General features: G+C 37.7%; 3 protein-coding genes and 1 pseudogene across 3 annotated transcripts; all 4 read right to left on the bottom strand.

Moving 5' to 3' along the window:
- Positions 1-6,054: 6,054 nt before the first annotated feature.
- LOC139316762 (lebercilin-like protein) lies at positions 6,055-10,407 on the bottom strand. The gene is made up of 6 exons (XM_070943610.1): positions 9,987-10,407; positions 8,573-9,081; positions 7,514-7,651; positions 7,122-7,215; positions 6,901-6,943; positions 6,055-6,343 (listed from the first exon to the last, which is right to left on the bottom strand). The coding sequence occupies exons 1-6, from the start codon at positions 10,405-10,407 to the stop codon at positions 6,055-6,057; spliced, it is 1,494 nt and encodes a 497-aa protein (XP_070799711.1).
- Positions 10,408-21,225: 10,818 nt separating this feature from the next.
- LOC139316761 (lebercilin-like protein) lies at positions 21,226-25,556 on the bottom strand. The gene is made up of 5 exons (XM_070943609.1): positions 25,136-25,556; positions 23,722-24,230; positions 22,663-22,800; positions 22,271-22,364; positions 21,226-21,473 (listed from the first exon to the last, which is right to left on the bottom strand). Exons 1-5 carry the CDS (start codon positions 25,554-25,556, stop codon positions 21,226-21,228), a joined length of 1,410 nt encoding a protein of 469 aa, XP_070799710.1.
- A 222-nt stretch (positions 25,557-25,778) lies between these two features.
- On the bottom strand, positions 25,779-46,404 carry LOC139316760 (lebercilin-like protein). The gene is made up of 10 exons (XM_070943608.1): positions 45,984-46,404; positions 44,700-44,738; positions 44,143-44,624; positions 43,315-43,338; positions 40,289-40,402; positions 39,684-39,777; positions 38,651-38,864; positions 28,390-28,557; positions 27,218-27,358; positions 25,779-25,833 (listed from the first exon to the last, which is right to left on the bottom strand). The coding sequence occupies exons 1-10, from the start codon at positions 46,402-46,404 to the stop codon at positions 25,779-25,781; spliced, it is 1,752 nt and encodes a 583-aa protein (XP_070799709.1).
- An 8,646-nt stretch (positions 46,405-55,050) lies between these two features.
- Positions 55,051-66,619, bottom strand: part of LOC139316758 (lebercilin-like protein) — an 18,504-nt pseudogene continuing 6,935 nt past the window's right edge.

Here is a 66,619-nt window from a genome sequence, read left to right as displayed (position 1 = left end):
CAGAGCCCTGGAGAAAAGGGAAGAAAACTAATTGAGGCAGAGATTGTGCAGTTAGGGCTCAGTTACCATTGATGAGAAATGAACTATAAAAACAGTACATAACGGAAGTTGGCAACACAATTCAACTTGGAAGGGAAAAGGAGCTGCTTCATTTTCCGGGTCCCTTAGAGGAGCTCTTCCACCAGGCCTTTATCTTCCACCTGTTTTTGCTTCCCCTTAATTGTTGCTATCTTTGCTTACCCACAACCCGAACCAAGCACTCCTCGACTGCCCAGAGAACAGAAGTCGAAGCTCCCGCCAAGCGCCCAGGGTTTAAACTTCCTCCCCACGATGCCCAGACAGAGGCTTCTAGCCGAGGTCCGTTTATTCACGTTACCGGTTCTTGGGCTTCGTTGGCAAAGAAGTGGCTGTTTAGATCTTTGCTACTATGGCAACTAGAGAACTTCGTCTCTGATCATCATGGGACTTGTAGGGCAAAGTTGAATGGAAGGAAAAGGTAAAATGGCAGATGTTAGGGAGGTGTTTTCATCATTCCATCATCTCCAGTTTCCTTCACACTCCTCATTCCATAAATTATGTTTTTCTACTGAGCAAAACACTCCTCAATCTGGGGCTATGAAAGAGGACGAGCTCCTTTTCCCTGATTTAATAAAAAAACAAACAGAAGTAAACCCACAATTTTTAAAGGATTTTAGAAATATTATATTTTGCGCTGGGAAATATCTGTCCTATCAGGCAAGCCAAAGCAAAGTATGTAAAGATATGCATGCTTATGTTAGTGTAGGTTCCACCCAATACAATGAAATTTGTTCTGGGATAAATTTATGAAAGGTATAAATTTATACAGGATAGAAAGAATAGTAAAATATATGTTAAAGGAACACTTAATTGGGCAATCTACGATCAAAAAATAGAGTTTTTCACGTTTTTCAGAACTTTTAATCTGGCAAGGTGACAGAGCAATAAATTCTGCCTCTGCCATAGATATGGCTACAGTTATTTGTTTTCTGGACTTCTGACCAATTAAAGTGCCTCCAAACAATAGCACAATCCCAGAATTAGATTTTCTGGTTTTTACATCATTGGCATAATCACTGTCAAATAACATTGTAATTTCAATTCTTCAGAGACCTGTATTTGAAGAGCCGAGTTCACAGTTCCCTTCAAATACCTGAGAACTCTTTTTATACCCATGCAGTGCAATTGCATTGGAGCAGCAGTAAAGTGACTGCACAAGCTATGTCGGGTCTGGACCACTGTGACAGATATAACAAGCTCCCTATTTCAGACGGAGATATCTCTTGATCACAGGCTTCACTTTTGTCCTCGCCCAAATTTCATTAGCAGAACACCTGTCAGGTGGTTCCATCACTCTGACCTGCGTGGCATTGACTGCTCTTGTGTTTCAACCCGCTCTTGCTTCATATCCGAGTCATCATCTTCTCCTGACTCCTTTTCTTGCTCTCTTTTAGTTTCTCCTCCCTGAACACTTACACTATCACTAAGTGAGTTACCGTCACTAAGTGGATCATTCCAAAAACTTGCATCAATTCTTTTCCAATTTTGCTCTGCAATGCTAGCAGACCTGGAAATGACTATTCTTTTGCTCCCATCGCTAAATCAATAGCTCTTTGAGCCAGGCTCATAGCCTGTAAACCTGAGCTTTCTAGCCTTTGGTTGACCTTTTCTCCTGATTGCTTTTGGAATATGAACCCATGCATTGCTTCCAAAAACCCTTAAGTGTGCCAGAGATGGCTTTCTCCCATATAGAACAGCATATGGAATATCATTAATTGAGGAACTCCACAGCCAATTGATTAAATAATTATCGGTCTCCGAGAACATGGCTTCTCCCCAATATGACCTCCTCAGACCATAATCCTCCAGCAGTGAGTCCTTCATTGTTTGTAACACAACGTTCTGTCTCTCAATCACACCATTCTCAGCTGCTGGGTACAGATTTCTATGACTGTGTTTTATTCCTAACTGTCCCAACCATTGTTGAAAACCTGTTGACATGCATTCTGAACCTCTTTCAGTTTGCAGCTGAAATACCTGTTATTTATACCTTCTTTCTACGAAGCTTACCCATTGCTTAAATTTCTGTAGCACCTGTATTTTACTCTTTAATAAATAGCTGAAACAAAATCTGCTGTAGTCATCTACAATGACCAGCACATACTTTGCTCCTCCCAAACTGGCTTGCATTGGCCCCACCAACTCTGCATGTACCAGCTCTAGAACTTTTGTTGTCTGCCTTGTGCTACTCTTGCTTACTGGGAATGCCTTGGACTTTGATGACTACACCCTTTTAAGTTCAACCTTTCTCCAAACTGTTGCATCTTTTGCAAAACTCTGAAGCTGGCATGACCAAGCTTTCTGTGCAAGAGATGAACACATGAATCATGTTGTGCTACATTTCCAAATGTTTGGGCGCATTGAACCTTTTCTCCCTGCAACACATAAATATTATCCTGCTTTATGCCCTGTGCACATCCATTCTCATCTCTCTTTAGGAGACACTTCCCATTTACAAATGTGGTCTCAAACCCTTTTTGGTCTAGACTAGAGACACTCAGTAAATTATGCTCCATTTCAGGCACACATAATATGTTGCTCAACTTTTCCTTCAGACATTGAATCACCACACTGCCTTTTCCAATGACTTTAGCCTTCTGGCCATTCGCCAAGGCTACTGCATCTCCTCCAGCTGGATCCCTTCTGAAAAACAATTTAGAATTATTAACAATTGTTTGACTAACCCTCTGTCTATTAACCATTTGTCTCTGCTATTACAATAGCTAACTTTTGCAACAGCAGCCTGCCCATCTGTTGTATCTTTTCTTTGTAAACAGTCTTTCTTCAAATGAGTCTTATCATCACAGATGAGACACCGCTGTACTGTTGCTTTCTTGATAGAAAATCTTTGCTGGACTGTAATCTGGTCTCATCTGTTACTCTGGTCTCTGCAGACATGTCTCTACAGACATGCTGTCTGCTGCTGCTCTCTCTCTGCTCCTTGGGCCTCCACCTCAGGAATTTCTCCTCATGGCTTTTTATAAAATGCTGTTTGTTTTCTTCTGAAATCAAACAGGCTGTAAGAGCTTCCATTCTGAAGTCCTGTTCTGCTTTGCACTCAAAAGCAGCTGAAACAAGGTCCCATGTTCCATCAAGACTATTTAACACCAACAGTACCTTCTGAGATTCAGGGATCTGCATGCCACAGTGTACCAACTCAATAAATAAAGTTTGTATATGCAGCAAATGCCTTTCCGCACTCTCTCGTGGTTGCAAATGGGTGCTGTATAATTGTCTCGATAATTGCACAATATTGCATGCTGATGCACTTACTTCTGAATTTCAGACAAACCTCCTTTGCAGTTTTTAAATTAGCTACATTCAGGAATTATTCATCTTCTAAATTTAAGATGATGGAGGCCAGTGCCTTATCGTGCTGCCTTTGATCTGCTGCTGCTAATGGCCCCTGGGGTGATTTACCAACAATATCCCAGAGCTCCTCAACCTTCAGGAAGCATTCCATTTTTGCAGCCCAAATGATATAATTCTTCTGTCCCAGTTGAGGCAGAGAGCTCTCCTTGAATTCAACAGCCATCCTGCAAGCCTTCTCTGCCTTGTTCTTTTTACTTTTTTTACCACAGGCAGTCCTTCGGCTTAATTGCAGTTCAGTCTTACTGTGTCTGGTTGCTCTGGGCCCATAACCTGTTTGAATTTGCAGCAATCCAACTAGCACACCAGTAAACAATTCAGCAGGATTCAATTATATAAGAAACTTCTTTCTATACAATACCATACAGCAGAAACCAGAACCAGAACTCAGTATGCAGAAGTACAGAATCAATAATCACAAAAGCTATATTATACAGAGGCACTCATATATATATACAGATCAGTGACCTAAGGCATGCCCAGGCTCAGAGCCGTCTGGGTCACTTAGCAGTCCCCATTGGCTGACCTGTTACCATGTCTATTCCAATTCGTGAACTCCTATATACTGACAAATATGTGGAATCGTGGCAAAAGGAAGTTGGACACTTCAGGTTCTGGTGAGCTGTGGCTTGAACTCACTGTACCTGGGACTTCTGTGGCACCTGTGGCAACAGGCTGATGACAGGTGATTTAAAAGATGAAGAGGCTGGAAATAGCCTAAGTCAGTTATGGCATTTATTATTTTTTGTAAGTTTTTTTTATCAGCTGATTTTTTGTCCTGTCCGACCACGGATCATTCCATCAAGGGAAGCTGTGTATCTCACCATAGTCTATGCAAATGAAACCCCCAGGGGAGAAGGTTTGTATATCCCATGTTTGGAAGAAAGAACCTGTTTTCCTCCTGGTGGACACAAAACTGGGAACTATAGCAACAGAACAGAAAATGCCTGATAACATCAATATGGAACCAGAGTGGAAATACCAATAGATGTGTGGTGAGTGCTAATAGAACCCTACAGCCACTAGAGCCGCTTTGGGAAGAGTTCTCCACACTACTGAAAATGATGCAACAATGGACTTGGTGACTCTTTTCCTGCTGATCACTACAGATGTTGAACAGACAGATCACAATTTCAGCTACAACAAGATTTACATCGCTGCATTGCCATATAATTGATTGACTAGGCCTAGGACTGATGCTGTATTAGCTTCATGAAACAGTGGGATGGTGGACATTTCGGTATCTGTATGTATGATTTCATTGCTTACGTGTATTTATTGTCAATGTTCCATGTATTTAAAATGGACCTATAGGTAAGCTACACCTTAGAGAAACCCCATCAAGTGAATCTCTAGGGAATACTTGCGGAAGACTGGGTGTCGCAGATTGGGAGGGTAGTAACTTATGGGATAATTGACCTTCTATTTAGTTTCTTTCTAGGAAAGGATTTCTTGATCCATGACACAGAGGAATAGCATGGAATAGGGTCAATTAGACATCCAATATTACACCAAAGTCACCTATTGACTTTGAAGGCTAATTTTTGTTTTATTCAAATGCCCTCAAACCTTGTTGTAAGTTTGGGCACATTTCTGCCTATGGAGGGCATCCTTTTTTGCTGGGAGTTTTTTTCTAGATGCATCTTATTTCTTAGTCACTAGGATGACTCAGGAAGAACTATACTTCTTGTGTATATCGCAAGTCCCCCCACATAATGATCATTTTTGTTGGACATGCATATTGACATTGGACTTTTAACATCTCTGCTGCATTAAAAAAAAACCAAACAGAACAGCTCCGAAGGATGGTTAATTTCGGACGTTTGAGCCTGCTGCTTATACAGTGCTACCTCATACATGGTACTTGCCTAGTTTGAGGTTGTTCAATTGCCATTGCCCTTCTCCTTATTTCTCCATTGCTTGCATTCTATGCCCATACTATTGTTAATGCCATTAGGATACGACCAAGTGAAGTCTCCTCTGGGTCTTTAATTGTTATTTGGAATCTCATGGCCCTAGATTTTTATGGGCACGTTTAGAAGGTGTTTCTGCACTAAATACTTCTAGTCGTTATGTCAATTACCAGAGTTCATTGTTTATAAAAATGTTCAGAAAGTTCACAAAATAGAGTTTTATGTGCTGCTTATTTCAATAGTAACGACAGAAATTACTAATATCTCCTAGTTCTCATACCATCCAAAATCTATTATCTATCCTAGCTCTAATACTAATATCTAATATCTAATATCTCCTAGTTCTCATACTATCTAAAATCTATTATCTAATATATCCTAGCTCTAATACTAATATCTATTATCTAATATATCCTAGTTCTAATATTAATATCTACTATCTAATATTGCTTAGTTCTAATACTAACTCATATCTACTTCTAATATTGCCTAATTTTAATAATAATCTAACATCATTTACTTCTAATGCTAACATTAACTATCTAACATCGCTTAGTTCTAAACGATCTAATATCTACGATCAAATATATCCTACTTCTAACGCTAATATCTACTACCTAATATGTCCTAGTCCTAATACTATCTGATATCTATTAGTTCTATGAGCTTGACTGGAATCAAATAATGCAAGCCATCATTTGGTATTTAAAATGCAGTTTGGCCCAAACAATTTTTCCAAACGAAGCCTTTTTTTCCCAGGTGGTATCTTGTGACTGTTTTCTTCACTGGGAGTTGAAGAAGTGTCTTTTTGTCTTTCCTTTGGAAATCTGGCAAATGCGGGCTCATAATTAGTGACAGAATCTTCTATAAAGTTGGTTATTTCACCCTGTTGCCTGTTCCTTGGTCTTCTGCTGCATGTTATTTTGGGGTTGATTAAGGGACCTGTTGAAGGATAAACCTGATGTAAATTTTCACACATATTCCTCACAAAACGAACAATTGCATTGCATTCAGAGTTACGATATTCGTCCCAAAATATTTATAACCCAGTTCCAGAGTTCTGATGCTGTCCCGTCCCCCCCCCCCCTGTCACATGAACCTCTTTATGGCGAATTGCTGTGTTTTGTTGCTTGTAACTAGCTTTTTAAGCCAGTTTCTGGCAAAAGTGGCCATAAAATTCATTGCCTTGCTTCACAACCACAATGTTTCCTTAAAGATCTTTTTAATCTTAATAATCATTTGCTTTACATTGAGACATTCGTTTAATAAACAGCACAAAAAAAGTTTTAAAATCAGGTTGATCATGTGGGTGCCTTGATTTACTACCATCATAACTTATGATGAAAATTCTGAGCTCCATTACAGTCATAATTTGAGGATTGTGTATATTGGATAGGAACAGCATGATAGGAAGATGTTAGATAATCCCTTCAGTGGCAAATGCAAGGGGATTATTTCATACTGCAAGGGACAAGGCAATGATAAATCACTCCTGTATTTCATTCATAAATTCAGAGTTGAAGGAAGGGGTTAGAAATACACTCTCCTCACTAATTCAACTCTTCTCCCCTTATTTCTCCCATCTAGAGAGAAGGATGAAAATGATCCTGTTTAATCAGCACTAATGACTACTAATTAAAGAGTTCACAAAATGTAGTATTGCCATTTTTAAAAGAGAAAATAGAGCAAGGATTTGAAACATTTTTTGACATCAATGAATTATATTTTTATTATTATAGTATGAAACAATCTCTGTTCTACCTTTTGGAGAAGAACGTGAATCGGCTTTCTCTGGCTGACCTTTGCGCATCCGGTGTGCATAAATATTTGTAATGCTTATTTCTCTTTCTCTTTCCTAAAGAAATGCATTATTAAATTTATGTTGATAATATAGTTTATTGTATTAATGTATGTTCTTCAGAGATCATATGTTTAGTTAGGAGACACTTTTCAAGTACTATCTGTTCCTAGAAATGTTAGTGTGCAAAAGGTCTAACATACATTAATACATTTATCCAATCTACAGTTTATATAGTTAGAGGCTGAAAGAAAAACCCAGAGAAAAAAATAGGCTTATGTCAAATCAGCATTTAGTGAATAGCATCTTGGATTCCTTCTGTGGTAAGAAAAATATGATTTAAGCATCTAAATACCTTAAGTTTGAGCTTCAGCGACTCGATTTCTACGTGCAAATTTGCTGTCATCGACTGAGCTTCAATAGTCTTCTTTTTCTCAACTGCTAACTGGTGTCTAAAAGAAGCAGTACTCAATGACAGCTGCTTTTCCAAATCCTAAACACATTAGAAATAAACCATCAATAAGATTATTCAAGATTTGCAATCATACAATATTGAATTAGAAATTAGAGGAAGGCAACTGAAATTTTATCAAATGTTTCCAGAAAGATGATGATGCTCACAATCTGTTATGCAGATTAAGGAGAAAAGAAATAGAGATCCAGTTACAATATATACTTTTAATTTCTTTTTATTGGTGGAAGAAATAGCCTTCTCCAATCCTTAAATCAAGGTCAGTATGGTCGAGAAATAGAATAAAAGAACATTAGATTTTATATATTGCAATACTTAGCAAAAGAGTATTATTTATTTAATATACCAACATTACAAGCTATACTGTAAGGGAGGGGGAGATGGTGGAGGAGGAGGAGACAAGACTAACATTTTGTTCATTTCAATTATAATAAACCATAAAATGCTTCATTTTTGCCTTGGTATGATGCCAAGTAAGGTAGGTTTAGCTAATATACAGGTTTAAATGTGCTGGCTAGGCTCATGTCATCAGAGATGGACTTTTTCATCTGATTAGTTAAAGCAAGAGTCATTCTTTCCAAAATCTCAATTTTCTATACAACTGAGCCAAATATGCAAAAATGGAAGGAAGTGTGAAGAGCAAGAAGTTTTGCACCACATCCACTCAAAACATCCAGGTAGTGTTTTGCAACATTCATCTCTGATCGTGTGGTGAAAATAAGATTCATAAGTAATTAGCTTAGCTAGCTTGCCCATACCACTTTTAATACATAATTCCACCTGTCTAACTATAATCTTCTCCTGGTTTTCCTACATTCCTCTTTTCCAATAATGTCTTTTTTATATCTAGAGATTTTAATTTCATTGATTGATTTAAAAAATATCCCATTCTGCTCACAGAGCGATGCTATGCAGTTCTAAGCAATGTATGTTGCATGTTACCTGAGTTTTCTTATCCCTAGCTTCCAATTTTTGGGTAAGTGATCTTAATTTGCGCTGAAGTTCTTCTCTCTCTTCAAGTTTTTTGTCTATGCAAAGTTTCTGTAGTGCCCGCAAGGCATCCGTGGTTTTTAAGAGTTGTGCCTCAACGTTTCTTAGCTTCTGGGAAGCCCTGCGTTCGTCTTCCTGAGATTTCCTGAGAAGTACTCTCAGAGTCTGCACTTCATTGGCCTGCGTGGCCAAAAGATCAGGCAGCTTAATTTCAGCATTTTCATATTTTGTGATTGCTTTTAACTGTTGAGACTGAAGATGCTTCAACATTTTATTTTCTGTAATAAAGGTCTCCAATCTATTCTGCAAAACAGCCATTTGGTTTTTCAGTTCTTTAATTTGATGGTCTCTTGCTGACAAGAGACGGCAAGTCATGTTATTTTTCTCCTGGGCATTGACTATATGGTCAGTAATATATGAGCTCTTTTGCTGAGGTTTCTTTTTAGGCAACATTTTACCTCCTGCATTAAAAGAAATATCAAGATGGCATATAAGATTGAGCAAAGTAAGAATCAGATCATTTTACATAAGCTTCAGAGCCAAATGCTCAAGTATGTATTCACGGCATAGATTCACTTCCTGTTATGTAATATCTTGAGTCAATCTCTGTTACAACTATTGGTTGATTGACCTATTGTGAAAAATCATACCTGAACTCTCATAATATTAGCTTCCGTAAGACATAACTGCTATACTCACATAATATGCTAAGACAGTATTTAGAGAGCTTTAAGATGCATTGACTTCAACTCCTAGAATTCCTCAGCCAAACAGGCCTAAAGCAGGATTGCTAGCCCAGCAGCCTAACTACTATACCAAACTGCCTAGACAGACAGATGGATAGATATACATATGCATGCGTACATACCATATCCAAATAATGATAAAATAATGAATGTAATAGACTGAAAAGAATGGAAGTGTGAGCATTAAAATTTGCCAACTTTTTCTTTTCTTTTCTTTTCTTTCTTTTTCTTTTTTCTTTTTTGTTAATACTGGAACCTATTCCCTGGCCCTTGGCTTATTTATTGAAACCATGTGACACCGACATCTGATGAACTGGTGAACTACATCCATCGCTACAAGCCCCATTACCTCGATAGAGGAATTACTGACAGGGTGTGGAAAGCAGTACATTAATATAATAATCAACTGCATACAATTTAAACATTTTATCAACATTCAAATGCTTTCCAAAATGATAGTATAGTCTCTACAGTATAGAAGTGTCAGGGTAGCTAAGCAAAAGTGGAGTTATTGGACAACTGCTTGGTTTTTAGGAAAGGCTTAACTGCCATTAGCTTGGCTGAAATCTGCCAACCACAGCGAATGCAGTAGTGTTCAAAGTGAGCAACTGCCTTCTTACCTTTTGTATGGACATCATTTTTCTTTTTCTTTTCTGGTAAATTCCGCTCTTTAGTTTTTGGTGTTTCGGGCAATGGGATGATGTAGCTGCCACTCTCTTCACTTATGGAGGTTTCAGAGGCATCCGAGTGAAAATCTTCATGATAGTAGTTCAGAGACGTTCCACAGATGTTCTCTTCTGAACAAATGCTGTTCTTGCTGCCATTGACAGCTGTTCTTGAAGCATTATCATGAAAGTCATTAGAGTAGGTAAACTGAGCACTTCCAGACTTGCTGGAATGTTTGCTACAGCTACTGTCTTGACTGTTGGTGCTCTTACTAAGCCTACCTGGAGAATCGTTTGAGCTTCCTCTTTTTCTGCATTGCCGAGACGTTTTATCCTCTTGGACAATATGATGAAGGGCTGTATGATCAGAAGCCATCATTCCACCAATGGCAGGGAAGTCTATCAATTATACTTTATTTCCGAAAGGAAATGGCACTCTAGTCAGAAAAAGAAACAATGTATGATGTAAACATTTACTTAAGCCTTCATCCAATACATTTAAAAGTTGTTTGCTCTGATTCTGTACCAAAAAGATCACCACAATTTTGGTTCCTAGCATTATATTATTCACTTCTTGAAGAACTGATGTGTTGATTAATTAATATGCTACTTTCTTAGCATTCTCATTCACAGACTGCAATGCCTCCAGAGCCCTGGAGAAAAGGGAAGAAAACTAATTGAGGCAGAGATTGTGCAGTTAGGGCTCAGTTACCATTGATGAGAAATGAACTATAAAAACCGTACATAACGGAAGTTGGCAACACAATTCAACTTGGAAGGGAAAAGGAGCTGCTTCATTTTCCGGGTCCCTTAGAGGAGCTCTTCCACCAGGCCTTTATCTTCCACCTGTTTTTGCTTCCCCTTAATTGTTGCTATCTTTGCTTACCCACAACCCGAACCAAGCACTCCTCGACTGCCCAGAGAACAGAAGTCGAAGCTCCCGCCAAGCGCCCAGGGTTTAAACTTCCTCCCCACGATGCCCAGACAGAGGCTTCTAGCCGAGGTCCGTTTATTCACGTTACCGGTTCTTGGGCTTCGTTGGCAAAGAAGTGGCTGTTTAGATCTTTGCTACTATGGCAACTAGAGAACTTCGTCTCTGATCATCATGGGACTTGTAGGGCAAAGTTGAATGGAAGGAAAAGGTAAAATGGCAGATGTTAGGGAGGTGTTTTCATCATTCCATCATCTCCAGTTTCCTTCACACTCCTCATTCCATAAATTATGTTTTTCTACTGAGCAAAACACTCCTCAATCTGGGGCTATGAAAGAGGACGAGCTCCTTTTCCCTGATTTAATAAAAAAACAAACAGAAGTAAACCCACAATTTTTAAAGGATTTTAGAAATATTATATTTTGCGCTGGGAAATATCTGTCCTATCAGGCAAGCCAAAACAAAGTATGTAAAGATATGCATGCTTATGTTAGTGTAGGTTCCACCCAATACAATGAAATTTGTTCTGGGGTAAATTTATGAAAGGTATAAATTTATACAGGATAGAAAGAATAGTAAAATATATGTTAAAGGAACACTTAATTGGGCAATCTACGATCAAAAAATAGAGTTTTTCACGTTTTTCAGAACTTTTAATCTGGCAAGGTGACAGAGCAATAAATTCTGCCTCTGCCATAGATATGGCTACAGTTATTTGTTTTCTGGACTTCTGACCAATTAAAGTGCCTCCAAACAATAGCACAATCCCAGAATTAGATTTTCTGGTTTTTACATCATTGGCATAATCACTGTCAAATAACATTGTAATTTCAATTCTTCAGAGACCTGTATTTGAAGAGCCGAGTTCACAGTTCCCTTCAAATACCTGAGAACTCTTTTTATACCCATGCAGTGCAATTGCATTGTAGCAGCAGTAAAGTGACTTAAGATGCTTACTGCACAAGCTATGTCGGGTCTGGACCACTGTGACAGATATAACAAGCTCCCTATTTCAGACGGAGATATCTCTTGATCACGGGCTTCACTTTTGTCCTCGCCCAAATTTCATTAGCAGAACACCTGTCAGGTGGTTCCATCACTCTGACCTGCGTGGCATTGACTGCTCTTGTGTTTCAACCCGCTCTTGCTTCATATCCGAGTCATCATCTTCTCCTGACTCCTTTTCTTGCTCTCTTTTAGTTTCTCCTCCCTGAACACTTACACTATCACTAAGTGAGTTACCGTCACTAAGTGGATCATTCCAAAAACTTGCATCAATTCTTTTCCAATTTTGCTCTGCAATGCTAGCAGACCTGGAAATGACTATTCTTTTGCTCCCATCGCTAAATCAATAGCTCTTTGAGCCAGGCTCATAGCCTGTAAACCTGAGCTTTCTAGCCTTTGGTTGACCTTTTCTCCTGATTGCTTTTGGAATATGAACCCATGCATTGCTTCCAAAAACCCTTAAGTGTGCCAGAGATGGCTTTCTCCCATATAGAACAGCATATGGAATATCATTAATTGAGGAACTCCACAGCCAATTGATTAAATAATTATCGGTCTCCGAGAACATGGCTTCTCCCCAATATGACCTCCTCAGACCATAATCCTCCAGCAGTGAGTCCTTCATTGTTTGTAACACAACGTTCTGTCTCTCAATCACACCATTCTCAGCTGCTGGGTACAGATTTCTATGACTGTGTTTTATTCCTAACTGTCCCAACCATTGTTGAAAACCTGTTGACATGCATTCTGAACCTCTTTCAGTTTGCAGCTGAAATACCTGTTATTTATACCTTCTTTCTACGAAGCTTACCCATTGCTTAAATTTCTGTAGCACCTGTATTTTACTCTTTAATAAATAGCTGAAACAAAATCTGCTGTAGTCATCTACAATGACCAGCACATACTTTGCTCCTCCCAAACTGGCTTGCATTGGCCCCACCAACTCTGCATGTACCAGCTCTAGAACTTTTGTTGTCTGCCTTGTGCTACTCTTGCTTACTGGGAATGCCTTGGACTTTGATGACTACACCCTTTTAAGTTCAACCTTTCTCCAAACTGTTGCATCTTTTGCAAAACTCTGAAGCTGGCATGACCAAGCTTTCTGTGCAAGAGATGAACACATGAATCATGTTGTGCTACATTTCCAAATGTTTGGGCGCATTGAACCTTTTCTCCCTGCAACACATAAATATTATCCTGCTTTATGCCCTGTGCACATCCATTCTCATCTCTCTTTAGGAGACACTTCCCATTTACAAATGTGGTCTCAAACCCTTTTTGGTCTAGACTAGAGACACTCAGTAAATTATGCTCCATTTCAGGCACACATAATATGTTGCTCAACTTTTCCTTCAGACATTGAATCACCACACTGCCTTTTCCAATGACTTTAGCCTTCTGGCCATTCGCCAAGGCTACTGCATCTCCTCCAGCTGGATCCCTTCTGAAAAACAATTTAGAATTATTAACAATTGTTTGACTAACCCTCTGTCTATTAACCATTTGTCTCTGCTATTACAATAGCTAACTTTTGCAACAGCAGCCTGCCCATCTGTTGTATCTTTTCTTTGTAAACAGTCTTTCTTCAAATGAGTCTTATCATCACAGATGAGACACCGCTGTACTGTTGCTTTCTTGATAGAAAATCTTTGCTGGACTGTAATCTGGTCTCATCTGTTACTCTGGTCTCTGCAGACATGTCTCTACAGACATGCTGTCTGCTGCTGCTCTCTCTCTGCTCCTTGGGCCTCCACCTCAGGAATTTCTCCTCATGGCTTTTTATAAAATGCTGTTTGTTTTCTTCTGAAATCAAACAGGCTGTAAGAGCTTCCATTCTGAAGTCCTGTTCTGCTTTGCACTCAAAAGCAGCTGAAACAAGGTCCCATGTTCCATCAAGACTATTTAACACCAACAGTACCTTCTGAGATTCAGGGATCTGCATGCCACAGTGTACCAACTCAATAAATAAAGTTTGTATATGCAGCAAATGCCTTTCCGCACTCTCTCGTGGTTGCAAATGGGTGCTGTATAATTGTCTCGATAATTGCACAATATTGCATGCTGATGCACTTACTTCTGAATTTCAGACAAACCTCCTTTGCAGTTTTTAAATTAGCTACATTCAGGAATTATTCATCTTCTAAACTTAAGATGATGGAGGCCAGTGCCTTATCGTGCTGCCTTTGATCTGCTGCTGCTAATGGCCCCTGGGGTGATTTACCAACAATATCCCAGAGCTCCTCAACCTTCAGGAAGCATTCCATTTTTGCAGCCCAAATGATATAATTCTTCTGTCCCAGTTGAGGCAGAGAGCTCTCCTTGAATTCAACAGCCATCCTGCAAGCCTTCTCTGCCTTGTTCTTTTTAATTTTTTTACCACAGGCAGTCCTTCGGCTTAATTGCAGTTCAGTCTTACTGTGTCTGGTTGCTCTGGGCCCATAACCTGTTTGAATTTGCAGCAATCCAACTAGCACACCAGTAAACAATTCAGCAGGATTCAATTATATAAGAAACTTCTTTCTATACAATACCATACAGCAGAAACCAGAACCAGAACTCAGTATGCAGAAGTACAGAATCAATAATCACAAAAGCTATATTATACAGAGGCACTCATATATATATACAGATCAGTGACCTAAGGCATGCCCAGGCTCAGAGCCGTCTGGGTCACTTAGCAGTCCCCATTGGCTGACCTGTTACCATGTCTATTCCAATTCGTGAACTCCTATATACTGACAAATATGTGGAATCGTGGCAAAAGGAAGTTGGACACTTCAGGTTCTGGTGAGCTGTGGCTTGAACTCACTGTACCTGGGACTTCTGTGGCACCTGTGGCAACAGGCTGATGACAGGTGATTTAAAAGATGAAGAGGCTGGAAATAGCCTAAGTCAGTTATGGCATTTATTATTTTTTGTAAGTTTTTTTTATCAGCTGATTTTTGTCCTCTCCGACCACGGATCATTCCATCAAGGGAAGCTGTGTATCTCACCATAGTCTATGCAAATGAAACCCCCAGGGGAGAAGGTTTGTATATCCCATGTTTGGAAGAAAGAACCTGTTTTCCTCCTGGTGGACACAAAACTGGGAACTATAGCAACAGAACAGAAAATGCCTGATAACATCAATATGGAACCAGAGTGGAAATACCAATAGATGTGTGGTGAGTGCTAATAGAACCCTACAGCCACTAGAGCCGCTTTGGGAAGAGTTCTCCACACTACTGAAAATGATGCAACAATGGACTTGGTTACTCTTTTCCTGCTGATCACTACAGATGTTGAACAGACAGATCACAATTTCAGCTACAACAAGATTTACATCGCTGCATTGCCATATAATTGATTGACTAGGCCTAGGACTGATGCTGTATTAGCTTCATGAAACAGTGGGATGGTGGACATTTCGGTATCTGTATGTATGATTTCATTGCTTACGTGTATTTATTGTCAATGTTCCATGTATTTAAAATGGACCTATAGGTAAGCTACACCTTAGAGAAACCCCATCAAGTGAATCTCTAGGGAATACTTGCGGAAGACTGGGTGTCGCAGATTGGGAGGGTAGTAACTTATGGGATAATTGACCTTCTATTTAGTTTCTTTCTAGGAAAGGATTTCTTGATCCATGGCACAGAGGAATAGCATGGAATAGGGTCAATTAGACATCCAATATTACACCAAAGTCACCTATTGACTTTGAAGGCTAATTTTTGTTTTATTCAAATGCCCTCAAACCTTGTTGTAAGTTTGGGCACATTTCTGCCTATGGAGGGCATCCTTTTTTGCTGGGAGTTTTTTTCTAGATGCATCTTATTTCTTAGTCACTAGGATGACTCAGGAAGAACTATACTTCTTGTGTATATCGCAAGTCCCCCCACATAATGATCATTTTTGTTGGACATGCATATTGACATTGGACTTTTAACATCTCTGCTGCATTAAAAAAAAACCAAACAGAACAGCTCCGAAGGATGGTTAATTTCGGACGTTTGAGTCTGCTGCTTATACAGTGCTACCTCATACATGGTACTTGCCTAGTTTGAGGTTGTTCAATTGCCATTGCCCTTCTCCTTATTTCTCCATTGCTTGCATTCTATGCCCATACTATTGTTAATGCCATTAGGATACGACCAAGTGAAGTCTCCTCTGGGTCTTTAATTGTTATTTGGAATCTCATGGCCCTAGATTTTTATGGGCACGTTTAGAAGGTGTTTCTGCACTAAATACTTCTAGTCGTTATGTCAATTACCAGAGTTCATTGTTTATAAAAATGTTCAGAAAGTTCACAAAATAGAGTTTTATGTGCTGCTTATTTCAATAGTAACGACAGAAATTACTAATATCTCCTAGTTCTCATACCATCCAAAATCTATTATCTATCCTAGCTCTAATACTAATATCTAATATCTACTATCTAATATCTCCTAGTTCGCATACTATCTAAAATCTATTATCTAATATATCCTAGCTCTAATACTAATATCTATTATCTAATATATCCTAGTTCTAATATTAATATCTACTATCTAATATTGCTTAGTTCTAATACTAACTCATATCTACTTCTAATATTGCCTAATTTTAATAATAATCTAACATCATTTACTTCTAATGCTAACATTAACTATCTAACATCGCTTAGTTCTAAATGATCTAATATCTACGATCAAATATATCCTACTTCTAACGCTAATATCTACTACCTAATATGTCCTAGTCCTAATACTATCTGATATCTATTAGTTCTATGAGCTTGACTGGAATCAAATAATGCCAGCCATCATTTGGTATTTAAAATGCAGTTTGGCCCAAACAATTTTTCCAAACGAAGCCTTTTTTTCCCAGGTGGTATCTTGTGACTGTTTTCTTCACCGGGAGTTGAAGAAGTGTCTTTTTGTCTTTCCTTTGGAAATCTGGCAAATGCGGGCTCATAATTAGTGACAGAATCTTCTATAAAGTTGGTTATTTCACCCTGTTGCCTGTTCCTTGGTCTTCTGCTGCATGTTATTTTGGGGTTGATTAAGGGACCTGTTGAAGGATAAACCTGATGTAAATTTTCACACATATTCCTCACAAAACGAACAATTGCATTGCATTCAGAGTTACGATATTCGTCCCAAAGTATTTATAACCCAGTTCCAGAGTTCTGATGCTGTCCCGTTCCCCCCCCCCCCACTGTCACATGAACCTCTTTATGGCGAATTGCTGTGTTTTGTTGCTTGTAACTAGCTTTTTAAGCCAGTTTCTGGCAAAACTGGCCATAAAATTCATTGCCTTGCTTAACAACCACAATGTTTCCTTAAAGATCTTTTTAATCTTAATAATCATTTGCTTTACAATTGAGACATTCGTTTAATAAACAGCACAAAAAAAGTTTTAAAATCAGGTTGATCATGTGGGTGCCTTGATTTACTACCATCATAACTTATGATGAAAATTCTGAGCTCCATTACAGTCATAATTTGAGGATTGTGTATATTGGATAGGAACAGCATGATAGGAAGATGTTAGGTAATCCCTTCAGTGGCAAATGCAAGGGGATTATTTCATACTGCAAGGGACAAGGCAATGATAAATCACTCCTGTATTTCATTCATAAATTCAGAGTTGAAGGAAGGGGTTAGAAATACACTCTCCTCACTAATTCAACTCTTCTCCCCTTATTTCTCCCATCTAGAGAGAAGGATGAAAATGATCTAATTAAAGAGTTCACAAAATGTAGTATTGCCATTTTTAAAAGAGAAAATAGAGCAAGGATTTGAAATATTTTTTGACATTTTATGCTCCATTTCAGGCACACATAATATGTTGCTCAACTTTTCCTTCAGACATTGAATCACCACACTGCCTTTTCCAATGACTTTAGCCTTCTGGCCATTCGCCAAGGCTACTGCATCTCCTCCAGCTGGATCCCTTCTGAAAAACAATTTAGAATTATTAACAATTGTTTGACTAACCCTCTGTCTATTAACCATTTGTCTCTGCTATTACAATAGCTAACTTTTGCAACAGCAGCCTGCCCATCTGTTGTATCTTTTCTTTGTAAACAGTCTTTCTTCAAATGAGTCTTATCATCACAGATGAGACACCGCTGTACTGTTGCTTTCTTGATAGAAAATCTTTGCTGGACTGTAATCTGGTCTCATCTGTTACTCTGGTCTCTGCAGACATGTCTCTACAGACATGCTGTCTGCTGCTGCTCTCTCTCTGCTCCTTGGGCCTCCACCTCAGGAATTTCTCCTCATGGCTTTTTATAAAATGCTGTTTGTTTTCTTCTGAAATCAAACAGGCTGTAAGAGCTTCCATTCTGAAGTCCTGTTCTGCTTTGCACTCAAAAGCAGCTGAAACAAGGTCCCATGTTCCATCAAGACTATTTAACACCAACAGTACCTTCTGAGATTCAGGGATCTGCATGCCACAGTGTACCAACTCAATAAATAAAGTTTGTATATGCAGCAAATGCCTTTCCGCACTCTCTCGTGGTTGCAAATGGGTGCTGTATAATTGTCTCGATAATTGCACAATATTGCATGCTGATGCACTTACTTCTGAATTTCAGACAAACCTCCTTTGCAGTTTTTAAATTAGCTACATTCAGGAATTATTCATCTTCTAAACTTAAGATGATGGAGGCCAGTGCCTTATCGTGCTGCCTTTGATCTGCTGCTGCTAATGGCCCCTGGGGTGATTTACCAACAATATCCCAGAGCTCCTCAACCTTCAGGAAGCATTCCATTTTTGCAGCCCAAATGATATAATTCTTCTGTCCCAGTTGAGGCAGAGAGCTCTCCTTGAATTCAACAGCCATCCTGCAAGCCTTCTCTGCCTTGTTCTTTTTAATTTTTTTACCACAGGCAGTCCTTCGGCTTAATTGCAGTTCAGTCTTACTGTGTCTGGTTGCTCTGGGCCCATAACCTGTTTGAATTTGCAGCAATCCAACTAGCACACCAGTAAACAATTCAGCAGGATTCAATTATATAAGAAACTTCTTTCTATACAATACCATACAGCAGAAACCAGAACCAGAACTCAGTATGCAGAAGTACAGAATCAATAATCACAAAAGCTATATTATACAGAGGCACTCATATATATATACAGATCAGTGACCTAAGGCATGCCCAGGCTCAGAGCCGTCTGGGTCACTTAGCAGTCCCCATTGGCTGACCTGTTACCATGTCTATTCCAATTCGTGAACTCCTATATACTGACAAATATGTGGAATCGTGGCAAAAGGAAGTTGGACACTTCAGGTTCTGGTGAGCTGTGGCTTGAACTCACTGTACCTGGGACTTCTGTGGCACCTGTGGCAACAGGCTGATGACAGGTGATTTAAAAGATGAAGAGGCTGGAAATAGCCTAAGTCAGTTATGGCATTTATTATTTTTTGTAAGTTTTTTTTATCAGCTGATTTTTGTCCTCTCCGACCACGGATCATTCCATCAAGGGAAGCTGTGTATCTCACCATAGTCTATGCAAATGAAACCCCCAGGGGAGAAGGTTTGTATATCCCATGTTTGGAAGAAAGAACCTGTTTTCCTCCTGGTGGACACAAAACTGGGAACTATAGCAACAGAACAGAAAATGCCTGATAACATCAATATGGAACCAGAGTGGAAATACCAATAGATGTGTGGTGAGTGCTAATAGAACCCTACAGCCACTAGAGCCGCTTTGGGAAGAGTTCTCCACACTACTGAAAATGATGCAACAATGGACTTGGTTACTCTTTTCCTGCTGATCACTACAGATGTTGAACAGACAGATCACAATTTCAGCTACAACAAGATTTACATCGCTGCATTGCCATATAATTGATTGACTAGGCCTAGGACTGATGCTGTATTAGCTTCATGAAACAGTGGGATGGTGGACATTTCGGTATCTGTATGTATGATTTCATTGCTTACGTGTATTTATTGTCAATGTTCCATGTATTTAAAATGGACCTATAGGTAAGCTACACCTTAGAGAAACCCCATCAAGTGAATCTCTAGGGAATACTTGCGGAAGACTGGGTGTCGCAGATTGGGAGGGTAGTAACTTATGGGATAATTGACCTTCTATTTAGTTTCTTTCTAGGAAAGGATTTCTTGATCCATGGCACAGAGGAATAGCATGGAATAGGGTCAATTAGACATCCAATATTACACCAAAGTCACCTATTGACTTTGAAGGCTAATTTTTGTTTTATTCAAATGCCCTCAAACCTTGTTGTAAGTTTGGGCACATTTCTGCCTATGGAGGGCATCCTTTTTTGCTGGGAGTTTTTTTCTAGATGCATCTTATTTCTTAGTCACTAGGATGACTCAGGAAGAACTATACTTCTTGTGTATATCGCAAGTCCCCCCACATAATGATCATTTTTGTTGGACATGCATATTGACATTGGACTTTTAACATCTCTGCTGCATTAAAAAAAAACCAAACAGAACAGCTCCGAAGGATGGTTAATTTCGGACGTTTGAGTCTGCTGCTTATACAGTGCTACCTCATACATGGTACTTGCCTAGTTTGAGGTTGTTCAATTGCCATTGCCCTTCTCCTTATTTCTCCATTGCTTGCATTCTATGCCCATACTATTGTTAATGCCATTAGGATACGACCAAGTGAAGTCTCCTCTGGGTCTTTAATTGTTATTTGGAATCTCATGGCCCTAGATTTTTATGGGCACGTTTAGAAGGTGTTTCTGCACTAAATACTTCTAGTCGTTATGTCAATTACCAGAGTTCATTGTTTATAAAAATGTTCAGAAAGTTCACAAAATAGAGTTTTATGTGCTGCTTATTTCAATAGTAACGACAGAAATTACTAATATCTCCTAGTTCTCATACCATCCAAAATCTATTATCTATCCTAGCTCTAATACTAATATCTAATATCTACTATCTAATATCTCCTAGTTCGCATACTATCTAAAATCTATTATCTAATATATCCTAGCTCTAATACTAATATCTATTATCTAATATATCCTAGTTCTAATATTAATATCTACTATCTAATATTGCTTAGTTCTAATACTAACTCATATCTACTTCTAATATTGCCTAATTTTAATAATAATCTAACATCATTTACTTCTAATGCTAACATTAACTATCTAACATCGCTTAGTTCTAAATGATCTAATATCTACGATCAAATATATCCTACTTCTAACGCTAATATCTACTACCTAATATGTCCTAGTCCTAATACTATCTGATATCTATTAGTTCTATGAGCTTGACTGGAATCAAATAATGCCAGCCATCATTTGGTATTTAAAATGCAGTTTGGCCCAAACAATTTTTCCAAACGAAGCCTTTTTTTCCCAGGTGGTATCTTGTGACTGTTTTCTTCACCGGGAGTTGAAGAAGTGTCTTTTTGTCTTTCCTTTGGAAATCTGGCAAATGCGGGCTCATAATTAGTGACAGAATCTTCTATAAAGTTGGTTATTTCACCCTGTTGCCTGTTCCTTGGTCTTCTGCTGCATGTTATTTTGGGGTTGATTAAGGGACCTGTTGAAGGATAAACCTGATGTAAATTTTCACACATATTCCTCACAAAACGAACAATTGCATTGCATTCAGAGTTACGATATTCGTCCCAAAGTATTTATAACCCAGTTCCAGAGTTCTGATGCTGTCCCGTTCCCCCCCCCCCACTGTCACATGAACCTCTTTATGGCGAATTGCTGTGTTTTGTTGCTTGTAACTAGCTTTTTAAGCCAGTTTCTGGCAAAACTGGCCATAAAATTCATTGCCTTGCTTAACAACCACAATGTTTCCTTAAAGATCTTTTTAATCTTAATAATCATTTGCTTTACAATTGAGACATTCGTTTAATAAACAGCACAAAAAAAGTTTTAAAATCAGGTTGATCATGTGGGTGCCTTGATTTACTACCATCATAACTTATGATGAAAATTCTGAGCTCCATTACAGTCATAATTTGAGGATTGTGTATATTGGATAGGAACAGCATGATAGGAAGATGTTAGGTAATCCCTTCAGTGGCAAATGCAAGGGGATTATTTCATACTGCAAGGGACAAGGCAATGATAAATCACTCCTGTATTTCATTCATAAATTCAGAGTTGAAGGAAGGGGTTAGAAATACACTCTCCTCACTAATTCAACTCTTCTCCCCTTATTTCTCCCATCTAGAGAGAAGGATGAAAATGATCTAATTAAAGAGTTCACAAAATGTAGTATTGCCATTTTTAAAAGAGAAAATAGAGCAAGGATTTGAAATATTTTTTGACATCAGTGAATTATATTTTTATTATTATAGTATGAAACAAACTCTGTTCTACCTTTTGGAGAAGAACGTGAATCGGCTTTCTCTGGCTGACCTTTGCGCATCCGGTGTGCATAAATATTTGTAATGCTTATTTCTCTTTCTCTTTCCTAAAGAAATGCATTATTAAATTTATGTTGATAATATAGTTTATTGTATTAATGTATGTTCTTCAGAGATCATATGTTTAGTTAGGAGACACTTTTCAAGTACTATCTGTTCCTAGAAATGTTAGTGTGCAAAAGGTCTAACATACATTAATACATTTATCCAATCTACAGTTTATATAGTTAGAGGCTGAAAGAAAAACCCAGAGAAAAAAATAGGCTTATGTCAAATCAGCATTTAGTGAATAGCATCTTGGATTCCTTCTGTGGTAAGAAAAATATGATTTAAGCATCTAAATACCTTAAGTTTGAGCTTCAGCGACTCGATTTCTACGTGCAAATTTGCTGTCATCGACTGAGCTTCAATAGTCTTCTTTTTCTCAACTGCTAACTGGTGTCTAAAAGAAGCAGTACTCAATGACAGCTGCTTTTCCAAATCCTAAACACATTAGAAATAAACCATCAATAAGATTATTCAAGATTTGCAATCATACAATATTGAATTATAAATTAGAGGAAGGCAACTGAAATTTTATCAAATGTTTCCAGAAAGATGATGATGCTCACAATCTGTTACGCAGATTAAGGAGAAAAGAAATAGAGATCCAGTTACAATATATACTTTTAATTTCTTTTTATTGGTGGAAGAAATAGCCTTCTCCAATCCTTAAATCAAGGTCAGTATGGTCGAGAAATAGAATAAAAGAACATTAGATTTTATATATTGCAATACTTAGCAAAAGAGTATTATTTATTTAATATACCAACATTACAAGCTATACTGTAAGGGAGGGGGAGATGGTGGAGGAGGAGGAGACAAGACTAACATTTTGTTCATTTCAATTATAATAAACCATAATATGCTTCATTTTTGCCTTGGTATGATGCCAAGTAAGGTAGGTTTAGCTAATATACAGGTTTAAATGTGCTGGCTAGGCTCATGTCATCAGAGATGGACTTTTTCATCTGATTAGTTAAAGCAAGAGTCATTCTTTCCAAAATCTCAATTTTCTATACAACTGAGCCAAATATGCAAAAATGGAAGGAAGTGTGAAGAGCAAGAAGTTTTGCACCACATCCACTCAAAACATCCAGGTAGTGTTTTGCAACATTCATCTCTGATCGTGTGGTGAAAATAAGATTCATAAGTAATTAGCTTAGCTAGCTTGCCCATACCACTTTTAATACATAATTCCACCTGTCTAACTATAATCTTCTCCTGGTTTTCCTACATTCCTCTTTTCCAATAATGTCTTTTTTATATCTAGAGATTTTAATTTCATTGATTGATTTAAACAATATCCCATTCTGCTCACAGAGCGATGCTATGCAGTTCTAAGCAATGTATGTTGCATGTTACCTGAGTTTTCTTATCCCTAGCTTCCAATTTTTGGGTAAGTGATCTTAATTTGCGCTGAAGTTCTTCTCTCTCTTCAAGTTTTTTGTCTATACAAAGTTTCTGTAGTGCCCGCAAGGCATCCGTGGTTTTTAAGAGTTGTGCCTCAACGTTTCTTAGCTTCTGGGAAGCCCTGCGTTCGTCTTCCTGAGATTTCCTGAGAAGTACTCTCAGAGTCTGCACTTCATTGGCCTGCGTGGCCAAAAGATCAGGCAGCTTAATTTCAGCATTTTCATATTTTGTGATTGCTTTTAACTGTTGAGACTGAAGATGCTTCAACATTTTATTTTCTGTAATAAAGGTCTCCAATCTATTCTGCAAAACAGCCATTTGGTTTTTCAGTTCTTTAATTTGATGGTCTCTTGCTGACAAGAGACGGCAAGTCATGTTATTTTTCTCCTGGGCATTGACTATATGGTCAGTAATATATGAGCTCTTTTGCTGAGGTTTCTTTTTAGGCAACATTTTACCTCCTGCATTAAAAGAAATATCAAGATGGCATATAAGATTGAGCAAAGTAAGAATCAGATCATTTTACATAAGCTTCAGAGCCAAATGCTCAAGTATGTATTCACGGCATAGATTCACTTCCTGTTATGTAATATCTTGAGTCAATCTCTGTTACAACTATTGGTTGATTGACCTATTGTGAAAAATCATACCTGAACTCTCATAATATTAGCTTCCGTAAGACATAACTGCTATACTCACATAATATGCTAAGACAGTATTTAGAGAGCTTTAAGATGCATTGACTTCAACTCCTAGAATTCCTCAGCCAAACAGGCCTAAAGCAGGATTGCTAGCCCAGCAGCCTAACTACTATACCAAACTGCCTAGACAGACAGATGGATAGATATACATATGCATGCGTACATACCATATCCAAATAATGATAAAATAATGAATGTAATAGACTGAAAAGAATGGAAGTGTGAGCATTAAAATTTGCCAACTTTTTCTTTTCTTTTCTTTTCTTTCTTTTTCTTTTTTCTTTTTTGTTAATACTGGAACCTATTCCCTGGCCCTTGGCTTATTTATTGAAACCATGTGACACCGACATCTGATGAACTGGTGAACTACATCCATCGCTACAAGCCCCATTACCTCGATAGAGGAATTACTGACAGGGTGTGGAAAGCAGTACATTAATATAATAATCAACTGCATACAATTTAAACATTTTATCAACATTCAAATGCTTTCCAAAATGATAGTATAGTCTCTACAGTATAGAAGTGTCAGGGTAGCTAAGCAAAAGTGGAGTTATTGGACAACTGCTTGGTTTTTAGGAAAGGCTTAACTGCCATTAGCTTGGCTGAAATCTGCCAACCACAGCGAATGCAGTAGTGTTCAAAGTGAGCAACTGCCTTCTTACCTTTTGTATGGACATCATTTTTCTTTTTCTTTTCTGGTAAATTCCGCTCTTTAGTTTTTGGTGTTTCGGGCAATGGGATGATGTAGCTGCCACTCTCTTCACTTATGGAGGTTTCAGAGGCATCCGAGTGAAAATCTTCATGATAGTAGTTCAGAGACGTTCCACAGATGTTCTCTTCTGAACAAATGCTGTTCTTGCTGCCATTGACAGCTGTTCTTGAAGCATTATCATGAAAGTCATTAGAGTAGGTAAACTGAGCACTTCCAGACTTGCTGGAATGTTTGCTACAGCTACTGTCTTGACTGTTGGTGCTCTTACTAAGCCTACCTGGAGAATCGTTTGAGCTTCCTCTTTTTCTGCATTGCCGAGACGTTTTATCCTCTTGGACAATATGATGAAGGGCTGTATGATCAGAAGCCATCATTCCACCAATGGCAGGGAAGTCTATCAATTATACTTTATTTCCGAAAGGAAATGGCACTCTAGTCAGAAAAAGAAACAATGTATGATGTAAACATTTACTTAAGCCTTCATCCAATACATTTAAAAGTTGTTTGCTCTGATTCTGTACCAAAAAGATCACCACAATTTTGGTTCCTAGCATTATATTATTCACTTCTTGAAGAACTGATGTGTTGATTAATTAATATGCTACTTTCTTAGCATTCTCATTCACAGACTGCAATGCCTCCAGAGCCCTGGAGAAAAGGGAAGAAAACTAATTGAGGCAGAGATTGTGCAGTTAGGGCTCAGTTACCATTGATGAGAAATGAACTATAAAAACCGTACATAACGGAAGTTGGCAACACAATTCAACTTGGAAGGGAAAAGGAGCTGCTTCATTTTCCGGGTCCCTTAGAGGAGCTCTTCCACCAGGCCTTTATCTTCCACCTGTTTTTGCTTCCCCTTAATTGTTGCTATCTTTGCTTACCCACAACCCGAACCAAGCACTCCTCGACTGCCCAGAGAACAGAAGTCGAAGCTCCCGCCAAGCGCCCAGGGTTTAAACTTCCTCCCCACGATGCCCAGACAGAGGCTTCTAGACGAGGTCCGTTTATTCACGTTACCGGTTCTTGGGCTTCGTTGGCAAAGAAGTGGCTGTTTAGATCTTTGCTACTATGGCAACTAGAGAACTTCGTCTCTGATCATCATGGGACTTGTAGGGCAAAGTTGAATGGAAGGAAAAGGTAAAATGGCAGATGTTAGGGAGGTGTTTTCATCATTCCATCATCTCCAGTTTCCTTCACACTCCTCATTCCATAAATTATGTTTTTCTACTGAGCAAAACACTCCTCAATCTGGGGCTATGAAAGAGGACGAGCTCCTTTTCCCTGATTTAATAAAAAAACAAACAGAAGTAAACCCACAATTTTTAAAGGATTTTAGAAATATTATATTTTGCGCTGGGAAATATCTGTCCTATCAGGCAAGCCAAAACAAAGTATGTAAAGATATGCATGCTTATGTTAGTGTAGGTTCCACCCAATACAATGAAATTTGTTCTGGGGTAAATTTATGAAAGGTATAAATTTATACAGGATAGAAAGAATAGTAAAATATATGTTAAAGGAACACTTAATTGGGCAATCTACGATCAAAAAATAGAGTTTTTCACGTTTTTCAGAACTTTTAATCTGGCAAGGTGACAGAGCAATAAATTCTGCCTCTGCCATAGATATGGCTACAGTTATTTGTTTTCTGGACTTCTGACCAATTAAAGTGCCTCCAAACAATAGCACAATCCCAGAATTAGATTTTCTGGTTTTTACATCATTGGCATAATCACTGTCAAATAACATTGTAATTTCAATTCTTCAGAGACCTGTATTTGAAGAGCCGAGTTCACAGTTCCCTTCAAATACCTGAGAACTCTTTTTATACCCATGCAGTGCAATTGCATTGTAGCAGCAGTAAAGTGACTTAAGATGCTTACTGCACAAGCTATGTCGGGTCTGGACCACTGTGACAGATATAACAAGCTCCCTATTTCAGACGGAGATATCTCTTGATCACGGGCTTCACTTTTGTCCTCGCCCAAATTTCATTAGCAGAACACCTGTCAGGTGGTTCCATCACTCTGACCTGCGTGGCATTGACTGCTCTTGTGTTTCAACCCGCTCTTGCTTCATATCCGAGTCATCATCTTCTCCTGACTCCTTTTCTTGCTCTCTTTTAGTTTCTCCTCCCTGAACACTTACACTATCACTAAGTGAGTTACTGTCACTAAGTGGATCATTCCAAAAACTTGCATCAATTCTTTTCCAATTTTGCTCTGCAATGCTAGCAGACCTGGAAATGACTATTCTTTTGCTCCCATCGCTAAATCAATAGCTCTTTGAGCCAGGCTCATAGCCTGTAAACCTGAGCTTTCTAGCCTTTGGTTGACCTTTTCTCCTGATTGCTTTTGGAATATGAACCCATGCATTGCTTCCAAAAACCCTTAAGTGTGCCAGAGATGGCTTTCTCCCATATAGAACAGCATATGGAATATCATTAATTGAGGAACTCCACAGCCAATTGATTAAATAATTATCGGTCTCCGAGAACATGGCTTCTCCCCAATATGACCTCCTCAGACCATAATCCTCCAGCAGTGAGTCCTTCATTGTTTGTAACACACCGTTCTGTCTCTCAATCACACCATTCTCAGCTGCTGGGTACAGATTTCTATGACTGTGTTTTATTCCTAACTGTCCCAACCATTGTTGAAAACCTGTTGACATGCATTCTGAACCTCTTTCAGTTTGCAGCTGAAATACCTGTTATTTATACCTTCTTTCTACGAAGCTTACCCATTGCTTAAATTTCTGTAGCACCTGTATTTTACTCTTTAATAAATAGCTGAAACAAAATCTGCTGTAGTCATCTACAATGACCAGCACATACTTTGCTCCTCCCAAACTGGCTTGCATTGGCCCCACCAACTCTGCATGTACCAGCTCTAGAACTTTTGTTGTCTGCCTTGTGCTACTCTTGCTTACTGGGAATGCCTTGGACTTTGATGACTACACCCTTTTAAGTTCAACCTTTCTCCAAACTGTTGCATCTTTTGCAAAACTCTGAAGCTGGCATGGCCAAGCTTTCTGTGCAAGAGATGAACACATGAATCATGTTGTGCTACATTTCCAAATGTTTGGGCGCATTGAACCTTTTCTCCCTGCAACACATAAATATTATCCTGCTTTATGCCCTGTGCACATCCATTCTCATCTCTCTTTAGGAGACACTTCCCATTTACAAATGTGGTCTCAAACCCTTTTTGGTCTAGACTAGAGACACTCAGTAAATTATGCTCCATTTCAGGCACACATAATATGTTGCTCAACTTTTCCTTCAGACATTGAATCACCACACTGCCTTTTCCAAAGACTTTAGCCTTCTGGCCATTCGCCAAGGCTACTGCATCTCCTCCAGCTGGATCCCTAGTGAAAAACAATTTAGAATTATTAAGAATTGTTTGACTAACCCTCTGTCTATTAACCATTTGTCTCTGCTATTACAATAGCTAACTTTTGCAACAGCAGCCTGCCCATCTGTTGTATCTTTTCTTTGTAAACAGTCTTTCTTCAAATGAGTCTTATCATCACAGATGAGACACCGCTGTACTGTTGCTTTCTTGATAGAAAATCTTTGCTGGACTGTAATCTGGTCTCATCTGTTACTCTGGTCTCTGCAGACATGTCTCTACAGACATGCTGTCTGCTGCTGCTCTCTCTCTGCTCCTTGGGCCTCCACCTCAGGAATTTCTCCTCATGGCTTTTTATAAAATGCTGTTTGTTTTCTTCTGAAATCAAACAGGCTGTAAGAGCTTCCATTCTGAAGTCCTGTTCTGCTTTGCACTCAAAAACAGCTGAAACAAGGTCCCATGTTCCATCAAGACTATTTAACACCAACAGTACCTTCTGAGATTCAGGGATCTGCATGCCACAGTGTACCAACTCAATTAATAAATTTTGTATATGCAGCAAATGCCTTTCCGCACTCTCTCGTGGTTGCAAATGGGTGCTGTATAATTGTCTCGATAATTGCACAATATTGCATGCTGATGCACTTACTTCTCAATTTCAGACAAACCTCCTTTGCAGTTTTTAAATTAGCTACATTCCGGAATTATTCATCTTCTAAACTTAAGATGATGTAGGCCAGTGCCTTATCGTGCTGCCTTTGATCTGCTGCTGCTAATGGCCCCTGGGGTGATTTACCAACAATATCCCAGAGCTCCTCAACCTTCAGGAAGCATTCCATTTTTGCAGCCCAAATGATATAATTCTTCTGTCCCAGTTGAGGCAGAGAGCTCTCCTTGAATTCAACAGCCATCCTGCAAGCCTTCTCTGCCTTGTTCTTTTTACTTTTTTTACCACAGGCAGTCCTTCGGCTTAATTGCAGTTCAGTCTTACTGTGTCTGGTTGCTCTGGGCCCATAACCTGTTTGAATTTGCAGCAATCCAACTAGCACACCAGTAATGTAAATGAAGTGGGCTCTGATAGATGACCACTGGATAACTTTCTATTCACTCTATTCTAAAAAGCAATGCATCCGGTTGGAAAAAGTACAAACTCAACCAAAATCCTTTTGGTTCCTCTAGGAGGCCTCTAAGTTGTCAGAAGAAAGGAACATTCTAATGACATACAGCTTAAAGGTTGGTTAGGTCAAGGGGATCCACATGAGTTAAAAGTTGTCTATCGTCAGAAGATGATTTGAATCTATGCTTCAGTAATCTACAGAAAGAATTATAACTGTTTTGCAAAGAAACTCTGTAATTAGGAAATGTCAATTAAGAATGACAAATGTATATGACCATATGAATTGCTGAGTTAACAGAATCCCGTGTCTAGAAGGGTATAAAACCATTGTACCTAATTTCTGTCTTTGTTCAACGCTTCATGTACAGAGCTTTGAACTTATTGCGCAATATATAATTTGTCTCTGATTAATCTAAAAGTTGTGTTTGTCTTATTAAATCCACAACATTTATGGCACCCTGCAGATGGGACTACAAGGCAGAGAACTTTTGTTCTATCAGACAGCCTGCCTCAGCGGGAATCGACGCCTCTCCAAGGAAAATCCACTGGCCGGCCATTAGGACTCCTTTGAAGTCCATGGAGATTCAGTGAGGAGGTGCCATAAACCCGCTAACGAAAACAGGCCAGTCAAGAATCCTTGAAGGTTAATCAGACACAGAGACTCAACATAAATACATAAGAAAGAAAGAAAGAAAGAAAGAAAGAAAGAAAGAAAGAGAGAGAGAGAGAGAGAGAGAGAGAGAGAGAGAGAGAGAAAGAAAGAAAGAAAGAAAGAAAGAAAGAAAGAAAGAATGAAAGAGAGAAAGAAAGAAAGAAAGAAAGAAAGAAAGAAAGAAAGAAAGAAAGAAAAAGGAAAAGAAAATAGGTAAGTATAAATCAGAGAGTTAAACTCTCTCTGTTTAGAAGTACCTACCCTTTAAAGGGGTGGAAGAGTGGGGCTTGATCACCCCCCAAGGGACCAGGTGGCATCCTGAAGTCTCTGGAATTAAGTATTTAAGTATTGGAATTAAGGAACTAAGTATTGTGTGTAATCTTATGTGTGGTAAGAGATGAACTAATTGCAGTGTTATAAAATTTCTGATAAACTGACATTCTTAAACAGCCAGAGAACTCTGAAAGAACTAAGAATACATTGTTTACTGTTCTTCCCTCCCGGGGTTTAGCAGGTAATAAAATTAGAGCCTGTCTAAATGGGAAGACTCAGATAATTTGAACTGATCAACTTGAAGTGATTTCTGTTAAAAATGTTTTGTTGATGTGCATCTATAATAATAGTATGTGGTTGAAATAATTTTAATTATGATATGCTTGGCTGGCCAGCAAATTGACTGGGCTTGAACTTGAAACTGTGGAGAGCCGGGCAATGGTTACAGGCCCAAAATATCACCATTGTGATTATGACTGCTGCCTGTATTTTCCACGGTTTTGGGGATAAGCTAGTTCATTGAAATAATTTGAATGACTGATTTGCATGGAGGACGTATTATACAAAAGGTCTGATTGCAGTACAGATGTGAATGGGTGTGTATTGGATTGCATGAAATGTAATTTTGTGTATAAGCATTTTTTTTCCTTTCTCTTCCTGCCTTCCAAGGAGGAGGGAGGCTTGTCTGTTTTAAAAAATTTTTCCTTTCCCTCACCCCCTCCTTTTTTTCCCTGGGAGATGAGAGGCACGAAGAGGGGGGGGGCTACGGTTTTTTTTTGTTCCTTTAACAATTTTTTTTTCTCTCAGAGAACCAGCCAGAGAAAGGCGGGGTAAAGGGTGATATCTGATACCTGCCTTTGCAGTTTCAGAGTATTGATTCAAAATACCTCATTTAGATTGTTTGTTTTATTTTTGAAGCTGTCTTTCTTGCTCTTTAATGTTTTTATGTCTGCGTGCATTCTGCATACTTAACAGATGGCACGTTTGTTCGTTTGTATGTTTGTTCGTTGTTTATTTGTTTGTTTGTCAGCAGCATAAGCTGCTGCCTTTTTAGGAATTGTTACAGTGATGAGTTAGAAATTACAATATGTAGTAAGAGAGATTCAGTGGCATTTTTGTCTAAAATGTTAGATTCTGCCTCGAGAGCATGCTTGTTTTTGTCCACTTCAGTTTACAAGGAGATTAGATATTGGTTTATAGAGGGATATATGGTAGTTGAAGGGTGAGAGGAAGTTTTAAGGGAAGTCAGAAAGTTGCCTTTAAGTTTGTCTACACAGACTTGTGCTGACAGCGGTAGGAGAATTGTATAAGAAGGAGTTAGAGAAAGAAGAATTGATGGAAAGGAGAAGGTATGTGATTTGTTTTTGGAAAGTTATGGAAGTTGGCAGATTGAAATGTGGAAGTGCTAAGAAGTAGAAGAGAAGTGGTGATATGAGCAGGGAAGACAGCATTAAAGATTGCCCGATCCAAAGAAGAGAAGTAGTGTTTTTCATTGACAGAGATCAGTTTAAGTGAACAAAGCATTTGAATACACTTAATCAGTGAAGGGAGTGTTGGAAGAATTGAGAAGCTCAATATTAAAAGAGCAAGAAAATTCCCCTAAAGAAAATAAGCAGAAACTCAGGCAGAGTTCAGCCCCCACCTTTACCAATGGGCCATTAAGAAACTGAGACGCCACCTTATTTCCACAACAAAGGAAGAATAAAACATGTGTTTGTTTCTTGCTTGCCTTACTAGGAACAATAAACTGATTCCAGGAGTTTTGAATTCAGGAAGGGAAAGCTCTGCCTTTCAGCAATCTTTAAAGGGAAAGACTTTTTTTCCCCCGACAGGAGTAGTCAAAAAAAATCACTCCTGATAGAAAGGAGGGGTGGCGTCTCCGCCTCCATCTATAAACAAGCAAGAATTAAGATAATTCTATGCAAAATTAATTGAATCTGGACCTTGGAGTTTGAAATGGGAGGGACATGAAAGAGGAAGCCTTGAAAATTTGAAACAGGCTTTAACCAGGGCTCCTGTATTAGATTTGCCAAATTTGGAAAAGCCATTCGGTCTCTTTGTAGGCACACACACACACACACACACACACACACACACAAATTGAATTGCACGAGGGGTGTTGGCTCAGAAAGTAGGAAATTGACCTTTGAGGGAGCCCTCATTGTAAGCACCCCACATCAAGTCAGAACTATCCTTCAGTGGTGGTTATCATACCACTATTAGTGGTGGTTATTCAAGATTCTAAACAAAAATAAAACAATTTTAATGCAGCAGACAGATTTGATTTTAACTACAGATCACAATTTGAATCAAGCACAGTTCTTAACCAACACCAGATCAATGGATCACCTTGGATGAGAACATTATGGTGTTGAAATAATTGGTCTCCATACAAAAACAAGACCTGATTTGGAGGGACACCCCCTGGAGACAAATTGCCTCGAAATTGGTCTGCTCAAACCTTTGAATTGTATTCATTAAGTTAAGCTCTATGGACAGGGAGCCTGGATAGCTCAGTGGATAAATGCATTGTAATTTAACACCAGCTGTCTGCAATTACTGTAAATTCGAATCTCACCAGGCTCAAGGTTGACTCAGCCTTCCATCCTTTCTAAGGTAGGTGAATTGAGGACCCAGTTTGTGGGGGGCAATAAGCTGACTTTATGACGGCTATTGCTTAATGCATTGTAACCCTTAGTCTCTGGACATCATTTGACAAAATATGGGTGGAGTCATTGGGGACTTCAAGCTATTGTAGATGAACTTTTAAACTAAGCTATGGTTGTATTGGGATATATCCTTTAGTAACATCAATTATAAACAAATGTTTGGTTTGTAAAAAGGTGAATGAACATGCTGTCAGAAAACAACAGATGGGTAAGAGGTACCACCAGCTTTAAGACCATTTCAATGTATTCATGTGGATTTTACAGAATTACCAAAAGTGGGGAGTGTAAAATATTTATTAGTCATAGTGAACCACCTCACAGGGTGGGTTGCAGCTTTTATCTGCAGTAATGCTACAGCAACAGTGGTGTCAAGAGTTTTACCCAACCTAGACAGATTATCATCATATGAACTGTTGTTTGGAGTAGTTTTCACTACAGGAAGCATATGCATTACTTCCTTGGAAACCAGAGACAAAGTATTGAAACAATATGTGTATAACCTGTCCAGATATTTTGAAGTTTTTAGGAAACAAGGACTATTAGCCCAAACACCACCTTTGAAGTTTCCAGTCCACAAATTCCACCACGATGATTGGATGTTAATCCAAACTGGACAGAAATTAGACCCCAAGTGAACGGGCCCAATCTCATCAAGGAAATCCATTGAAGTTGATGATCCAAAAGACCCAAGGGACTGGTAGCCAACCACCAGTGGGAATAGCATTCTTCATCATCTGGACTATTTTTGTATTTTTTCTTTCTTAGGATTCAGTGGTTGCCTATGCTGTTTCCCAACTGAAAAGGACTACAACTGCTCAGATTCCTTTGCGCACTCGCCCAGATGTATTGGTTTTGTAATTGTGTTTTTAAGATCTTAGGAGGACGATCCTGGATCCACTGGATGAAACTGATACCAGGTAACAAAAAACTGACAGGCCATTGGTGTGGAAGATTAAGAAGAATACACCCTGCTGAGTCCTACCAGCAACGGGCTCTCTACGCACGGTGGTGATCATCAGCCTTGCTGAATCACTCCGGAAGCTGATTCTCAACGCACGGCGGAAGATTTGTAAAGAGGACAACTGCCTTCACATTGTACATATACATATTATTAGCTGTAATATAATACTTTCTTACACATACTAATGTTAGAGGGAGTTTGGGTGTGGGTTCTGTGGGTAGTTGCTTTTCTAGCCTTACTAATACTCTTGTTTTACATATATAAGGAACAGTTTTGTGGTAGACCTAGGATTTTTATTGCTACTCCTGTTTCCCAAACCACATGCACCACTAACCCTCTCCCTGACGTAGTGAGCTTCACACCATAGTTGATTATGATTTGTTTATGGCTTTGGACATTATTCGTACTAGGACTCTCAGGTGAACATAAGATGAGCATTGATTCCCCAAGTAGAGACACTTTAGGTCAAGTTCGCTCCTGCCAAAAATGCATTGTCTATGCACGGGGTTCTTACTTTAGACCTAAGTCAACTCCACCACCTAAGGTTGCACTATTGACATTCCCAGTTGAGGGGGGGAATAGATAAGGAAAATGGGCCTCTACAACAATTGCATAGAGGAGACTATATATCACGGATTTTGGAATAAAGTCAAGATCTTGTTAAACAGTATGACCCTACCCTAGGTCAGAAATGCTGCTTATGTTTATCTGCTAGCCCTGCATCTTAGCAGGCTGTTCCTGTCAAACCACAACTCTGGGTTAGAAATAAACTTTAAGAAGGGAAAGTGGGGTGGATGGAATCTGTCCAAGACCATTTCAACCTCTGGTTCAACTTAAAGTCCAAATCAGGTTTGTGTATCCTTTTTCCACCTGGAAATACTACCTCTCGATATGTTTTTGAAGGACCAATTCTCAGAGATAAACAGAAGGACCCCTCACAGGAAGTCCCATTGCAACCACTGGCAGGAATGTTTGTGGCAGGGACTTAGGGGTCTGGACTAATGCAAGGAACTACTGAGTGCATGCCTTTTCCATAAATCTTCTTATGTGGAAAGGTTGCATATTTGTGTTTACCAACAAACTGGATAGGAACATGTAACAAATCAGGTGTGGTCAGAGAAATTGCCAAGGAATTGCAGGATAGGGCTTCCAAGATAGGTCAGAGGTTATAAACAACTGACATGTGGTTTTCTTGGTTGCCTGGATCCGGGTGGATTAATATGGCTGTGGCAGGCCTAGCTTTTATTCCTTGTGCAATCCCTATGCTGAAACATCTATCAATAAGAGCAGTAAAGGAGATTCAAGTTGAAAAGGAACTAGCTTTGATAGAACATTTTCTTAATCAACTTGGTCCCTATCCTGTGGAAGAACATAAAGATTCTGAGGCAGACCCATATGAGGAAATGGAACCTGTAGAAAGAGGTAGAGAATCTCCCCAAGAATCAAGAGAGTAAAAAAAAAACAATCAAAAACTACCTATCCTTTACTTTTATTAATTATATTTTGTTAGACCCTATATATGGTAGATTTGTTTATTGGAACCTTGTATACTCAGAAGTTAAACTTATATGAGAATAGTGAAAGTTTCTGCATTGAAAAACTTTCAGAGGGGGGAATAATGTAAATGAAGCGGGCTCTGATAGATGAACACTGGATAACTTTCTATTTACTCTATTCTAAAAAGCAATGCATCCGGTTGGAAAAAGTACAAACTCAGCCAAAATCCTTTTGGTTCCTCTAGGAACCAAAGTTGTCAGAAGAAAGGAACATTCTAATGACATACAGCTTAAAGGTTGGTTAGGTCAAGGGGATCCACATAAGTTAAAAGTTGTCTATCATCAGAAGATGATTTGAATCTATGCTTCAGTAATCTACAAAAAGAATTATAACTGTTTTGCAAAGAAACTCTGTAATTAGGAAATGTCAATTAAAAATGACAAATGTATATGACCATATGAATTGCTGAGTTAACAGAATCCTTTGTCTAGAAGGGTATAAAACCATTGTACCTAATTTCTGTCTTTGTTCAACGCTTCATATACAGAGCTTTGAACCTATTGCACAATATATAATTTGTCTCTGATTAATCTAAAAGTTGTGTTTGTCTTATTAAATCCACAACACCAGTAAACAATTCAGCAGGATTCAATTATATAAGAAACTTCTTTCTATACAATACCATACAGCAGAAACCAGAACCAGAACTCAGTATGCAGAAGTACAGAATCAATAATCACAAAAGCTATATTATACAGAGGCACTCATATATATATACAGATCAGTGACCTAAGGCATGCCCAGGCTCAGAGCCGTCTGGGTCACTTAGCAGTCCCCATTGGCTGACCTGTTACCATGTCTATTCCAATTCGTGAATCCCTATATACTGACAAATATGTGGAATCGTGGCAAAAGGAAGTTGGACACTTCAGGTTCTGGTGAGCTGTGGCTTGAATTCACTGTACCTGGGACTTCTGTGGCACCTGTGGCAACAGGCTGATGACAGGTGATTTAAAAGATGAAGAGGCTGGAAATAGCCTAAGTCAGTTATGGCATTTATTATTTTTTGTAAGTTTTTTTTATCAGCTGATTTTTGTCCTGTCCGACCACGGGTCATTCCATCAAGGGAAGCTGTGTATCTCACCATATTCTATGCAAATGAAACCCCCAGGGGAGAAGGTTTGTATATCCCATGTTTGGAAGAAAGAACCTGTTTTCCTCCTGGTGGACACAAAACTGGGAACTATAGCAACAGAACAGAAAATGCCTGATAACATCAATATGGAACCAGAGTGGAAATACCAATAGATGTGTGGTGAGTGCTAATAGAACCCTGCAGCCACTAGAGCCGCTTTGGGAAGAGTTCTCCACACTACTGAAAATGATGCAACAATGGACTTGGTTACTCTTTTCCTGCTGATCACTACAGATGTTGAACAGACAGATCACAATTTCAGCTACAACAAGATTTACATCGCTGCATTGCCATATAATTGATTGACTAGGCCTAGGACTGATGCTGTATTAGCTTCATGAAACAGTGGGATGGTGGACATTTCGGTATCTGTATGTATGATTTCATTGCTTACGTGTACTTATTGTCAATGTTCCATGTATTTAAAATGGACCTATAGGTAAGCTACACCTTAGAGAAACCCCATCAAGTGAATCTCTAGGGAATACTTGCGGAAGACTGGGTGTCGCAGATTGGGAGGGTAGTAATTTATGGGATAATTGACCTTCTATTTAGTTTCTTTCTAGAAAAGGATTTCTTGCTCCATAGCATAGAGGAATAGCATGGAATAGGGTCAATTAGACATCCAATATTACACCAAAGTCACCTATTGACTTTGAAGGCTAATTTTTGTTTTATTCAAATGCCCTCAAACCTTGTTGTAAGTTTGGGCACATTTCGGCCTATGGAGGGCATCCTTTTTTGCTGGGAGTTTTTTTCTAGATGCATCTTATTTGACTCAGGAAGATCTATACTTCTGTGTGTATCGCAAGTCCCCCCACATAATGATCATTTTTGTTGGACATGCATATTGACATTGGACTTTTAACATCTCTGCTGCATTAAAAAAAAACCAAACAGAACAGCTCCGAAGGATGGTTAATTTTGGACGTTTGGGCCTGCTGCTTATACAGTGCTACCTCATACATGGTACTTGCCTAGTTTGAGGTTGTTCAATTGCCATTGCCCTTCTCCTTATTTCTCCATTGCTTGCATTTTATGCCCATACTATTGTTAATGCCATTAGGATACGACCAAGTGAAGTCTCCTCTGGGTCTTTAATTGTTATTTGGAATCTCATGGCCCTAGATTTTTATGGGCACGTTTAGAAGGTGTTTCTGCACTGAATACTTCTAGTCGTTATGTCAATTACCAGAGTTCATTGTTTATAAAAATGTTCAGAAAGTTCACAAAATAGAGTTTTATGTGCTGCTTATTTCAATAGTAACGACAGAAATTACTAATATCTCCTAGTTCTCATACCATCCAAAATCTATTATCTATCCTAGCTCTAATACTAATATCTAATATCTAATATCTCCTAGTTCTCATACTATCTAAAATCTATTATCTAATATATCCTAGCTCTAATACTAATATCTATTATCTAATGTATCCTAGTTCTAATATTAATATCTACTATTTAATATTGCTTAGTTCTAATACTAACTCATATCTACTATCTAATATTGCCTAATTTTAATAGTAATCTAACAACGTTTAGTTCTAATGCTAACATTAACTATCTAACATCGCTTAGTTCTAAACGATCTAATATCTACGATCAAATATATCCTAACACTAATATCTACTACCTAATATGTCCTAGTCCTAATACTATCTGATATCTATTAGTTCTATGAGCTTGACTGGAATCAAATAATGCAAGCCATCATTTGGTATTTAAAATGCAGTTTGGCCCAAACAATTTTTCCAAACGAAGCCTTTTTTTCCCAGGTGGTATCTTGTGACTGTTTTCTTCACCGGGAGTTGAAGAAGTGTCTTTTTGTCTTTCCTTTGGAAATCTGGCAAATGCGGGCTTATAATTAGTGACAGAATCTTCTATAAAGTTGGTTATTTCACCCTGTTGCCTGTTCCTTGGTCTTCTGCTGCATGTTATTTTGGGGTTGATTAAGGGACCTGTTGAAGGGTAAACCTGATGTAAATTTTCTCACATATTCCTCACAAAACCAACAGTTGCATTGCATTCAGAGTTACGATATTCGTCCCAAAGTACTTATAACCCAGTTCCAGAGTTCTGATGCTGTCCCGTCCCCCCCCCACTGTCACATGACTCTCTTTATGGCGAATTGCTGTGTTTTGTTGCTTGTAACTAGCCTTTTAAGCCAGTTTCTGGCAAAAATGGCCATAAAATTCATTGCCTTGCTTAACAACCACAATGTTTCCTTAAAGATCTTTTTAATCTTAATAATCATTTGCTTTACAATTGAGACATTCGTTTAATAAACAGCACAAAAAAAGTTTTAAAGTCAGGTTGATCAGGTGGGTGCCTTGATTTACTACCATCATAACTTATGATGAAAATTCTGAGCTCCATTACAGTCATAATTTGAGGATTGTGTATATTGGATAGGAACAGCATGATAGGAAGATGTTAGATAATCCCTTCAGTGGCAAATGCAAGGGGATTATTTCATACTGCACGGGACAAGGCAATGATAAATCACTCCTGTATTTCATTCATAAATTCAGAGTTGAAGGAAAGGGTTAGAAATACACTCTCCTCACTAATTCAACTCTTCTCCCCTTATCTCTCCCATCTAGAGAGAAGGATGAAAATGATCCTGTTTAATCAGCACTAATGACTACTAATTAAAGAGTTCACAAAATGTAGTATTGCCATTTTTAAAAGAGAAAATAGAGCAAGGATTTGAAATATTTTTTGACATCAATGAATTATATTTTTATTATTATAGTATGAAACAAACTCTGTTCTACCTTTTGGAGAAGAACATGAATTGGCTTTCTCTGGCTGACCTTTGCGCATCCGGTGTGTATAAATATTTGTAATGCTTAGTTCTCTTTCTCTTTCCTAAAGAAATGCATTATTAAATTTATGTTGGTAATATAGTTTATTGTATTAATGTATGTTCTTCAGAGATCATATGTTTCACGGTGTAACTCTCCAGTATCTCATTTTATTTATCTGTATTTTAAATATTTGCTTAGGCATCATTTGGCCAATGCTTCCTTTTTTAAAGATTCTGAAGGATCAATATCATTTTTTTTCTGGAACTGTGAAAGTTTTGACCAGTTCCCCCCCCCCATTAATTTTCTATCAATACAGGCCTTGAGTAACATTTTTAAAATGCATGTTATTTTCATGTTAGGAGACACTTTTCAAGTACTATCTGTTCCTAGAAATGTTAGTGTGCAAAAGGCCTAACATACATTAATACATTTATCCAATCTACAGTTTATATAGTTAGAGGCTGAAAGAAAAGCCCACAGAAAAAAATAGGCTTATGTCAAATCAGCATTTAGTGAATAGCATCTTGGATTCCTTCTGTGGTAAGAAAAATATAATTTAAGCATCTAAATACCTTAAGTTTGAGCTTCAGCGACTCGATTTCTACGTGCAAATTTGCTGTCATCGACTGAGCTTCAATAGTCTTCTTTTTCTCAACTGCTAACTGGTGTCTAAAAGAAGCAGTATTGGCTTCTGGTTCCGGCCGCCGTCATCGCCAGACGGTGTTTTATGACCGCCAGCACCACCGCCCATAAAGAGCCCCCTCCACAGCTGAGAGGCGGCTCGAAATAACTCCGTTTCTGTGAAGAAGCTTGAGGAGAGCCGGCGAGAGCAGGTAGAGCCCCTACAATGTCCCCAGAGTGTTTTTTTTTTTTTTGCCTCTGGGGAGGAAGCAGGATGAGGCTCCCTATCCAGCTCACCGACTGTCCGGGCACCGGGGGAACTCTGCTTGTTGCAGAGCTAGACGACGCAACCAATGTAATTAGTGATTTATCAAAATAAACAGGGTGAAATCCGGATCTGGAATCCAAAACCGCAAGTATATATATTAGCCCTGTGATTGGATTTAAGAATGAAGAAAGAGTGAAAGTTTAAAATGGCGTCTGGCTTTAGCTGCTTGTAAAGAAAAAAAGAAAGCTGAAAGCGAAAGTGGATTTGCCTGACTGTTTCAATATGCTACAAAGTATCTAAAATAACAGCGCTGGTTACAAGAGAAGGGAAAAATTTTTTTTTCTTATGTTCTATCTCCTTAGAAACTTGATTAACTCTGAGAGGATTTTATGCTGGAAAAAAGGGAGAGAAGATTTTCTTCTTAAAAAGAAATGGTCTGCATGGCAGCATGGCTTTAAAGCTAGATAATAAAGCTGTTTGGGGCGGCTCCCCTATTTATAAGTCACAAGAGCAGTCTCCAAGCTTGCAGATTCAAAGCCAGAATTTTAAAGACTTGAAGGAATTTATTACTGCGGCTTTGATGAGACAGGAGGTGGCTATGGATCAGAAGTTTCAGAAATTTCAACAGGAAACCAAGGAGTTGGTTCAAGAAAAGTATGATAAGATGAAACGACATATTTTGACAGTCCTGACTGGCTTCTCAGAAGTAATTATCCAGATTGATAAAAAGATGGAAGAATTCAGTTTAGAAGTAGAGTCTAAAATGAAGGAAATTGATCATAAGATCTATAATGTGGACAATAAAATGCAAAGGATTGAAAATGAAGTAACAATGATGCAACTCAAATTTATGGAATCTGCTGTAAGACTGAGGGGGATAAAGGAAAACAACAGAGATTTGAGAAGGATTTGTGCTGATGCTTTGGCTGTGATGTTAAAGGTTAGCTCTGAAGAGGTTTTGTCAAAAATTGACAAGATTTATAGAGTGAATTCTTGGGTAGCAAGGCAAAGGCAATTGCCCAGAGATGTAGTGATATACTTTACAGATAAAAGAATAAGAAATGACATCTTGCAAAAATCTTTTGTTTCTACCTTACAAGTGGATGGAAGGCAGATTGGGATTTACAAAGAGTTGCCGCCTAAGATGCTAAAAGACAAAAAAGACTTTGGATTTTTGGTGACTGAACTAAAGAAACAACAGATTCCATATAGATGGGATGTCCCAGTTGGCATAAGACTGACGTATCAAGGAGAAAGATACCGATTAAATACCGTTGAAAAGCGGAAGAATTTTATCGCAATGTTTTTAAAAGTGGCTCAACATCTCCATGTATATTGTCAGCGTCAGGAATACAGGAGGGAGATAAAGAAAAGCAAATTGAACAAAAGATTGAAGCCCAGTGGAAGCAGATGGAGGTGGAGCCAATGGAAATACAAGGAATCACAGGGGGCTCTTTGGATGACCCGTGCTCGGATCATCCTCTAAAGGTTTTAGGTGGATCACTTAAAAACATAAGAGAAGTGGCTTTGGATCTTGATCTGATGTCCTGCAAAGTTAAAGATCAGCATACAACTCGAACAGCATACAAACAAATTCCAGAAAAACAACAACAGCAGAGGTTCAAGCCAGCAGAAGGCAAGAAAAAAAGCAGGTTCCACAAAACTAGAAAGTTTTAGACTAATACTTTTTTTTTAATATGGATTATAAAATTTTTGTAAAATTATTACCTAACAGACCAATGCCAGTTATCTAAGAACCAATTTATGTTTATGCAGGACTTATAGAAGGCAGATATATGAAAGATAATGTGAGGCAAATTATAGACTTATTGGACTATCTTGAGAAGAATAAACAGATCCCTGCAGTGCTGGTGTTTAAGCATGTGGAAAAGGCCTGTAAGTGAGTGAATTGGAACTTTCTATTATAGATTTTAAGAAAGATGGATTATGTGTATGTTGAAGGGAATAATCATGAGGCAAGAGGACTACGGAACAAGGGCACTTGCAGTTGATCTGGTTGTCACCCTAACATGGTCGATGGAATTAATAATCTAGATGAAAGACTTTGCGGAAGATATCATATGGAATATAAATATCAAGTCACTCGGGGGGGTACTCTTCAATGATAGGGGCAGATGGCAACTAAAGACACTAAATACACTGTTGGAAGAAGGATCTGATGTGATTGTTTAGATTTTATAAATAATTATATATGGTGGACCTGCGGGAAAGTGGGTGAAACAAAACTGATATGGTATATGGTGATAGGTTAGGTTATATTGGAAAAGGGATGTTATTGAAGAATGGACTTTGAAGGTGGCCAGTCTCGCAGAAATGGTGAAGTTATTAGCATATATAAAAGACCAGACACAAGAGATTTATGTAAGGGAGAGGAGGATATGGATAGATTATGTGTAGAATAAATACTAAACTAGGAAGTACCAGATAATTCTTAGATGACTGTTGTCTAGAAATGTATAGTTTACAGGGGATGTCAGGAAGAAATGTATAACACACAGGGGGTAGAATAGATGGGCGGTAAAGTATTATATAACATGATTTGGATTTGGATTTCATCCTGGGGAAGCCATGGGGGGTGGGCAGGGGTAAGGGAGGGCTAGGGAGGGAAAGGGGAGGGGGAAAGGGGGGAAAATTGTATTTGTAAAACTTTTTCAATAAAAAAAAATAAAAAATAAAAGAAGCAGTATTCAATGACAGCTGCTTTTCCAAATCCTAAACACATTAGAAATAAACCATCAATAAGATTATTCAAGATTTACAATCATACAATATTGAATTAGAAATTAGAGGAAGGCAACTGAAATTTTATCAAATGTTTCCAGAAAGATAATGATGCTCACAATCTGTTATGCAGATTAAGGAGAAAAGAAATAGAGATCCAGTTACAATATATACTTTTAATTTCTTTTTATTGGTGGAAGAAATACCCTTCTCCAATCCTTAAATCTAGGTCAGTATGGTCGAGAAATAGAATAAAAGAACATTAAATTTTATATATTGCAATACTTAGCAAAAGAGTATTATTTATTTAATATACCAACATTACAATCTATACTGTAAGGGAGGGGGAGATGGTGGAGGAGGAGGAGACAAGACTAACATTTTGTTCATTTCAATTATAATAAAATCACCTGAGCAACCTGCCCAGCACTACCGCAATGCTGGAATCTGTGCCTGGCCTTGTTGTCCCCCTTTCTTTTGTTGGAGCTGACTGAGTTGTGAGCCAAGCTGTCTTTGTGAAGCCCCCTTGAGGTACCCCTTGCTCCAGTCCTGGTGCCCCAAACACACTCTTGCCTGTCTGTTCCCCAGTGGCCAAGGTGCCTGCTATTCACCCTCCGGTCTTGGTGACATATCTGCAATGGCCGGGGGAGGGCCAGAGGTGGAGAAATGGCTGTAAATGGGCTGAGGCAGGTGGCTGGGAGCAAAGGAGGCGCAGCCAAGGGTTCGTACCTAAATATCCCATTCTGCTCACAGAGCGATGCTATGCAGTTCTAAGCAATGTATGTTGCATGTTACCTGAGTTTTCTTATCCCTAGCTTCCAATTTTTGGGTAAGTGATCTTAATTTGTGCTGAAGTTCTTCTCTCTCTTCAAGTTTTTTGTCTATACAAAGTTTCTGTAGTGCCCGCAAGGCATCCGTTGTTTTTAAGAGTTGCGCCTCAACGTTTCTTAGCTTCTGGGAAGCCCTGCGTTCATCTTCCTGAGATTTCCTGAGAAGTACTCTCAGAGTCTGCACTTCATTGGCCTGCGTGGCCAAAAGATCAGGCAGCTTAATTTCAGCATTTTCATATTTTGTGATTGCTTTTAACTGTTGAGACTGAAGATGCTTCAACATTTTATTTTCCGTAATAAAGGTCTCCAATCTATTCTGCAAAACAGCCACTTGGTTTTTCAGTTCTTTAATTTGATGGTCTCTTGCTGACAAGAGACGACAAGTCATGTTATTTTTCTCCTGGGCATTGATGGTATGGTCAGTAATATATGAGCTCTTTTGATGGTCTTTTGCTGACAATAGACGGCAAGCCATTTTATTTTTCTCCTGGGCATTGACTATATGGTCAGTAATATATGAGCTCTTTTGCTGAGGTTTCTTTTTAGGCAACATTTTACCTCCTGCATTAAAAGAAATATCAAGATGGCATATAAGATTGAGCAAAGTAAGAATCAGATCATTTTACATAAGCTTCAGAGCCAAATGCTCAAGTATGTATTCATGGCATAGATTCACTTCCTGTTATGTAATATCTTGAGTCAATCTCTATTGGTTGATTGACCTATTGTGAAAAATCATACCAAAACTGTCATGATATTAGCTTCCGTAAGACATAACTGCTATACTCACATACTATGTTAGGACAGTATTTAGACAGCTTTAAGATGCATTGACTTCAACTCCTAGAATTCTTCAGCCAGACATGCCTAAAGCAGGATTGCTAGCCCAGCACCCTAACTACTATACCAAACTGCCTAGACAGACAGATGGATAGATATACATACACACACCCAAACATACCCACCATATTCAAATAATGATAAAATAGTGAAAGTAATCAACTCAAAAAGAATGAAAGAATGACCACTCAAAATTGCCAAATCTTTTTTTACCTACAGGACCATACTTCCTGTCCCTTAGCTTATTTATTGAAACCATGTTACACTGACATCTGTATGACCATGATAACTGGTGAACTACATCCATCAACACAACTTCCCTTACATCGAGAGAGAAATTACTGACTGAGGGTGTTGAAAGTACATTAATATATTAATGGAGTAAGGTAAAGGTAAAGGTAAAGGTTCCCCTCGCACGTTCCCGACTCTGGGGTGCTGCTCATCTCCATTTCAAAATAGAAAAGAGCCAGCACTGTCCAAAGATATCTCCGTGGTCATGTAGTTGGCATGACTAAACGCCATAGGCGCATGGAATGTTGTTAGCTTCCCACCAAAGGTGGTCCCTATTTTTGTACTTGCATTTTTTACGTGCTTTCGAACTGCTAGGTTGGCAGAAGCTGGGACAATTAATGGGAGATCAGCCTGTTATGTGGCACTAGGGATTTGAACCACTAAACTGCCGACCTTTCGATCAACAAGCTCAGCGTCTTAGCCACTGAGCCACCGTGTCCCTAATTAATTAATCAGTGAAGTACATACAGTTAAAATGAGCTTAATAACATTCATATGACTTCTAATAATATAGTGTACTTTCTACAGTGTAGAAGTGTCAGGGTAGCTCAGCAAAAGTGGAGTTATAGGACAACTGCTTGATTTTCACCAAAGGCTTAGTTGCCATTAGTTTGGTTGAAATCTGCCAACCACAGCAAATGCAGTAGTGTTCAAGGTGACCAACTGCCTTCTTACCTTTTGTATGGACATCATTTTTCTTTTTCTTTTCTGTTAAGTTCCTCTCTTTAGTTTCTGGTTTCTGGGTCGATGGGATAATGTAGCTGCCACTCTCTTCACTTATGGAGGTTTCAAAGGAATCTGAGTGAAAATCTTTGTAATAGTTCTGAGAAATTCCACAGTCGTTCTCTTCGGAACAAATGGTGTTCTTGCTGCCATTGACAGCTGTTCTTGAAGTGTTATCAAGAAAATCATTGGAATAGTTAAACCAAGCACTTCCAGACTGGCTGGAACTTTTGCCACATCTACTGTCTTGACTGTTGTTGGTGCTCTTACTAAGCCAACCTAGAGAATCGTTTGAGCTTCCACTTTTTCTACATTGTCCACATATTTTATCCTCTTGGACAGTATGATGAAGGGCTGTATGATCAGAAGCCATCATTCCACCAATGGCAGGGAAGACGGTCAATTTTACTTTAAATTTCCGAAAGGAAAAGGTACTGTAGTCAGACAAAGAAACAATGCACAATGTAAAGATTTACTTAAGGCTTGATCTCAAAGGTTTAAAAGTTGTTTATTCTGATTCTGTAACAAAAAAGATCACCACAATTTTGATCCTTTCCATTATATTATTCACTTCTTGAAGAATTGATGTGTTTATTAATTAATATGCTTTTTTCTTAATATTCTCATTCACAGAATGCAATGACTACAGAGCCCTGAGTTCATTCAAGGGCTTCAAGATTTGGTAACGTGAATACTAGCAGTGTTTGTGCAGGAGGGCAAACGATTGACTATGTGTTGCAATGTAAATTCTGCAGAATTCTTAATTTCTGGAAGAATTTAAGGAGAGAAAAACTGCATGATACATATGTATCATATATACATGTACAGCATGTACTCCTTAAGGAAAAAAGAGGAGTAGAATAGAGAGTAATGAAAAATGAAAATGGATGAAAGGAGGAATAAATATAGCAAAATAAAAAAATAGTCTGAGGTTTTTAGAGTGGAGGGATAGAAAAGAAGAAAAGATTAGTCCCCATTGCTGAAATAAATTCGCATGCAGATAAAAAAATATGACCCAGGCAATTATGAGAAAGACAAAGGACAAAGCAGTTGGAAAGAAGGTTCTGAGCCAAACATATATTTAAATATATATTTAAAAGAAAATTAAAAAAAAGAAGTGAAAAAGAAGTTTCACTTCTTTTAAAATAAATAAAAAAGGAATGAATAAACAAATGACAGGAGAAAAGGGAAAAAACTAATTGAGGCAGAGATTGTGTAGTTAGTGCTCAGTTATCATTGATGAGAAATGAACTATAAAAACAGTACATTAAATTATTTTAACAATATGGAAAAAGATCTGAGTCTCTGTGCTAAGTGCCAAAATCATCGCTATATGTTTTTAAAAAACATACACACAGACAGAATAGAAAAAAGAAAAAATCCATAAAAATAGTTTCTAACAATTCCTTTGTTGTACAATATTTATGAACATTAATGTTTTGGGGTATTTCTGACTTCAGTTATTTAGTTAGGTAATTAAATATGTGTGACAGGAAAATGTATTATCAGAATCACACGGTTTCAGCGAGCCATGTAATTATGTCCATGGATAATGCTTCAGTGGTACGAATGCCTACTTTGCTGACTGGCAGCGGGACATAACGGAAGTTGGCAACACAATTTAATTGGAAGGGAAAAGTAGCTGCTTCGTTTTCTGTGTCCCTTGGAGGAGCTCTTCCACCAGACCTTTATCTTCTTCTTCTTTTTTTTTTTTATTGAAAAGTTTTATGAAAAATACAAACATTTTCACCCCTCCACCCTTCCCCCCTCAACCCCTCCTCCCCTTCCCACCCTCCCTTCCCCTCCCTCCCCCCCACCCCCCTCCCTAGACTTCCCAGAACGAGCACAGGGTATAGCATACACAAACCAAGAACTAAAATGTGCTAACAAATTATTACATTTCATATTCTCCCTAGGTCCTTAACTCCTTATAACTCAGAAAAAACAAACATAAACTACTTAATATTATTTCATTCATAAGCTATGTGAATCTTCTTATTCGGATACTTCTTCTGTATGTAATCAATCCATTTTCTCCATTCCGATATATATCTCTCATTTGAATGGTCTTTAAGGTATGATGAAATTTTTGCCATTTCCGCCAAATGCACAACTTTTAATGTCCATTCCTCAATAGTAGGTGGATCTTCCTTCTTCCAGTACTGTGCCACCAGTAACCTGGCAGCTGTTATTAAGTTCAAAACCAGCTTAGTCTCTATTACAGTACAATCTGTAACTATTCCCAACAGAAAAAACTGTGGTGTAAATTTAATTTTTTTCTTCAAAATATTTTGAATAATCCACCATATTTTTATCCAAAAAGCCTTAATCTTTTTACATGTCCACCATATATGAAAATATGTAGCATCTTCACACTCACATCGCCAACACTTGGGTTGTAAATTTGGATACATACAAGCTAGTTTTTTTGGGTCTAAATGCCATCTATAAAACATTTTGTAAAAATTCTCCCTTAAATTTTGTGCTTGTGTAAATCTTACATTTCTAACCTATATCTTTTCCCATGTTTCCATCAGACCTTTATCTTCCATGTGTTTTTGCTTCCCCTTAACTGTTGCTATCTTTGCTTACCCACAACCCAAACGAAGCACTCCTTGACTGCCCAGAGAACAGAAGTCGAAGCTCCCGCCAAGCGCCCAGGGTTTAAACTTCCTCCCCACGATGCCCAGACAGAGGCTTCTAGCCAAGGTCCGTTTATTCACGTTACCGGTTCTTGGGCTTCGTTGGCAAAGAAGTGGCTGTTTAGATCTTTGCTACTACGGCAACTAGAGAAGTTCTTCTCTGAGCATCATGGGACTTGTAGGGCAAAGTTGAATGGAAGGAAAAGGTAAAATGGCAGATGTTAGGGAGGCGTTTTCATAATTACATCATCTCCAGATTCTTTCACACTCCTCACTCCAGTCGTTCCATAAATTATGTTTTTCTACTTAGCATAATACTCCTCAATCCAGGACTGTGAAAGAGGACGAGCTCCTTTTCCCTGATTTAATCAAATAGCAAGGAACTAAACCCACAATTTTTAGAGCCTTTAGCAAGAGCCTGTAGTCCAGTGGACTAAAGCACTGTTATTAACATCTGCTGCTTGCAATTACTGCAAGTTCAAATCTCACCAGGCTCAAGGTTGATTCAGCCTTCCATCCTTTCAAAGGTAGGTAAAATGAGGACCCAGATTGTTGGGGCAGTAAGCTGACTTTGTATAAATATACAAAAGTATGAAGGCTATTGCTTAACGCATTGTAAGCCGCCCTGAATCTCCGGAGAAGGGCGGCATATAAATTAAAGCAAAAAATAAATAAATAAATATATATATTTAGCACAGGGTAAATATCAATCCTACCAAAAAAGTATGTAAAGATATGCATTCCTACATTAGTGTGGGTTCTACTGAGTGGAATGAAATTTGGTCTGTGGTAAATTTATGGAGGGTATACATTTATACAGGATCGAAAGAATGGTAAAATACATGTTCAGCGAACATCTTTAGAAAAATAGATTTTTTCACATTATTCAGAACTGATCATTTGGCAAGGTGATAAATTAGAAGAAAAAAGGATTTTTGATTGATTACATTATCAATTTTTAGCAACCACATAGATAGATTTCCCTCCTATTCATCTGTTCGTAATCTTGTCCTTCAGGTCCTCCAACAACACATTCTTCACTCCTGCAAGCAAGTCCATCTACCTTGCTGCTGGTCGCCCTCTCCAAAACTTACCAACTGACATACTGACAGCTTTTTAGAATTCTTTTGTGATGCTTTCTGAACATTCTGTTGGCCATACTACCCATAGAGCCATGTAGCAAATCCATCAACTGCCCATCCATAAGATCTTTTTTTTTAAAGGAGAAAAGGGATCAGCCGGGACCATATTGACAAAGCTATTAGGAGTCACAAGATTGCTAACTCCAAACACATCATTGCAGGTGCCCCTTCATTTGCATCAATGCAACTCACTTGTCTGCAGGGCATGACTGAAGATTGGATCAGGCAACCATAAAAACAGTCTAGTAGCAGACTACCTATCCATACTTCACTGCCTTAGCCACTGTCTGACTCAAGGTTCAAGTGAGGCCAGGTAGAAACATGCTTAAAGAAGATTTACTGGAATGTCCTCACATCAGGAGAGCCATAATTGTTATTTTTATTTCATCCAATCATGTCCAATTCTCAGAGATTTCCTGGACAATCCCTGAAGTTTTCTTGGCAAGGATTTTCAGGAATGGTTTGCCATTGCCTCCGTTTTAGGACTGAGAGAAATGACTGGCTCAAGATCAGCCAGCTAGCTTCATATCCAAGGCAAAGCTATAACCTACAATCTGTGGTTTCCTTATGGATGCCTTAACCAATTCAGCAAACTGGCTGTCAGTTTGTTAATTAGATGCCATCAAACGGGGCTTGACTTGTGTTGACAGAATTATGGGCAATGCTTGTTATCCCAACTTTAATGAATAATGTTATCTTCCAAGAATTCCTGTAAAGTCTGTGATGGTATCCTCTATATTTCTTTTCTTCTACCACTTCAACTGCGTCAAGCAAGGAAAGAGTAGTCATCCTTTCTTTGGCCCCCGAGTGATTGATTACTAGAACCATGGACCAGAGCAGGGGTGTCAAACTTGCAATGACATGACAGGAAAACATAAATAAATAACGGCTTTATTTTATTTATTTGTTAAACGTATATCTCACTTTTTCTCCTGGTCTTTTATATTCTCTCCAATATTTTTTAGAATAGAAACTGCATGTTATTGTCCATGTATTGAACCTACAATCTGTGGTTTCCTTTTGGATGCCTTAACCAGTTCAACAAACTGGCTGTCAGTTTGTTAATTAGATGCCATCAAACGGGGCTTGACTTGTGTTGACAGAATTATGGGCAATGCTTGTTATCCCAAATTTAATGACTAATGTTATCCTCCAAGAATTCCTGTAAAGTCTGGGTGGAAAACAATAGGAAATATAAGGTAGAAGAGAAGAATCCAGAACTTTGATATACAGAAGGACAATATCAGGCTAAACAGTGATGAAATTAAAAAAAGAGAAAAGAGAGAGGGAACAATGGGAAACATAGGACAAAATAGGAGGGATCAGGATTTTAAAGTGCAGGAAAGAAAAAGGTCAAAATAAAATTGAAAAGGGAGAAAAGGAGAAAGAAATGAAAGAGGAATTTGAAGTATACATTTAGAACTGAAATGTGAATTGTAGCAAGAAATAATGGTAAAGTATATGATGGTGAAATGAATTGTACAATAATTGAAATATTATCATTTATACTTTTGAAATCTAGATAATGATGAGTTTTGGTTTTTTTCTCTTTTTTGAGAAATATGAATAAGTTTAAAATGTAATAATTGAAATATTGTTAATGGTTTATGGTGGCGTGTATAAAAATGATTGAGGATTTGAAACAATACATAGGGGAAGCAAGTAGAGGATAACAGAATATTTTTAAATTTAATTAAGGAAATTGTAACAGATGAAATATTTTTAATGGTATATTGTGATGAAAGTAGAAATGATTAAGATGTGGTTTGGAGGAACATATGGGGAATTTATTTGATGTATGAAAATGAAACTAATTGGAATAGCCATGTTTATATTCTTTTTTTTCCTTTTTCTTTAAGTGTTTGAATATATAAATGGAAAAGATATTTATATAAGTAACTGATTATATTAAAATGTTGGACTATATTACTTAAGAAAATGTAAGTTATAAAACAAGTGGGCTCACTATTCTTATAAGAATTGAACAATTGTAACATCATAAAAATATTTATTCTGATGATGGATATAAAAACAGATGACAATAAGAAGGGGTTTAATATAGAAGGGAAAATTGGAATCTGGTTAAAATTAGAGATGAAAATAAAGGGTAAAATTGGTAAAAAATATATGAAAATGAACACTATTGCAAAAAGGAGGTATAGAAACGGTAATTTTAGTTGTAAAGATTAAAAATTGTTTGAATTTATTAACCGGCCAAATACTCTGATCAGCAAAAATACATTGTATGTTTTTGTGTGTGTATGTGTAAAAAATAATGGGCCTTGGTAGTACAGTGGTCTAAAGCACCCTGTTATTAAGACCAGCTGCCTGCAATTACTGTAGGTTCGAATCTCGCCAGGCTCAAGGTTGACTCAGCCTTCCATCCTTTCTAAGGTAGGTAAATTGAGGACTCAGTTGTGGGGGCAATAAGCTGACTTTGTATAAATATACAAAAGGATGAAGGCTATTGCTTAGCGCATTGTAAGCCACCCTGAGTCTCCGGAGAAGGGCGGCATATAATTCAAATAAAATCAAATAAAAAATAAAATAAAAATAAAGTAAAACTTTTTGCAAAAAAAAAAAAAAAAGAATTATGGGCAATGCTTGTTATCCCAACTTTAATGACTAATGTTATCCTCCAAGAATTCCTGTAAAGTCTGTGATGTTATCCTCGATATTTCTTTTCTTCTACCACTTCAACTGTTTCAAGCAAGGAAAGGGTAGTCATCCTTTCTTTGGCCCCAGAGTGATTACTAGAACCATGAACTAGAGCAGGGGTGTCAAACTCGCAACAACATGTTGTCGTCACGTGTCGTATCACAACTTTTTCTCCCTTTGCTAAACTGGGGGTGGGCGTGGTCATCACGTGGCACATCCGGCCCACGAGTTTGACACCCGTGGATTAGGGAAAGGACGAGAGACTAGCTGAACCTAGAGAATTTATTCAGAGATGTATCTGCTATATTGAATTGTATAGCATGATCAAATGAACTTACAATAATAACTATAGAAATTACTTTCAAATATCTCCTAGTTCTAAAACTATCTAATAACCCTAACCCTGATGTAAAATATGCAAAAATACATACTGTTTTTTACCTATAGGTGATGTTTTTTATTATTGTTATTAATTTGTTACAAACAGTTTATTTTGCCTCTTTGTCTTCTTCATTTTCCTGTTTTTCAATAGCAACATCTTCCAAGTTGTTTTCTTTTGGCTGAACTTGATGTCCAGGAAGAAATGATGGTTCTGTCTTTAATTTATCAAACTCTTCTTTCAATAAGTCCAACCCTTGCCTTTCTCTCCTGTTCGTCTGTCTTTCTATATTTTCATATTAAATATTTTTTCTACCTTTGGGCAGATCTCTTCACTTTGTAATCCTTCAAAAATATTATTTCAATAGTAGCTATTTAGGAATATGCATTATTTGTTAGACAAAACAACAGTAACAAAAGAACATTCATCTATCTAGTGTTACAAATTATTTGAATTTGCACCTTCAGTTTAAATAAACTGTCCAAGAAACTTGCCAAGTTCTGAATTTTTTCCTGAGGGATAGTCATTAGTCACATATATGGAGCAGTTATAAAATAAAGGATTATACCACTATGTTTGAACCCTTAAGCAAAAGATATTGTTGCAATGTTTTCAGGATCAGACTCAATAAATCATTTAAGAGTTAAGAGTTCAAATATATCTCTCTTTATTTACACAAGGCATTCTATATTCACTGAATATTCACAGATAGAAGCAAGGAATGGGTGCGTGCAGCTCCTTATATATACAATGGGTGGAGCTAGATATGGGAGTGGTGAAGTATGAATACATTAAGAAGTGAAGAATAAATTAACCCCTGATATCCCGTTCATATACTATTTACATATTGGAGAATAAGGCATTTACTTGTGACAGATATGTTTGGTGATTTTTACGGTTCAATATCTATAATTATTTATGGGTTTAACACATGAATGTCCTGTTTGAAATGATGTGCTCTGATCATTTTTCAGGGAGATGAACTCCTGTTTCCTGTTCAATTTTTTTATCCACGTTACATAACTCTTCTGCATCTATGTTGATTTTCAATTCTTAAAAGGTTACAAGAAAAAAAATAATAGATATATCTATGAGTGCATGCTACCTTTTACGTAAGTGATAACATATCATTAAATCTCCCTTAATAGCCTCCCTTCCACATCAACTGCAGACTTATCCATAGTCATCATCCTTTGTTTCGTTTTACTCCGTCTAATAAAATATCTATTGAAATTCTCCCAATAATGTATTAACATAGATTTAAGTTATTATCCAGGTTAGGAAAACATAAATAAATAACGACTTTATTTTATTTATTTGTTAAATGTATATCTCACTTTTTCTCCTGGTCTTTCATATTCCCTCCAATATTTTTTAGAATAGAAACTGCATGTTATTGTCCATGGTAAATTCCATGGTATTATAAAGCAAAGTTGCCTGCCATTGTGAGTAAATGATAAACCACTCCTGTATTTCATTCAAAGATACAGAGGTACACAAAAGGGTGAGAATCACACTCTCCTTATTAAGTCAAACCTATATGTTGAATGCATACGAGGGAGTTGGAACTAGAAAAAAATGAGTGTGTCTTTAAATTTGGAGGACGAAACAGCAATAATGTGATCTTGATCTTGTATAGCTCTAGTGGGATGAGCAACTACATTATATCCATTTGACAGATATATAAACAAGTGTGCCTGATATTAGCACATTTTGTTTAACATGCAAAATACCCTTAAGGAAATGATTCCCCTCCTCCGCCAGCTGAGCACCCCTTTCCCCCCTCACAACCGGTCAATCTAAAGTGAAACTACTAATGTATTAATAGTAGTTAATTCTAATTAACTATCTAATATCTAATAGTAATTCTAATATTATCTAATATCTACTATCTAATATATCCAAGTTCTAATGTCTACTATTTAATTTGCCTAGTTCTAATACTATCCACTATCTACAATCTACTATGTCCTAATAATATCTAACATCTACTACGTATCTAATATATCCTAGTTCTAATACTAGTATCTTTATCTAATATTGCTTAGTTCTAATACTATCTACTCTCTATTATATCCAAGTTCTAATACTAACATCTGCTATCTAATATCTCCTAGTACCAATACTATCCAGCATCTAATATCTACTAGTTCTATGGGCTTGACTGGAATCCACCAATGCAAGCCATCATTTGTCTATCAAACCTCATCATGGTTTTTTTTTACTGGGGAAAGGTTTGTTTTTTCCTTATCCTCCGTGCTTAAATTAGAGTTTGGACCAAACAGTTTTTCCAAAAGAAGACTTTTCTTTTCCGGCAATATCATGGGACTGGTTTCTTCACTGGGAGTGAAAGCGGTGTCTTTTTGTCTTTTCTTGGGCAATTTGGCAAATGAGGGCTCATATTTGTTAACAGAATCACCTAAAAAGTCAGCTATATCACCCTGTTACCTGTTCCTTTGTCTTCTATTGCATGTTATCTTTGGACCTGTTGAAGGATATCCCTGATGTAAATTTTGAATGGCCTCTCAAAATACATGCTGTTTTTTTAGAGGTAGATGGTGTTCTATGCCTTTCTATTACTGTCGTTAATATGTCACAAAAAGCTTCTTTTGCCTCTTTATCTTCTTTGTTTTCTTGTTTTTCAACTGGTTCGGTCAAATTCTGTCAAATTCTGCGTTCAATAGGACCAACCCTTGCCTTTCTCTCCTGTTCTTGTGTCTTTCTATATTTTCATACTGGGTATTTTTTTCTACCCTTGGGCAGATCTCTTCACTTTGGAATCCTGCAAAAAATGTTATTTCAACAGTAACTATTTAGAAACATGCATTATTTGTTAGAGAAAACAACAGTGAGAAAAGTACATTACAAGTAGTCCTTGACCTACGACCATGTTAAGTGAATAATAACACGGTTGTTATTCCGCATTGACTTTGCTTGTTGGAAGGTTGCATAAAAGGATCACATGGCCCCAGTCATAAATATGAACCAGTTGACAAGCATCTGAATTTTGATGATGTCACCATGGGGATGCTGTACTGGTCCTAAAGTAAGAAAAATAGTCATAAGTTACTTTTTTTTAGTACCCTTGTAATTTTGAATGGCCACTAAATGAACTGTTGTAAGTCAAAGACTACCTGATTTCTATCTAGTGTTACAAATTATTTAAACTGGAACCTTCAGTTAAAATAAACTGTCCAAGAAACATGCCACACTCTGTATTTCTTCTGAAGAGCAGACATTATTCACAATAACACAGAGCAGTTATAAAATAAAGCATTATAGCACAATGTTTGACTCCTTAAGCAAAAGGTATGTCTTGCGATTTTTACATTTCAATATTTATAATCATTTATGGTTTTTACCCATGAATGTCCTGTTTGAAAAGTTGTGCACTGGTAATATTTCAGGGAGATGAACTCCTGTTCCAGGGACAAGTTTTTTTAGCCATGTTAACTAATTCTTTCACCTCTCTGTTGGTTTTCAATTCCTAAAAAGTAACAGAAAAAAGCAGATATCTGTAAGTGCATGTTACCTTTTACGTGTATAAGTGATAAAGTGTCATTAAATCTCTATTAATATCCTCCCTTCCATTTTGTTTTTCTCTGTCTAATAAAGTATCTCTCTAAAGTCTCCCAATATTGAATTAACATAGTTTTAAATTATAATCCAAAATAGGAAAACATCAATAAATAAGGGCTTTGTTTTATTTATTTCTTAGATTTATATCTCCTTCAAGTCTTCCATATTTCTTCCAAAAGGATGGTTAATTTTGGATGTTTGGGCCTGCTGCTTATACAGTGCTACCTCATACATGGTACTTGCCTAGTTTGAGGTTGTTCAATTGCCATTGCCCTTCTCCTTATTTCTCCATTGCTTGCATTCTATGCCCATACTATTGTGAATGCCATTAGGATATGACCAAGTGAAGTCTCCTCTGGGTCTTTAATTGTTATTTGGAATCTCATGGCCCTAGATTTTTATGGGCACGTTTAGGTGTTTCTGCACTGAATACTTCTAGTCGTTATGTCAATTACCAGAGTTCATTGTTTTTGTAGATTTTAATTTAAGGTATGTTTTATATTGTAGTAAGTGTTGATGCCTCTTTTTCCTTCATTTTTTAAAAATGAAATTTACTCCTTTCTGGTATATCTTGGCATAGTTGGCATCATTTTTGCTGTTTCTTTTTCCTCAGGGTGCCTACCTGTATTATGCCATTTTTGGGAGCTGGTTTCCACAACAGTTGTATTATTTTTGGGGGTGGCTGAAAAATGTATTTTTTGGAATTTTTTTTCTGATATTTTTGATTTTTGTCATTTGTTGTATTCCATGTTTTCCCCTCTGTAGGGATACTTGTTATTTGTTTAAACCAACTACACCTAATAATTTCGCTGACAAAGAGTGAACTACTGCTCACTCCCACCTACAGTAGCCCAAGAGAGGGAATATGTTACATATTTTATGTTATATGTTATGAATATATCACAAAATATACGTTATGAATATAGAGGACCTGTAATACAACCATCATTAGCCTTTTATTTATTTATGATTTATTATTGGAGATACCGGTAAAACATTAGTGGGCGTAAGGAATGTAGTGGATTTCACTTTTCATGATGTCATGTAACAGGGAGTAAGAATGTGAAGTTCCTGACAAGACCGGGATAATATGTACCATACACATGGATTCAGAATAAACAATCCGGGTATAAAGAGAAGACTGTTATGAACCTAGACCCCCAAAGACTGAGACGACTCTTGTGGAGCAGGGGACACCCTGAATCTGTTTCCCAGCCCACTCTAATGCTGCCTAATCACCTGTATTAAGACTGTGAGTATTGTGTGAATGTGTAGCCTAGTTGGGCACGAATACGTACAACAACTTGAGTAGCCTTGTTGGGCATAGTTATTTGAGTAGCCTTGTTGGGCATAGCTTATTGTAGTAAGATAACTTTGAAATTAGACAAGTATGTTTACAAGTATAAAGAAACTAATTAAGTTTAGTTGCACACTTACTTTACTTTTTGTCCGAATAACACAAGAATAAAAGAACTCTATTTTGAATGACTCAAGGTTCAGGTGAGGACAGGTAGGCATATGCTTAAAGAAGATTTACTGGAATGTCCTCAGATCAGGAGAGCCTCAGAGCTTTGAAACAACTCCATTCCACTTTTCTTCTCTCATTTCCGTCTTGTGTTGTGTCTGTATTTAATAAGTTTCCTTTTTGGCCAATTGGCCCAGGAATCATTCATTCAATACAAAACTTCCTAATCTCAGTTTTAAATGTCTCATCAATAATCAATCCAAACAATTTAAATTCACCAGAGGATTATCCACGTCTCTTCAAGTCACTTTTATATGTTCAATAGTATTCAGGGGTCTCTTAGCTGAAATTCTTATTTAATATTCAAATCTCTAGTGGTCTTAGGGTAGCTACTTATCCAGCAAATAGTTTCTGTCTCTTTAAATCAGTGGTTCTCAACCTTCCTAATGCCGTGACCCTTTAATACTGTTCCTCATGTTGTGGTGACCCCCAACTGGGGGTGGGTTCTAAATTTTTTTATTACCGTTTCTGTGGGCGTGGCTTATTGTATGGGCGTGGCTTGGAGGTCATGTGACCGGGTGGGCGTGGCTATGTGTATAGGGACTACTCAGAGGGCTGAAAAAAGTCATTTCTGACAGATCCTCGCACTTTTGACTGGTCCTCACACTTATGACCATCCTCACATTTATGCCCATGCAGCATTCTTAACAACCATGTCACTCATTTCACAACTGCTTCTTTTCACCATGGTGATAAGATAGGGCAAAAAACGTAAAATGTGAAGATAGTCATTGTCAGATGTAAATGCCTTATTCTCTAATGTGTAAATAGTATATGAACGGGGTATCAGGGGTTAATTTATTCTTCACTTCTTAATGTATTCATAATTCACCACTCCCATACCTAGCTCCTCCCATTGTATATATAAGGAGCTGTTTGCACCCTTTTCCCTGCTTCTATCTGTGAATATTCAGTGAATATAGAATGCCTAATGTAAATAAAAGGAGATATATTTAAACCTTTAACTCTTACTAAATTTATTGAGTCTGATCCTGAAAATATTGCAACAAGCTGGTAGCAGAGGATGGTTAATTGACTCAATAAAAACTTAAAAATGTCTAAGAAAGATAGGCCCAACACCAGGGCATACAGCAAAGAAATGGAAACGGAACAAGAAATAATCAACGAATCCACAAACGCGATTTCGAGAGAATCCGAAGAATACACCACTGAAGACGAAGAAATAATAGATGAAAATGATGACCAGGAGGAAACCGAAATAGAGAATAACGAACTCAGGTCAGAGATATTAAAACTATTAAAGAGCCAGAAGAATAATGAAAGCCTCATCGCGAACCTCCAAGATATGCTGAAGAACAGCGGAGCAGCGAGAGAGAAGCACATCACTAATGAAAAAACAAAAGACCCAAAAATAATGAGTGATATGACTACAGAAAAAATTATTGTGAAGAAGAAAAACGGTGATCCCGCGCGAAATTTTGAATGGCAGCCATCTTGGTTTCAACAGACCTCCAGGGTGAGCGAAGCAGAGCCAATCAGAAAAATCAATTCAAAATTTCTGGCGCGAAAAACATTATCAGACAACGAAAACGAAAAAGAAGATTCAAACACCTCAGAAGAATCAGAATCAGAAAGTGAAGATGATTCAACAAACAAACAAATAAAATCAGCAATGAAAACGCTTTTTGCTGCATTTGGGCCAAAACTAAACATTACTAAAAAGCTAACAAAGAAGCGAGCGAGCAAACCAATGCCTCAAGACCTGCCCGCTCCCATCCTGACTACGAGAGCGATGACGCCCGAACCCAGAGAGCCCTGCCGATACCACCCCACGCCACAGACCGAAGCAAGCACCAACGCCCTCAAAAGAAGAGGAAGAGCAGCCGCCATCGTCAGGACTCCCAAAATCGAGCCAGAGACCGATTCGTCTGAGGAGGAGCAGAACGAGCGAGCCGCAACGAGGAGAACCTCTCACGACGACTCCAGGGAAGAAATGAACAACACGCATGCGCAAGACTACGCAGACGGTCCGGGAAGACATGAATTGACGAGGAGACCGTGCAGGCTCGTTGCGAGCATCCCCACGCCGTTTTGTAACTTTCTGCATTTACGAGACCACGGACTACCTCAGGTTGTAAGTAATGGACCTAATAATGTCGGAAATTTACCCAGTGACTTCCCAAAGCTAAGGATAGATGGCATTAATTTGCAAGAATGGTATCAGCAGCTCCAGGTTGTCTTTATGAAGGAAAACTTACTGTTTTTTATCACTAGTCCCCCAAAAAGACCTTGGACTCTAAAAATAGACTGTTTACACCATAGAGCATTTTTCTTATTAATATCTAGTGTGTCTCCTGCAATGTATCACAGCATTAAGCAAAATCTGACTGTTTCAGAAATTATTCAATGCATGTTTAATTTATTTCACAGTGACAGTGTAGCTACCACCACAAGGATGTCTAAAGATTTCTTTTCATCTAGGATAAAACCAGGGGTTTCCATAAGTGAGCATTTAATATCTTTAAACAAAGTAAGAGCTGAGTTGCATTTAAGGGGGGAGGTGATTTCAGACCAAACAATGAAAAGTGTTATTATCAACTCACTTGATCCATCATGGGACAATTATATGTCACATTTAGACACAATCAATCTAGGATACTTATCCATAGAAAGTCTATCCAATAAATTAATAGCAGAAGACAATTCAAGAAGGAATCGTTCTAATAATCACATAGAACACAAACCATATAGGAAAATAGCTTTCCAAGAAAAATATAATGAAACATTTAAATGTCACAACTGTGGATCCAGGGAACACAATAGAAGAGATTGCCCCAAAATTTCAAAAGAAAGACATAGGTCAGAATATAGAAACAAATACAATTATAGACAGTCTTCCATGGATAGACATAGATATAGAAGCCCACCAAACTACAAAGATAATAGAGGGGGCAGAGATAATTCAAAGGATAGAAAATCTGGTTCACTGAATGGATTAAATAAACAAGACAACACTAACACACAGCAGAGTGAGAACAATAATTGGCTTATTGATTCTGGAGCAACTAATCACACCACTAATAACAAAGATATATTGTCTTCATTTGTAGAAGATAAATTTGTAATAAAGGTAGCTAACCAAGAAAAGGTTCAAGTATTAGGTAGAGGGAATGTAACCTTGCCTGGTCTAGGAAAAATAGAGGGGGTATTGCTAATACCTGAAATACCTCATAACATACTAAGTGCCATAAAACTAAGTAGAGATTCTGATATTAACATTGTTTTTTCTAAAGGAAAAGCGACTTTGGAGAAAAATAAAATAGATATAGGCACTGTAATAATTAAAGGAGGCCTACCTTATCTAATAACAAAGGAAAAATGGTTGCACAACATTGATTCAAATATGGAAGATTGTATTGAAGTAGATGATGGAAACATTAGCAACAGTGACAATGATGAATGTAAAATATCTCATGATCACAAAGATGCACACAATGAAAGAAAACCAAAAATAGGTAAGCCAATTCATGATGAGTGTGCTCACATCTTACATAGGAAGTTAGGACATGCCAGTTTTCCTGTAGTACAAAAAATGACTGAACACGCAGAAGGTGTTAAAATAAAAAATTGTGAAAACTATTTGGAATGCTCAGTATGTAAATCTACAAAACTAAAAACTAGCCCCAGACCAAGAAAATCTACTAGATCAACCAACAAAATTTTTGATTTAGTACACATGGACTTAGTTGGTCCACTAACTCCATCAATCACTTATAGAAAATGTTACTTCTTGACCATAGTAGACGATTATAGCCGCTATGGATTTGTTTATACATTAAAACACAAAGATGAAACCTTTCAAAAATTTAAAGAATTTTATAAACGCATAGAAACACAACACAATATCAAAATAAAACAAATCATGACAGATAGGGGATGTGAATTCATGTCTAAAGAATTCTCCCAATGGTTAAAGGACAAAGGAATGTTACATTACACGTCTAGTCCATTTTCTGCGTTCCAGAACGGGATTGCAGAGAGGAAGAACTCAACATTACAAACCATGATTAGATGCACATTGGATGATGCTGGCTTAAGCAAACAATTCTGGTCAGAAGCCTTGCATTATTCCAATTACACACAGAATAGAACCTGGTCCAGCATTGTAAATAAGACACCATATGAAGTAATGTATAATAGGAAACCAAAATTGGCACACATGCACATATTTGGAGTCACTGCAGACGTACACATACCTAAGCAACTAAGAAGAAAGGGAGAAAACGTATCCAGAAGACTCAGATTTATGGGATATGAGACAGGCACTAAAGGGTACAGATTCATTGATAGTAATAACAAATTTATAGTCTCCAGAACAGCTGTGTTCCATGAACAGGCCAACTGGTCTAAAATACATCTTAATGAAATATTTCCGAGTAACAACAAAGATACAAAATCTCAAGAGAAAGGGACTATAGAAAAGCAAAATATCAACAAATATAAAAACAAAACCAAAACTTGGACAAATAGCCAACACAAAATAAAGACAGACACACTAACAAAAAAGGAAGCAAGATATTTGCATGATAACAATAGTAAACCTGAAAAAACAATTAGAAACACCAGAAATCAGATGCCAAATAAATACAAGGATTATATAATGCATATGGATGGTGAGTCAACGACACCTAATACATATGAGGAAGTGTTAAAACTCCCTCGTAAAGAAAAAGAAAAATGGGAATTAGCAATGAAAAAAGAGATGGAAAGCTTACAAGGATTAAATGTATTTACACCTGCAATTGCACCAAAAGATAAAACAATTATTGGTACCAGGTGGATATATAAAATTAAGAACTTAGAGGGAGGCAATACCCTATACAAAGCTAGATTAGTTGCACAAGGTTATGCACAGAAATATCCGGAGGACTATACTGATACGTATTCTCCTACAGTAAGAACCGAGAGTGTCAAAACAGCTCTAGTGGTAGCATCAGCACTCAATCTCGATGTATTCCAATATGACATACAGACTGCGTATCTACACGCAAAACTAGACAAGGAAATATATGTAAGAGCACCTCACAGTCAATACACAAACAAGAATGAAACTTGGTTGTTAAACAAGAGTTTGTACGGGTTAAAACAATCTGGTAAACGATGGTATGATTGTTTAGTAAAAGTACTTAAAACCATGGACTTCAATGCCACCACTGCTGATAACTGTTTCTTTGTCAAAAAGGGTGATGATTGCTTAGAATTTGTATTGATCTATGTGGATGACATTTTATACATAGGAAAACATAAAGAGAGAAGAGAAACTTTTGTAAATAAGCTAAATGAACATTTCTCATTGAAATCTTTAGGCAAAGTAAACAAATATCTTGGTGTTCAAATTAATAAGACTAAAAGAGGATTCAAACTTACTCAGAGAGATAAGATCATAGAGCTCTTAAACAAATGCAATCTAAGTGATGCCAAACCTTGTGATACTCCTATGCAGACTGACTTTCTAAGAAATGCTGATGAATCATCCCCTGAATTCAAAGATAACACATTTTATAGATCAGTCATAGGTTCACTTCTTTATATATCTAATTGGACAAGACCAGATATCGCTTTACCCCTCAATTTATTATCTAGACATGTCAGCAAGCCAACAATGTACCACTGGGAAGCTGTCAAAAGAATATTAAGATATCTGAAAAGTACACTTGACTTTTGTTTAATGTTGGAACCTAACGATAATAAAGAACCAAAGCTTACATGTTACGCAGATGCGGACTGGGCTGGAGACACCTCATGTAGAAAAAGTACATCTGGTTATATATTCCTCTTAAATGACTGTCCAGTTTACTGGTACACTGGTAAACAAGAATTAGTGGCCACTTCAACGACAGAAGCAGAATATGTTTGTTTATCTAAAGCTGCAAATAACCTTGTATGGTTTAATGATTTGATTTCAGATGTTTGGAAAAAACCTGTTTTGCCTTTTGTTATGCATGAAGACAATAAAGCAGCTATTGAAATATCTAGATCTGACGCCATTGGACAAAGGTCCAGACACATAGATATAAAATTTAAACATGTAAGACAATTATCTCAGGATGGATTTATTAAAGCAGTGCATTGTGAAACTTCAGAACAATTAGCTGACATATTGACAAAACCTTTACCTGTTAAGCAGCATAAATACTTAACTTCTAAGTTGTATGTTTTGTATTGTCCTGAATCTGAATGTAATTGGTGTTGCATAACGAATCGGCATTTAGAGGGGGATTTGTCAGATGTAAATGCCTTATTCTCTAATGTGTAAATAGTATATGAACGGGGTATCAGGGGTTAATTTATTCTTCACTTCTTAATGTATTCATAATTCACCACTCCCATACCTAGCTCCTCCCATTGTATATATAAGGAGCTGTTTGCACCCTTTTCCCTGCTTCTATCTGTGAATATTCAGTGAATATAGAATGCCTAATGTAAATAAAAGGAGATATATTTAAACCTTTAACTCTTACTAAATTTATTGAGTCTGATCCTGAAAATATTGCAACAGTCATAAATCCGAGGACTGGTCAAAAGTGCGAGGACCAGTCAAAAATAACTTTTTCAGCCCTCTGAGTAGTCCATATGCACAAAAGGACTACCCAGAGGGCTGAAAAAAGTGATTTCTGACAGATCCTCACATTTTTGACCGGTCTTCGCACTTATGACTGGTCATCATTTATGCCCATTGTAGCATTCTTAACAACCATGTCACTCATTTCACAACTGCTTCTCTTCACCATGGTGACAAGATAGGGCAAAAACGTAAAATGTGAGGACAGTCGTAAGTTCGAGGACTGGTCAAAAGTGTGAGGACCAGTCAGAAATAACTTTTTCAGCCCTCTGAGTAGTCCATATGCATAAAAGGATACAGCAATAGAGAGGGATGAAGGAAGGGAAGGGAAATTAGAGTAGAAGTGAGGGTAAGAGAGGGAGGAAGAGAGGAGGAGGAGAAAGGAAGAGGAAGTAGGGAGGAGAAGAAGAGGGGGAGGAAGAGAAAGTAAGAAGGAAAGAAAAGAGAGAGGTGGTAGGGTTGAGGAGAAAGATTGCTGTACAATAAAAAAGATGAAAGGGAAGAAAGCCAGCCCCAAACAAATATAAAGATATTAAGATAAAGAATGAATTGTTAAACTTTAAAGAATAAAAGAGAACAAATATGAATAAATAACAATAATTAGAAACACACATACAAACATACAATGTATTTTCTTTGAACAGAGTATTTGGCCGGTTCACAAATTTAAACAGTGTTTAGTCATTTCAATTAAATTTATAATTTCTATATTTCCTTTTTGCCATATTTATTCCTTATTTATTTTTGTAAAAAACCAATATTACCCTTCATCCTCATCTCTAATCTTAATCAAATTCAATTTTTCCCTTCTATTCTATATTATACCCCTTCCCATTGTCATCTATTTTTATATCCATCCTCACATTGGTTAATTATGTAATATTACAGTTTAATATAAATTCAACATTTTAATATAAATCAATTAGTTATATAACTACCTTTTTTGTATATTAATCAATATGAACATGAATATTCCAATTATTTCCATGCAATCCAATTTCTTACAAATCAATTAATTATATTTACCAATAATAATAAACCAAATAATTTCTCCCATATATTCCTCCAAACCACAACTTAACCATTTCTGCTTTCAACACAATATACAATTAATAGTATCTCAATTATTACAATTCCCTAGTTAAATAGAGCTTTTTTTCTTTTGTGTTTTAAAATCTTGAACTCTCCTCTTTTTCCCTAAATTTCCCATTGTTTGCACCTACCTTTTTTGGTGAGGAAAAAGAAAAGAAATCTGCCTAGCTAATTTTCTAACATTGCAGCAACAGCAAAGCCAACAGCCTGCTTTACTTTCAGTTTCGTTTTTCAGCATAGCTAGGGGGGGAAAAATCTCTCCAGCAAGCAGCAGAGCCCTGAGCAAAACAGCTGAGAGCAAATCAGCTGAGAGTCGGGAGCCGATCTAATCAAGGGCTAATTAGCCTATGCTGATGCTCCGCCAATAAAATTACAAAAAAACACCGAACCATTTGTTAAATTGCTGGCTCGCCCGCCCCTCGCCCACCACTATTCATTGGCAATAAATAGTGGTGAAGGGGGCAGGGCGAGCCAGCAATTTAACAAAGCCCCGCGGCAAGAATTTAAACAGTTTTTTTTCCCTCTAGCCATCAGCTGGGACTCAGGAGGCAGCAATAGATTGGGAGTGGGTGGGGTAAGCGAACAGCCGGCGATCCAACAGAGCAGAGAGTGAGGGTGAGTGAAGGCGTGGGGGGCGGGAGAGGGCTTTGGCGACCCCTGTGAAATGGCCGTTCGACCCCCAAAGGGGTCGCGACCCCCAGGTTGAGAACCGCTGCTTTAAATAGTTAGACGGTTCCCTTTTCATCAGCAGATTGAGGTCTCGCTTCAGTCTGCTCAGCCTCTCTGCTAAGCAGACTTACGTGTAACCATTGTCCAAATACATAACTAGAATTTAAAAATTAAAAGTTTAGCTTATTGTAATGAGATAACTTTAAAATTATTTTTAAAATTAAAATAATAAGTATGTGTACAAGTATAAAGAAACTAATTAAGTATAGTTGCACACTTACTTTGCTTTTTGTCTGAATAACATAAAAATAAAAGAACT

Source organism: Pituophis catenifer, unplaced genomic scaffold (assembly GCF_029215685.1).
Source record: "Pituophis catenifer annectens isolate HBS135680 unplaced genomic scaffold, rPitCat1.0.hap2 SCAF_4, whole genome shotgun sequence".
NCBI classification, from domain to species: Eukaryota; Metazoa; Chordata; class Lepidosauria; order Squamata; family Colubridae; genus Pituophis; species Pituophis catenifer.
Note: the sequence above shows the minus strand (reverse complement) of the source record. Positions and strands in the feature narration are given on the sequence as shown.

Excerpts from the sequence above, each read along its gene's own strand:
- LOC139316762 (XM_070943610.1), bottom strand. The coding sequence starts at position 10,407 with ATGGCTTCTGATCATACAGCCCTTCATCATATTGTCCAAGAGGATAAA. Across the intron at positions 9,082-9,986 it reads AAATGATGTCCATACAAAAG|GAGGTAAAATGTTGCCTAAA; the intron begins GTAAGAAGGCAG and ends CTTTTAATGCAG. Across the intron at positions 7,216-7,513 it reads CGCTGAAGCTCAAACTTAAG|GAAAGAGAAAGAGAAATAAG; the intron begins GTATTTAGATGC and ends GCATTTCTTTAG.
- LOC139316761 (XM_070943609.1), bottom strand. The coding sequence starts at position 25,556 with ATGGCTTCTGATCATACAGCCCTTCATCATATTGTCCAAGAGGATAAA. Across the intron at positions 22,801-23,721 it reads CTAGGGATAAGAAAACTCAG|GATTTGGAAAAGCAGCTGTC; the intron begins GTAACATGCAAC and ends TAATGTGTTTAG. Across the intron at positions 22,365-22,662 it reads CGCTGAAGCTCAAACTTAAG|GAAAGAGAAAGAGAAATAAG; the intron begins GTATTTAGATGC and ends GCATTTCTTTAG.
- LOC139316760 (XM_070943608.1), bottom strand. The coding sequence starts at position 46,404 with ATGGCTTCTGATCATACAGCCCTTCATCATACTGTCCAAGAGGATAAA. Across the intron at positions 44,739-45,983 it reads AAATGATGTCCATACAAAAG|GAGGTAAAATGTTGCCTAAA; the intron begins GTAAGAAGGCAG and ends CTTTTAATGCAG. Across the intron at positions 28,558-38,650 it reads AGGCTTCGTTTGGAAAAATT|GGATCCAGCTGGAGGAGATG; the intron begins GTTTGGGCCAAA and ends GTTTTTCACTAG.